This window comes from Prosopis cineraria, unplaced genomic scaffold (genome assembly GCF_029017545.1).
Source record: "Prosopis cineraria cultivar Desert tree isolate PC_DT_omini unplaced genomic scaffold, ASM2901754v1 PC13, whole genome shotgun sequence".
Lineage (NCBI taxonomy): Eukaryota > Viridiplantae > Streptophyta > Magnoliopsida > Fabales > Fabaceae > Prosopis > Prosopis cineraria.
Genome location: NW_026555344.1, coordinates 7,920,286 through 7,981,233, shown reverse-complemented (window position 1 = coordinate 7,981,233; position 60,948 = coordinate 7,920,286). Strand labels below are relative to the sequence as shown.

Sequence of the window (60,948 nt, the reverse complement as noted above, 5' to 3'; positions counted from 1 at the left end):
AAGTATAAAAAATAAAATAAGCTCCTTAGGCTCTAACCAGATTTGAACTTAAGACCATTTTGAGGGATTATTTGCATGGTTTCCACTACACCAACTCCTCTTCTTGTCATATTTATCTAAGAATTAATATAATTACTGTTAAAACATAAACTTATATATTTAACTTTACTTAAAATTACTGGGTTATTACATAAAGAGATTTTTATTATTCTTCGCACGCACAACAAAACCGTAGCATGCAATTAAATGAGTATCACACCTTAAAATTTAAGGTGTGACAGTGTAAGATATATGCACAAACTACATTCCTTCAGCCTTAACTCAAGAGATGCCTAATTTTATCTATAAATGTATCTATCATGTAAAACAAGATTATTTAATGCAAACTTTTTATGATAAAAATGGTCATAAATTTTTGTAGAAATTTCAGCAACATCTCTTTTGTAGAATTTTTATATAATATAACAATAGGGAGCTTAGCTCATATCAATAATAATATAAATAGTTAAACGAGGATCCTAACTATAGTTTATGTGAAGCATCTAGAATTGAATTTACAAAATAATATATGAATTCAAGTGTTACAACGAAAGGAGATTAACTAATATAATGCTTCAATGTCAACTTGGCAATAAACCCCCTCAATGATCATGTGGAGGTACAAGTATGGTTATACTATTTGAGACAAAAAATATTTCTAATGAATAACATTCCAATAATAAGATTAAAATAATCAAGATGAATAAATGCGAGTAATTATATACAAATTAAAGAGAAAACAAACAATGTAATATAATCATTGAACTTGGAGATTAAGAGATTTGGTATAGCCTTAAAGATACTAAACTATTAAATTTACAATAATAAAATAGTCTTAGAACTTGATCTTGTGAAATTGAATAGATTAAGTAAATAAATAAAAATAGTAACATTTATTAATTAAAATCAATTAAGTGTATATTCACAAATCAAATAAAAGCTAATATTCTAAAGACTTTGCAGAACAAATAACCAATACAGACACATGATCCATAAGAATAAATAATCAAATGTTGCTTATGCCATGAAAGTAAATGTAGACACGTAATCTACAAGGATAAATAATCAAATGCGATATAGAATATAAAAATAAATGTGGACACATATTTCACGAGGATAATATTAACTAAGTGCAGCTTGAAGCTATAAAATCAAATGCAAGTATAAGACCCACAAATAATAAATGTGACTGCAATGCTTATGAAAGTCAAACTAGCTAGTCATAAGTCATAACTATAGCATACTAAGGACTAATGAAATTGCCATTACTAACTAGTGTTTTGCATACAATCCTCTGAAAATTAATTTTCAAACATGTGAGAAAATAATCATTATCAAGATAAAGGTTTATATTTTTTATATCAAACTCTCATGAACCTTTTAAAAACTTTAATCCTTCTCACTATAAAATCATTCACTAATTCCAAACTTGCCCTTATCAAATAAAAGATTTTTATAATGAGTAAAACATTTTCATCAACTTTCAAGATAAATTTTATAATGAAATGTGTGTGTGTGTGTGAAAATATCATAATTTCAATATTCTTCATCATATAAATTACAACTTCACATGTAAAAATAATATAATTAACAAAATAGTTAACATTTGAAATGGTACGTGAAACATATTTTAAAAGAATAATAATATTTCAATGAAAAGGAATTGTGCATAAGTTAATTTGGAATGTTATCCACTTAATTATAATGTTTTCAAGTACAAATTCATTCTTTGAGACTTCAATCAATTCTTCCCTCCTTTAAACACCCTTTTCAATACAAAGAAAGATTAATGACCTTTTTCCAATTAAATAAATTATGATCCATTATTGGCACCTTATAGTCAATCAAGTTCCAAATCATTATGATCTGATCAACCATATTTCAGTTTATTCAATACTCACAATAAATTCACAAATAACTAGTATCTAAACCCAATATACTTCTCATAAAAGTTATTAAAATTTCAAAAAAATTCATAAATAACAAAACTCTTCTTAAAACACATTTTGTCAAATACCTAATATGTGACATTTCCAAACCATTTACTAAAATTTATCGAACAAATTTCCAAACATCAACAATTAAACTTATTGTGTTGTGTTTTGTTTTTTTTTTTATCAATTTCCTTATACAATCATCAATTCAACTCTGAAACAGAACATGACTTGAGCCCATATTCTTTTTTATAATAATCAAATGCTTAAGGCATAATTACTCACTTAAGAAAGCTCCCTAACCTTAAGTTTAAGCTTGATTGAACATTGTCCTTCTACCATCATACACCATTAGCACCTTAAATGAAAATATGTAAAATCTTACTTCACTAAACACAATTAACTAATATAGCTCATGGTAATCAATGACTTAACTTAAAAAGGTGATTACTAGGTTTTAGTTCAAATTCAAGAGATCCCAAGTTTTCTAAATAAAAATAAGTTTAAATCAATCAAAATCCTTTATATTAGAGTAAAAATAAGTTTTAAAAGCATGTGATACCTTAGAAGAGTGAAAGAATTCAAAAATGATTGAAAAAGCAAAACATGTGCTGTGATACAGGGCAATGTATCGCGGCTCGTGCATGCTGCATCCCGACATGTTGCTTTCTTTACCACGCGCCATGGTGTGTTGCATGAAAATTCAATAGATTCTGTTGTCATTTGATAGCAAAATCGAGAAACTTCTGACACACCCCGATTCTCTGTTCGACATCCAAATGACGTGATCTACGTGTCTACAGAAAGCTCTTTAAATGAACTAGCAAATGGCATAGGTTTTACTTCCAAAACAAGCCACATCAGAAAGTTGGACACCCAAATGTATTTTAACCACTTTTTCATAGCCTTCACTTTAAATGGGCGTCCAAAATTCTCAACATGTGCCAAAAGCCTTTCCTAATACCTGGACCATATCCATTAGACTTAAGACTACCAACACAACACATCAACCATGCTTAAACCATAGTATATTAGAAATTTCACTCTTCAACTCCTTTTTACCAAAAATAGAGGGGAAAGCAAATTGGCACTACATTACACCCAATCCAATCAAAACATGTTTAATTCATCATTTTTACACTTGCACTAGTATTTTGGCCTTATAAATGTATATATCTCAACATACACAAATGCTCAAGGCTCAAAATACAAATAAGACATTTCCAATAATAAAATGGTGCAAGTGTAATGGCATGCAACCTAAAATTAGTAAACATATACTATTATACAAATAAATCTAAACTAGAGGCATATAGTAGGAATATGTTAATTCTTAGCCTCCTGAGTCTTCTCCCTCTCAGCACTTAAACTAAAGCCTGAAAAGTATTAAATGAAAGGGGTGATTCTAGCCACTCAATAGTCAAAGTAAAATATACCATATACAGTTATATATTAATTATAAAACCAGCACATGCATATAAAAACAATTACACAAAACACGTTTACATACATATAACTCATCATTTGCTCATTCTATAACATCTTTGTCTCACATATACTAGGCACATTGTCATAATATTCTCAGATATGTGACCATGACCCTTTATTCACGCAACTTGCCACAAATCAACGCGTGTAACACGTCATATATTTATTTAGACAATGACCAACCAACCTTATACCCTTCTTATTTTTTTAAACTGAAACCGTAGGCTATAATACTAAATAAGGCTCTGTACGTGTGACTAGACTACCCAAGCTCATCAATCATGAGGTGTAACCTGGCTAAAGATCACATGACTTACTCTTGAACCATGGTTCCCCCATTCTCGAATCTCTAAAGTATCTTATATCTTAGGCTATTCTTCTCATTGAATCGATGGAGATAGCTAGGTTTCAGTCTCTTGACAAACTATGGAACAGTCCCTCGATAAACTATGAAACAAGGCTATACCCCTGTGTACTGGAGGGCAACCTAAATACCATATAGATCTTTCTTTACTCCTAATCCCTAGGCCAACTCTCGCTACTAATCATGCCATAATCAATACTCACTCATTTTTATATTTTCATTTTCTTTTACTTATTATTACAACACTCACATTGGGCTCACGACCGTGCTCTACCTAAGTATATGTTCTTATTATTTTCTCAATATTATTCTTACTTATCTCAAAATCCACTTCTCATTAATACATAATTATCTTTACACAACATCACATTCATTTTCCAAAAGCATAAGCATGTTCATAGTTCAAAAACCCTCTTGACTTCACATTTTGCATTTCAAGCCAAAAATAGCATTATACACATTCAAATTTTCATACACTCATTAAAACTAATACATGGTTTTATACTGAAAATCAATCCCATGATGTAATATTCATAATTCACATTTAACAATCAATTAACATATAACTATCCAAAGTAGGGTTCTCCCGGTTACCTTAAACCTTTGAAAGGTCAAAAGTTTATCCCTCAATATATTAGCTTCCAAGCTTGTATTTCCAAGCCAAATAGGTGACCAAGAGCCAAAACTATAATCAACCAAGTTGAATTTTATCAACATTACTAACTCAAGCATTAAACCCTCAATCTCCACTTCTAAATTTCCCAACATTCACTCTACAAGAATTTAAGCCTATCCCTTAGATTTATTAATTCCCTTTAGTCCCTGATAACATTAATGAACTACTAAATTTTCATTAATGGCATCACAATCTTTAACCACCCATAACAAATGAAATTTTTAGATATTAATGGTGCCTAACAACTCAAGACGTTAAAAATTCATTATACTAGGTTTAGATACTTTAATCTACTCCCATTAACTCTATTTAAGTTAATAAATTTGGACCTATAACCTATATGGATTAGAAATCTACTTCCACTATCAAATCCTAACTATAAATTCGTAAATGTGAAAGAAATAGGGAGATTAATGAGTGTGGTACTTACCTTGGTTGTTTGTAACCTCCAAAATACTCCTAATGTCATCCACAAGCAAGCCCTAGCAGATCTTGGTACGTCTCTTCCATTCTCTCTGTTTTTCACATCAGTTTGTGTATTATTTTTACAGAATTCTCACCATGCGCGGTTTGCCGCGACACTTGTCCCCATGTGCCACGACATATAGTACAGAGAATGAAGCTCTCGCCTGATGGCTTTATGCATCACAACATATGGCACAAAGGCTATTTAGCATATTTTTCTCCACTTTTTAGTCCTTAAGTGACCCAATTTCACTTTGGACCTAAATTATACTTAAAATTCCAACTAAAAACACTTATTACTCTTCTCTGACCACACGTCACATCCACTTACATAATTATCCTTATTAGTCTTAGTAAATTAGGGAATTAAAAGTCGGGATGTTATAAAATATAATTCAAATTTTAGTAACCCATTACATGTGTGCACGTGTGCATACACACTCACATATATCAAATAAGGGAATGAGGTGTGAGATTACTTACTAACGAGACAATAAGGGTTGGAGGAGATTTTTGATCAAAGCTTCCCATAATCACACATAAGCACTATGGTGATTCTTGAATCAAGAAGAATAAGAGAGATAAAAATGTAGGGGAAAATAAAGAACTAGTGGATTGGACATTGTGCAATAATGAACCAATTCCCACAACAGAAAATAGAAGGACCCACGACACGACACCAATAAAGGGAGAGGTAAAAACAGCCGACGACATAGATAGATGGTGGATAGACAAGCTGATCAACAACTTGCAATAACGAGCTATTAGTGATGCAAAGTAGGAGAAAAAGAAGAAGGAATTGACACACCTATCAACATAGACAAAGGTGGAAGAATTCGACACCTTGGAATCACTGACGTTGGATAGAACATGAAGAAGGAAGAAGATAGAGATGGCAGAGGATTCTAGGTTGAAGCTTTCAACTAGTTTAAAGAAAAGATCCAATTAAATAAAAAAACATGATGCTATAATAATTTTAAAACAGAGGGCAGTTTGATAATTTCATTGAAGACTAAAATAAAACAAAATTCCCCTCTTACCAGGATTCAAACCACAAACCTAATAAATAAGTTATTAGCACAACCTCTATCAGACCAACTCTTCCTCTTATTAAATCTATCCTAAAATTAATAAAATAAACACTTAAAATGGCATACTCTCTGTGTGTGTGTGATTGTGTGAAAATGGCATACTCTGTGTATGTGTGTGTGTTACAGTGAGTAAGCCCTCAAGGATGTTAGAAGATTTGTGTTTGGTCCAAGCAACATATAGTTTAGGAGAAGGAAGGTGGAATAGAGGATGAGTTGTAAAGGAGGACGTGACAATGGCAAAGGTAGCAATGGGATTTCGGGGATCCCAATGGTGTCGAGGAAGATGGTTCTGAGCTTGAAGGAGATTGTCCATAATTTCCCTAAGGATGAGATCTATGAAATGCTTAAAGAGTGTAACATGGACTTTAACTAAGTTATTAGTCACCTCTCCCAAGGTTCTCTCTTCAATGGTTTATACTCTTTCCTCGTGTTTGAGATTGTTTTAATTAACATTTTATTGGTGTTTTGCAAGTAAGATCTACTTTGACTGAATGAACTCTAATTCATCAACTACTTCAGTTGTATCTTTATTGTACAAGGTACTATTCTCTCTCAGATTTCAAGTTATTGTGGATTTTATTTAACTATACATCTAACTTTATTGAATTGGTAGAAACTACAAGCTTGGTTCTGATCCCCACTTGATAAATTCTATTAATTGTTACATTGGAGTAATTTAAACCCAGGTTTTGAATGTTATATTAAGCTACTTTTTTTTTAAGAAAAAAGCATCATTGCCAATCTTATATTAAATGTGTAACTCCATTCATCTCCAATTTTACATTCATTGCTTGTTTTAAAACTTTTTCAAGATAGTAGCCCATGCATTGTTAAGACTGGTAGGCTTAAGAGGAGCTTCCTATTATAGCATCTAATTGTTCAATAAATGAAATAATAGGCAAGACTTATCTATTTGCCTAGTTTTTATTAACTGTAACTAATGCATGCACTAAACATTCTCTTGCCCAACCCACTTCTTCCTCTATTTTTTTTTTTCATTTTGCTAATTAATCAATATGGTTATAGCTGCTATAATTTAGGGTTACAATTGCCAAATTTAGCAAGTGATTTAAGAGAAATTGAAGAAGTGGCAAAAGAATGGGAGCACATACTTTCGCAAAATAATATGGATAGAGAGTTACATGGGTTGAATAGACTCTTAGAGCAGAAAGAGTTTATCATGATGCATATAAGATCATCATCCTTAAGTTCTAACACCGACACATACTATACACCAGTCATAATACATTTTAATTAATATGACCATGTGCAATTTCTACTAAATCATGTTTCTCACATATATCTTTTTTTGTTGTAATTTAATTTTTCTTCAATTTGATTCTCTTATGAGGTTGTAAACCATTGTAAGGTTTAAAACTTGAGTCCCACATTGGAAGTATGTGACTAGAGTTTTCTTTCTCTTCTATTTTTTCTAATTTCACTAAATGATGCCTATAATAGATTAACTGTTACCCTTCTTGGGTGCTCAATGCTTTGCATTCCCTTCTCCTTTATTAAGTTGATCCCTATTTATATAGTGCTCTGTTATTAGAATTTAAAATGAAATTAGATTTCATATATGTGTTATATAGCTACATCATAAATGTGATCCATTGGAATTATATTTTTACACCATGCAAATGGTTTTCTTGGTGATATGAATGATTTAAAGTTTTCTTTCATTTTATTACTTGTGTAGCCATGTCAACGTTGGATACTAATGAATATTCTCAGTGGTCATTATTGCATTGTTATAGGTAAATCTTAATTACACCAACTTAAAGCATAAAAAACATTTGAATACCAACAAATCCATTTATCATTAAATAGTAGCATGTTCTTGCATGCCTTGAAAACATAAACTACGTTATATTACATGATATTACATCTCTTGTTAGCTTTGTATGTCTAGTTCAATACTTCAACATAACTTTCATAAATTACACCAATTTTCCACGCACGCGTATTTGATAATGGCTTGCAATTATTCCAATTTAAGCTCCTTCAAGCAAATTGCCAATTTAGACTTAACTTTGTCATGAATGCTCCATTTCATATGTTCATCATTTCCTTCTTGTTGATCAAATAACATGTTTAAGAAGAGAGACAAAAGCACTTTCTTGATCGTAGCTTTATTATCAACCTAAAATCAACACAAAATTTGTTAGATTCTAGAGCATAATAAAACAAAATGGAATTATACATACTTCATTTAGACAAATAGAATAGTATTAAAGCAATTATATAAATTAGACATCTATCATTTCTTACAATTTGTGTGTCAACATCTATCACCAAGAAGCCGACTAAGCTTATACTTCCCATGAAGCAAAGTTGAGTGATTGTCTTTGCATTGTGTAGCTATTCTTTTCTAATTCAAAAGGGAAAAAATCCACTACAAAAGGGGGGAAAACAAAAGCAATAAAATTTGGATAGGATATTTACAAAAAAAGGAGATCAGGGTTTGACCTACTTGCCATTGTAACCACAAAAGCACATCATCCTTCACACCCTCTTTCATCATATTCAAAACCAATACATCACCTTACTCTCCTTTATCATTATTGCCCTTGGAATCATGACCATTATCGTCGTCGTTAGAATCACGGAGTTGCGACGGGCACAATACTAGAAATAGCATAGAAGTGGAAGAGGAGAGATGGGGATTTGGTGAGGGGTAATTTAGTTATTTCATTTTTAAATATATTGGCACTGAAGGACTCAATTTCTTCCCTAGGGGTGTTCACAGGACGAGACGGGATCGGGACACCCCCGTCCCATGTCCTGTCCCGAAAAAAAGATCGAGACTAAATTTTGGTCTCGTGTCCCGTCCCGTCTCGAAAGTCGTCCAGTCCCGTTAAGAGTCGGGACGGGATGGGGACAAGATCGGAATGTCCCGCCGTCCCGATAAATGAAATAATATCAAAAAAAGATCTGGATAATAACGTTCATTAAAATTTTAAATCATATAATTTATTAAGTTTAAAATCAAAACAACACAAGCACATAAATAACAATAATTTAAAATCAATTATTGAATTATATTAATCATAACTACACATTATAATAACAAGTACAAGTGATCTTTATGCTATAAGATTAGCAACAACAGGCAAGTCAAATACAATATCAAATCATTGTTCTTCTACTTTAGTGAAGATATACTAAGCTAATTACTCTTCTAAAAATAAGCAAGAAATATGTAGTAAATAAAAGTTATTAAATAGATAGATATAAGAATAAATTATATTAATATAATTAATATATTATAAAGAAATATATCGCTATGTTTACTCCATGCTATTAAAATTATCAATATAAAAAAATTATAGTTTTAAATAAGAATTGAAAGTATTAAAATTATAATTGATATAATTAATATAAGTATAAATTATATTAATATAATTAATATATTTAACATAAAAAATAATATATATAATATTCGGGACGGGACGGGACGTCCTGATGGTAATCCCATGTCCCGTCCCATCCCATCCCGAACCCTTTTCCTATCCCGTCCCGTAAAGTCCCGTCCCGATTATTTTCGGGCCAGGATAAGATCCGTCTCAATATGATTGAAACAATACCGGATCAATCAGGATAGATTTAGACCAAACACCCCTGTTCTTCCCCCAAATTCTAGTGTCTTACGGGCAATAAATATCCTTGTCGAGTTTATTTAGCAATTTCCCCATAGCCAAATGTGCACTTAAAAGCACAAACCCCAAAACGGACAAAATCAATTTACTCTTTTGGTCGAACGCTATAGGCCAAGGGATTTCATTTCAGGGGCAAAATTGTAAATGCAGGTACAGTTGATTGGAGGTGCAGCTCCCGCTCGCTCGTGTTTTCAAATCAAAAAACAGGAACAGCCGAACAGGCCATTCCCTCTTTCTGCCCTCGTTATCCTAGGGTTCTGCTCAGCGGGAATCTCTTTCGATTCTTTTCCAAACATCTTAATGTTTAGCTATCATCAATGGCGAAGGAAGCTCAGGGTTCTGCTTTAGTTGATCCTCTCGCCAACTATTGGGGACTCTCCCTCTTTCCTCAGACATCCAGCGTGCAGCCCAATCCTTCAAGGCCCTATAACCCAGACGTAGACCTTGACACCATCCACAATCATCTCAGATCCATGGTATTCTGAATTTGCTTAATTTTGTCCTTAAGTTTCCGTCTTTTCTTATTTTGCGGCATATTGCGTTTCCTTCTTCCTTCCTATAGAGCCTTCGTTCGCGGGGGTCGTTTTCTTCTGGAATTCTTATCTGTGACTACTCCTTCTGCTTCTCCTTCTTTCTATGATACTCTTTCTTCTATTTCTTAATAGTGGGGTATTTCTGTTTTGAAGAACATTGTAACGTTGTGACTATTGTTTAAATGTTACTCTCATTGTGATTGAGTTGTTTTTCAGCATTAGTTTTAGGGTAACCATGACAATCTTTCAATCTTAGACTTAGACCTGCATTTAGGTGTTTAACGAAATTTTAATAAAACGGAAGTTCGATTACATTGAGTTTCTTAAACTTGGTTTTCTTAGCTGATGAATTATGTTGCTCTGCTAGCGTGGAGTACATCGGAAAATGAAATACACGGCACTCTAGAGTTTATAGACTATCTAATCGAGGGAACACTGGGAAATTGGCTAGGAAATCGATATGAAAATTCATTTTTACTTCTTTTTTAAGATATCATCTTTAATATGCGTTGTAGAAGCTGGAATATGCATGTCATTTTGCTTGATTTCTCCTTCTTTTACTTTCCGCTGTTCAACTGTGTTGTTATTTAAAGTGAATGCTCAATGGGATTTCCTTATCTAGAACCATAACAATCAAGAGAGAATATATATATATATATATATATATTTCTAATTTATATTTCTCTGTAAATTTAAAGATAATTTACTCAATTCGCAGAAATGATCTGAGCCAGGTTTTTGAAAAGGCGGTTTTTCCCCCCTCCCCCGCATTCTCCCATTTGCTATGCATTGCGAAATCTTTCAAACCTTACAGAATTAAAGACTTAGCGATTGGTTTCAACGTTGATGTACAAACAAATGGAAAAAAAAATCATTTGAAATTTATGGTTTTTTTTATTTAATATTGTCTTGAAAAAGAAAAATTAGAGTGATTGGAAATAACTTTTTATCGACATAAGGGAAACTTCAAGTTTTATATTGCTTTGGCAGGCCTTGGGAAGTCCCAGTAAACTTCTGAAGCAGGCTAAGTCCATAATAGATGGTAATCCAGGACTAATCAACGCTGAAGTATTCGGTGATTCAGCATCTTATGAGATAAATGATGTTGTTTCGGAAGAAGCTCCGGAGAATCCACGAGAACGGAGGCCGGCATTAGGCCACAAGCGTGCCCGTTTCTCTTTGAAGCCAAATAGAAAGTATAGCACTCCCTAATCCCCCCTCCGTCTTCTATTTCCTTCCTTGCATATGTTTTTATCATAATTTTTCAAAAAGAAAAGGTTTCTACTAAGCTAACTGTAGATTGAATGTGTGTTCTAATGCATCTGTCTGACAGTCATCCTAGTGAGATTTTGAAACCAAGTATTGACATTGATAATCTGAAAGATCCAGAGGAATTCTTCAAGGCCCATGAACGGTTAGAAAGTAAGTTGCCCTTTGTTTCTCTTTGTATATGCCTAGTGGACGCTATTCTGAATCTTCTTCTCATTGGACTTATAATTAATGCGTAGATGCAAAAAGAGAAATACAGAAGCAAATGGGCAATGTATTGTTTGAATCAAACGAGAACCATGCATCCACTAATGCACGGCAACGTCGTCCTGGACTCATGGGGAATAACCAGAGGTACTATCAGGACTCTAGGCGAAATATACATAAAAGTATAGAGTGGGTGCCTATCTTATTCTGTTGTTTATCTGTTTAAAATTTTCTTACTACTATTTGGGTCAGGAGGTCAGTCAGATACAGACATCGGTACTTAATACAAACTTCTGACCATAAGGAGAGTATCCTATCATCTCAAAAGACACATGAATCTGGCGGCCTTGATGCTGTTCGTGAGAGCCCGGAAAAAGCTGAGGCTTATCTTGCATCACCGAGGAGTGAACTAGCTGGTGAGTAAAATTCCATTACTAGAATGAAATGGGCAGTTACTACTATCATCGCTGTGTGGATAGTATTTTGTCTTTCATCATCATTCTACTAATGACATTAATAAAATTATTAATATTAATTATTGATGGCCCTCAATTAATAATATAAGATTTGGACTGAAATAATCCTTAACATAGCAATTTTATCCTTGGCGTCCTCACATTTAAATTTCTGTTTTGTCCACCTTTCAAGTGCAAAAGGATGTTCTATGAATGGCGTGCTGGAGATTATAAAAAAACTATTGATATTAACGAATCTCTACAATTCAAACATTTGATTTAAGTTGAATTCATCCTTCAGGCATCCAACAATAGTGCTTTCATCCCTCTATTATTTTTCATTCTTTATGTTTCATACTTAATTTTGATCCTTCCCTGTTTGTATGCTGAAATTTTGCTGCAGATTCATCTGCCATAAAAGAGAACAACCACAATAACATATTGGATGAATTGCTACATAACAGCGAAGATCTAGAGGAAGATCAAGCAATCACTCTTTTGCAGGAGAGCTTACAGATCAAACCCATTGTTTTAGAGAAGTTATCCATTCCAAACTTGCCTGAAAACCGAGTGACTGAATTGAAAACTTTTGTAGGGAACTTGTCAAAGCCAAGGAAGCCTTTAATGGACATAGATAATTTGTTTAGAGAGATGAATAATGTAACCCCTGAAAAGCCTAGACAGAATGTAGGAAACCCTTGGCAGCAATTAGCATCACCAACCCCACCAAGAAGTCCATTTGCTCTATTGGCATCATTGCAGAAGCGTCTTTCACAGTCAAAGCCATCTGTTGATTCATTTTCTGCTCTTGATGGTACACATTCATCCACAAAAAACCCTTCTCAAATTGATATGACCGAACAGAGACTAAATCTCATTGATGATGGGAAGCCATCTGATAAATTAAATGAACCTTTAATCAAAGATAATCAGAGTTTAGCCATGAAAACTGTCAGCAATTTTGCCATGACTTCTGAAATATCTAGGGAAGACAATTTGGGGAAACATGCTTTTGGCACTAATATTGACTCAGAGCATTCCCGCCTTGATCTAGAGGTGGATGCTAAAGGTGGAATTATGGAAAAGGCTATCAATGACATAGTGAGCATGCTAAATTCGGCGGCAAATGACCCTCGTAAAGAAGACACTGTCAGAACTTGTGCCAATACTTCTGAAAGTTCCAAGGAAGTTAATCCAACTGAACCTGCTTTTGCTACTGATGTTGACTCAAACAAGTCTCATGTTAATGTGGAGGCATATGTAGGTAACCAATTTGTGGGTGATACAACTAGCAGGGCAAATTATGAGGCAAATGAGCCCCTTAAATTGATGGAGGACACTGTCAGAACTTGTGCTGGTACTTATCAAAACTCCAAGGAAGATACTTCAACAGAACCTGCTTTTGGTATTAATATTGAATCAAATCAATCTCATGCTGACATGGAGTTAGATGTTGGAGGTAGTGATGTGGGTGGCCAGTTTGTGGTTGATACAATAAGCAGGAACAATGAGGTAAACGAATCCTATAAATTAAAGGATGACACTGTCAAAACTTTTTCCAGTACTACTGGAAACTCCAAGGGAGATAATTCCAGCGAACCTGCTCTTGGCTCAAATGTTGACTCAAATATATCTCATGTTGACATGGAGGTTGATGTTGGAGGCAGTGATGTGGGTAACCAGATTGATCATGATACAATAAGCAGGGCAAATGAACCTGGTGAATCTGCAGACAAAGTAGGTTTTTATTCAGGGCTCTATAGATTTTATCTTATGTGATTGAAAAAATGTTTTAAACCTGAATGGTCAATTGTGTTATGATAAGGTACAGGTGCCGGATGTGGTGTATTCTGAACAAACATCTGTTCCTGAGTTCAACGTAGTGAATCCACAAGGTATTGATATACTTAACTGTCCCTATATATTATTTTTTAAAAATTAATGCCAAACCCAAACATCATTAACTGCGTTACTTGGCTCAGCTATCTTCTGTGCGAGCTAGTTTTGTAAGATTGTGCTTTTAAACATAATGGGGAAAATACTTAGGCTTAGGTGATGCGTTCAGCTATAAGGCTATGCAAAAATTTCCATGGATCAGTAGGAGAGAGCTGATCCTTCACATGCACCATTGCTTCTAAACTGAAGAGATAGTATGATTTTATTTTGTCCTATATATTTTCATTTTCCTTCCATGAAGCATCCTTTTTTGCTGCATATGGCATATCTTTTCTTACCAATTGACCGAAGTTGCTATGGTGTACTCGACAGAACAATAAGCTTGTTTCATGAACATGCAAGTTGCAAGACTTAAACAAGACTATAACATAACCTGCAAATAAGTTTCCTTTCAATCCAAAGATCAGAAAAGCATCTGCTTATAAATTTATTATGAATTAATTTTTTTTATTTTCGCTGTTCTAACTCAGTTATCATCTTGTCATCAGATCAATCGGGCAATGCTTTCTTTGACGCCAATTCTGGGGATGGAAACATCAATACTTCAGATGATGGTCCAGGACAAAATTCACAGGTAACTAGCTTCCCAAAGAATCTTTCCTGTTTCTTCAGTCTAATCTATTTCCATCTTGGTTGAATCATTGCATTTTATGTCATATTTACATGTTTGATTTAGGAACACAATTCAACTGTTTGTAGTACAATTTAAGTATACATTTTCTTTTTGATTGTCTTAGTTTTCTTATTTCTTATGGTCATCATTTTATTAATTCAATAGATGCTGTTTAGGTTCAGGGGCAGTAACTAGGTAGTGATCATCTTAGATTGTTCAAGAGCTTTGTCCTTGTTTGGGATTAGGTATTTCCATCATAACGACAGTTAGATTTTTTGAGAAAGTGGAAAAAAATATACAGAGATCTAGGTGCCCCTTTTTTATATAAAAAGAGATCTAGGTGTTGCGCATAAGCTATGAAAGGGGGGGGGGGGGAAAGGAACACCGCAGTTACATCATTAGATATGGATTAATCATAATTTTTTAGATCCTTTGGAAGAAGACAATTGTACTTGATTACCGTAATGGTATACTTTCTTATGATAGGAGTCAATATTTTATAAGTTGACTTTAGCGGTCCTTCCAAGTCTAATCTATTTGACTAGCAAACTAGACATTACCGTTTGCATTATGTCAAACGGTATCCTGCAGAATTGAACTGCATAATGAATTCTGGCAAAGTTTCTTATTATTTTCGCATCGTAAAAACTTTGCTTAAGCATTGGGCAACTGCACCATTATTCCACAATCCATGCTTCTGTCTGATTTGATGCATGAATATTTTGCATCAGTGATTCAGAGTATAAGTTGATGTATGAATTGTACTATCGGCATGAACCTTGAGCTACAAGTTTTTGGCATTGTTTTTAACTCCAATGTATTCCATTTCTATTTTCTAGTACTTGCTTTAATGCTTTTAACAAAAGTTAATGATGAGGGTAAATGAAAACACACTACAAGTCTAGCTGCTTATAGTTGAATTGTTTTTTATTTTTTAAGGTACAGGAAAATATAGGCGATTCCCAAGTTCCACTAAATGAGCAAAGAAAAGTTAAATCACGAAAACGCAAAGACAAAGGACTTTCTCGAAGGCAGAGCCTTGCAGGTTTGAACTCTATTAATTTACTCCATTTATCAAAGTTTGCTTTTGTTGGTATAAACAGTGAAGTAATCTGTGTATCATCCCAGTGGCTGGTACATCGTGGAAATCTGGGGTAAGGCGAAGCACTAGGATCAGGTCAAGGCCTCTGGAATACTGGAAAGGAGAGAGGCCTGTGTATGGTCGTATACATGAGAGTGAGTACAATCATAATGCTTTCTTATGGACATGCATTTGGTGAATCTGAGATTTTTGGATGTTATCAAACTAGGAAAAATGCCGGTATATTTATTTATTTTTATTATTATAAAGAATTTTTTATAAAATATATTTGGCTTTTTAATTGAAACCAATTCAATACTATATTTTTGACTTATTGTGAGGAATCCAGTTGTTTTCCCCTCGCGCTATTGATGAAGTGCTATTAGCAGTTGCTAGGATATCGAAGATTTAATCATATGCAATTAGATGGTTTTTTTTTAACTTTATCTTCAGAAAAGTGAATAAATGTACTTATTCAATTACTCATTATGCCCGCCTTTAGGGTGTAGGGATATTTTGATTACTGATGTATATTGATCTGTTTCATCTGTGCATTGTTTTGGTCGGGGTCTTGTATTTCCCAAAAAAAACAAAAGAGTAAAAATTTTATTTGCTAATTAATCATTAAAAAAAGAACGAATTCTTGTGTCTGATACAAGATTTTGACCTTGCAGGTTTGGTAACTGTGATTGGGGTGAAGTGTTTGTCTCCTGGAACTGCTGATGGAAAGCCTAAAATGAAGGTGAAATCTTATGTTGCTGAAAAGTACAAAGGGCTCCTGGACCTAGCTTCTCAATATTGACAGTTTTGTAATGAGAGTAATTTCTAGTACGTCCTTGCTTAGTATGTATCATGCACTATATAATCAAAGGTGCTGTAAAAGAAGCCACGTGGCAATTGAATTTCATGTTTAGCCATTAAGTCGTTCAATTTTTTGTTTCAAAATGTTTATTTTCTTCAAAACATGCCTAATTTTATTCCTATAAAAATATGCTTCATAATGACCAATGGTGAGTCATAAAAGAAGATATGCTCCAAGGAAGAGACAAATTTACCTTGACATGGAATGGAAGTCAAACATTTTCAAAATCTACTGCAATAAGATGCGTCTATGAATTATAACTTGATGCAATTAAGAAGAGACAATGTTGAGAAAAAAATTTATTACTATATCTTTACCCTATATTTAGAATTAAATAGGGTTTTAAAATTTTCATATAATTAGGCTCAGAGGGAGTACACTAATTAGCCCCAGAAACAAAACTGAAGAACACACGATTTTGAAAAATAGAACGTGAATATGATTAGGGTACCTGAGAATCCAAGGAAGGCACTGTGAAGCGACGGCACAGTGGACACATAGAACTTACAAGAAACCAATGAACAATACATTTTCTATGATAAATATGATTACATGGCGTCACTAAAACATCATCATTGTCTTCAAAAGATTCCAGACAAACACTGCACTGTTCTTCTTTTGTTTTCTCATCCAATTTCAGTTCCTTCAATGATCGCATAGAATTTGGCCTCATCAACGGCTCTTCCATGAGCTCATCGAAGTTGAACCCATCGCCATCGTCAATCGCGTGGTAAGGACTGGACTGATCGGCATCAAAACTGAACTCATCGCCACCGTCGACCATGTGGTTAGGACTGGAATGATCGGCGAAAACGACGTCGTCGAAGAAACTTTCAAAAGGTGCCGCAAATTCGTACAAGACTTGTGTGATGATTTCTTTCCACATCATGGAAAGATCTCAATGGCCAAAGAACTGAAATTAAAAGATGTGTATTTGCTTTTGAATTTTTATATATGAGTATCTGTACTTTTAGTGTACGTTTCCAGTATTTTAATTGATTTTCTTATCCTAATCTGATGATAACTTAAATATAATTCAAATTAAATTGGATTTTCTTAGATAAGTTTTGTTTATAGATGAGTTGCATGCAATTCTAATTATATTGAATTTCAATTTACAGAGATTTGAGGATATCAATCAGTTGAAAATTAAATTATATTTTTAATTTGATATTTATCGATCAAAGTTTTAGTTAACTTTTGAGGATAATGATGCTATGAATAGCCGAATCTTAAGGTACAAAACTTGTTAATTCTAACTTCTGAATCATACGACAGCGTGTGAAACAGAAAACAGTTTAATTCAACCCCATTAACTAAAACAGTATGATAGTTTAATTAGTCGAAATTTAAAGCACTGAATTCTATTTGTAGTTCTATTAAATTAAATAAGATATTCTAAAGACAGAATAAAAAGATCTTTTTCCCTCAGTATCTCATGAAATAATTTCTACTTTTAGCAAAATCTACTCCTTATGAAAAATGTAGAGTTAAAAATACATTTAAAAATATAAGTTTGTTTGATTCTATTTTCTATTTTTGTGCTCCTTAAACAATTTTATCAAATAGTTTTTCAAAGTAAGTTTTAGAAATAAAAATAGAAAAATATGTTTAGATTCATTACTCTAATTTATATCATGAGAAAAGCTTATATATTTAGTATCATATATTCAAGGTATTTGTTTTCAATTAAATCACGATATGTATATCTTTTAGAAATTACTTATTTCACAACAAGCTATTATTATTGATACTATTAATACATTTAAATTTATTTATTTTGATTTGATTGGATAAAAGTATATTAATTGTATAAACTTACATAAATAAATCTTGACCTTGTGTCAAATCACTTGGTATTCGGCAGTCATATATAATTGGATTCCAACTAATTATGCGGATGGAGCTGAAAATAATCACAAGGATGTCAAAGTCCTTTCAATGAGGATTTCATGCAACTGGATTCAGAGTTCGAACTTGAAAGAAGAGGTTCTATAGTTGGAACTGCATTGACAAGTTGTCATTAAATGAGACATTCTCCAAGTGGCATCAAGCCACTAAGTATTTGGTAGTCATATAATTGGGAGTTCGAATTCTCTAAAGTTAAAAATATGTGAATTTCATTAATAGGAGTTGAATCTAATAAAAGAAATTAATTCCTCACAATATAATAAATTAACATTAGAATCCCCATTGGGAGAAGTGGCCACATTTAATATCTAATCATACTTCAAACAAAATTGTCTCTAATAAGAAGATACTGTGAGCAATAAAAAAAATATAAATTTTATGAAATTTACCTTTTTAAGAGTGGGAATATTTTGTATTTTATGAAAAATAATGAAATAAGAAAAATACCAAAAAAAATAAAAATTCACACAAATTCATAATTAAATTTCAACTTTGGAGAATTTAAATTCTCATTGGACTCCCACTAATTATGCACGTCGAGCTGAAAATAATCACAAGAATGTCAAAACTCTTTTAATGAGGATTTCGAACAAGCGCATATTCAAAGCTCAAATCCAAAAAGAGAGGTATTAAAATCTTTTGAAGTTAAGATTGATGCATTCACATGAAATTCCTTTTTTTTTTGCAGTATTTTTGCTCATTGTATTGTTTTTTATAAAACATAAAATCTTCTCTTTCTTTCTTAAAGTGAAAAACTTTATATAAATTCATCAATATCAACTTCAGAGAACACTATAAGAAAATTGTGATTAGTGACAGATAATTTGTGACAAATAAAAATCTGTCACTAAAATAAATCCAAAAAGCTTCTATAGAGTTACTTCGACAAGGCATCTCCTCATAATTAAAAGGCAATATCCTTGGCAATGCTTCTAAGCACATATTTTTATCCCTATAATTAAGGCTGACTTTTAATTCTGATGTCAATGGCTCGTGGCTTGGCCTTAATATAACCACAAGCTTCTCATCAACTTGCCAGGCTTTCAATTCTTTAATTTGTAAGTTTATGAAACACGCACACACAAAAGTAAGCTTTATAGTTTGCATATATAATATTTTCAAGCATCTATAGAACCAAAGAACATATAATGAATAGAAAAAACAGAGACTGTAAATTGATTAATGTAAGTTATGTAACTACGAATCTGAGAGAGGCACTGGGAAACGACGACACAACGGACACATGTAACTTACATGGAACCAACGAACAATACATTTTCTATGATAACTATGATGACATGGCACAGCCAAAACATCTTCATTATTATTTTCTCCAAAAGATTCTACACAAATGCTGCATTCTTCTTCTTTTGCTTTCTCATCCAATTTCAGTTCCCTCAATGATCGCATAACCAATGACTTTTGTGCAACCAATTCTTCTCTCACCTCATCCAAAAAATCAATCTCATCGTCATCCTATTTCCCACTGCAGCGGCCATTGATCATGAATGGATTTAGATCTTCTTCATACTCAAAATGAATCTGAAATTGGTGACGATGATTAAAAAATCCCCGGCGATCACCATTGAACCTGGTGTGGAAGCGATTTTCACATAATGTAGCAATTTTATTGAAAATAGTGAGGAAGAAATCTTCAAGTAGTGCTGCAAATTGAATGTAGCAATGTGATTGGATTTCATCCAACATCATGAAATTAATTAAGGATCCTCAAAGGCCAAAGCGTTGAAATTAAACTAATTAAATATACTATATATATATATATATATATATATATATATTGTTTCGACGGCAATCGGCTTTGTTTTTGGTAGTTTATGATTGTTTTTATCATATCATAATCTGATAATTAAATCCAAATTAAAGTGAATTGCTTTTGTAGTTACACCTTAAGATATATGCTGAATTATAGATACATATTGGAGAATATTCTAATTAGATATAATTATTTTAAATTTTGAATCAGAGATCGAGATTTGATGGAGGGTGTTGGTCAGTTGAGATTTAAATTAGCATATATTGTTACATTGGATGTTTAATTGTCAAAGTTTTAGTTTGTTAAAGCGCATAAGGGATAGTGAACTATAATTAAGTATTTTAATTGAATAGACGGTAAATCATGTAAATCATGTGAGACATCTTGTTTATGTAAATGTTTTCCATACTATCAATGGATAACCAAATCTTAAAGGTAGAAAAATCTTACAACTTCTTGATTCATATATACGACAACGTGTAAAATTTATAAATATAAATATATATATATATATATATATAGAGAGAGAGAGAGAGAGAGAGTAATTGATTAATTCACCACAGGAGAAGTTAAAAAGTGTGATAATATTAAGGTACTAAAAATCAGATTGGCCATTAAACCAATCAAGCTAATGGGTTACGGGTTAGTAGTTCAATCTAAGTTGAAACGAGGGTCAATTCAGAAGGCAAACCAATCATGATTAAAATAATGCAATTTAAATAAAAAGATATTAGTTATGAAAATATTTAACCAAATCTAAGATTAATCTCTAATACAAGATATAAATACAACATTAATTATGGAATTATAACTACTCAAAAGTCTAACAATAATAAAATACAACTTTTTAAATATTCATTCTTACAATTACAATTTACAGCTCTTTAAATGCTAATCGAAAACTAATTGTCACCAACACTAAAATTATCAATAATGACAGTTATAATTCATAAATGCTAAGCAACAATCAGACAAATGAATAACAGCAAATAATAAAAGATTAAAACAATTAAGGCACAATTAATCTAAAAGAATATTGAATCTTTTAAATTTAGAGGCTCTCTATTCGAAATTCAAACTACAGGTAATGAAATCTAATTTAATTATCTTGCCCTCCATTGCCTTGCTTTTTTAATTTTCAAGTTGAATGTTTTACTTTTTATTTAGTTTTTACGATTTTAAAAAAATAAAAATTAAAAAAATTAAAAAGTGATCCGACTGACTCAGTAACCCAACTACTGAGTTAGCCAGGTTATCTCGGGTTGACCCCAGGTCAATCGGGTCAATGGCTAGTTGGCTTAGGTGAAAACTCAAACTAAAAAAGAGAACGGATCACTGGTTCACAGACTGAACTGATCGGTCCAATCTAGATTTTCATATAATGGATAATATATATGAGTCCAATCAATGCAAGCTATAATTCATTGGCCAATTAAAAAAAGGAAGCTGTTGTTGTTATTGTTATCATTATTATCAATATTATTTTATTATTAATAGGTATTATTCTATTAAAAGTAATTTTATTTGAGATATATTTGGACATTAAATATCAGCACGTCTTAAAACTTGATTTATTACATTTTGACGGATTAGTCCCTTCCCCTTGACTCAACACCTGTTGGCATTATGATGGTGATGATGCAAATCTAATCTCTGAATTTGCAATCGGATTTGAGAAATATAATCAGGTCTAAAAAAAAAAAGAAAAGAAACGGAGATTTGGAAGATATGAAATGGAGGGCCACAAATGCATAACGCAATAATATACATTGAAGCTTTGACTTGTGTTCTCTAACATTCGATCTTTTTTTTTTTTTTCAATGATGTACACAAATTCATGGAATTAAATTGAGACGGACAACTATAAAAAAAAAAAAAATTAGCTTTTGGCAATTGGCATTTGGCAGTGACAAAAGCTGCCGCCAAAAATCAATTTCTTAGGTAAACATCTTCCCCACTAACTAATTCATTTCGCAAGTGCTTTATATTTTTTTTTTTCCTTTATTTTATTTTTTTGTGTATTTTCTTCATTATTATAACTATGGATACGTTATAAAAAATTTCAGCAATTAAAACTAAATCAAATATCCAATAATAATAATAATAATATATGAATAAAACTATATTGATACAAGGAAGGATTTTCTAGTAAGTGTGTTGGTTTTAGCAAAAAGGGCTATAATGTTTAAGCATAAAATTTCTAATTCAAGCCATGTGACTAAAAAAAACGTTTATGAGAGAACTACCTTCAATAATGCTCAAAATGATCAAATTTAACTTAGTCTCATAGCAAGGGGGGATAATGCCTAAATTTTCCAAATTATTGCATCCTTTTAATAGATGCAAGCTTTGACCAGGTCAATCTAATTCTGATACAATCATGAATATCACCCTCACTAATCTTAGAAATGTTCGGGATTGTTTGCCCACAGGCTATAACCATTCTCTTTAACCGCCCAAGTTTTAAAAATATTGATATTAATTATATTGTTGGTCACGTTAATTATGCCAACATGAAAGGTTTATCACCTTCATGCACACGTCAGGTCCTTCGATATATAAAACTATCATTGAAAAAAAAAATAGAAAAAAATTATGATGATGTGATCAATAGAAATTTTTTCTCTTCTAAAAAGTAATAGTAATAATATATTGTAAGAAATAACACACCTTAATTAATAATTATTCAGTTCATTTTAGTTTGTGAAATTGAAAATCATGCTTCAAGAAGTGTGTGAAAGGTGTAATGATTCTTACATTTAGGGTATATAATACTCCCCTTATTTTAAATTATAAGACACTTTTAGATAAAATTTTTTATAACAATAAATCTCATTAAATATACTTAATAACTTTATCTTTTCAAAAAAAATATAAACTTTTAAAAATACCCATCATTTAATATATTAAAAGAAGAAAGAACAGAAATTAATTATAAAGATAGAAAGGATAATATTAAAATTAAAGCATTTAATAAAACTTTGATCTACTCAAAGTGTCTTATATTTTGAAACAAAAAAACTCATTTAAGAGTGCCTTATAATTTGAAATGAAGGGAGTATTAAGTTTTATTATATTTATTATAAATAAAAGATTAATTTAGTTTATTTTTATTTTTATTTTTTAATACACTGCATTCTTATTCTTTCTAGAACCCCAATGGGCTCTTGGCTTTTTATTTTTAAAAATGGGCCCTTGGTTTATACATATTAATTTGCTAAGCAACATGCATGTAGTCGTTGACAATTTTTTTCTACATATTAATATTTATAGTTTTTATTATAATCTTTTTGCCCCAATTGTCGCCTCAGTTTCGTCCCTCGGCATCTTGAATCGACACCTTGATAAGTCTGAAAACGATATGTACGGTCCTTTTATTTTATTAAAATTAAAATCCCTTTTTCTTTGGAAAACAAGAGACAATCTTACCACATTTTCTCTACATTGATAAGGATAAAAATTAGGCATTGAATTTCAGACTATTTACTTAACCCTTAATTTTGGATGGCAAGAAAAATAGGGGAAGAGAAAACTCCCAAAAACAGTAAAAAAAATTATATTTAAAATTATTTTTCCCCGTTTTCTCTCCTTATTCGCCCCCCAAACTTTTCCTTCTATCCAAATGAATATTCCATTATTTTTTTCCCCACTTTTCCAAATAATTTATCTCCACATTAAATGTCTTATCATTTGCTCTAGGGCCGGTCTTCTTGGTTCATTTCTATTACTCATTGAACAGTTAACTTTCCATGAAATATAATTTCCCACGAAATATAACTTGATTGATTTTATTTTTTTAGAAAGTTACAAATTTGTATTAAAAATATATCATTTCTCAATTTATTAATTTGAATAATTTCAATAAATAAAAAATATTAAATAAAATTTTTACTTTTAGAAAAATAAATGGTCTTGATAAAAAGTAGCAAATTGAGACTAATCATCTATGTCAATATGTCATTAATATTATATATATATATATATATATATATATAAGTCACGCTAATAGGTTTTCTCATGGATTTTGTGTGAAGTAAATATAGAACCCACAATTTAGTTATAACTCTTTTAAAGTAATGGTGGATTTACAATATTTAATTTATTCTCTTTAAATATAATAGTACTTTACAAATTAGTTCCCAAAAATTTTGCGATTGACAAATTTTGGTCCCAAAGTCATGGACAAATTTTGTGGCAAATATAGATAATTCAAAAGATTAGATCTAAATTTTTTCAACAATTATTATCTTCAATTAATCCATGAGAAGTTTTTTACTTTTTTCCAATAACCCATTTTTTTCTCTTATTTAAGTTTTTTTTATAAGTAGGAACAAAAGCAAACTGATGACTTCTCCTATTTAAGTTAACATTGTCTAAAATATATAATATATTCAGACCCTTTTGTAAATAATGTTACCTTTTGAACGAAAATATCAAATGTTGGCTTATTAATTAAATAAAGATTCAAATGTGTTAGGCCAACTCAAAGTACCAAAAGTCACACACAAACACAGTTCAAATGGCCTTCAAGATAATCTAAGAAGAAGTTTGATTGAATGCGGGCTTCCAATTCAAACAAGTATTCGCAGTTGACACTTGAATTTATGAATAAATTATTGGAATCATAAAATTACGTGCATGTATATTGTAATCCGCTAAAAATAAAATAAGAATAATTGCCGAAATGATTCTAGAAGAAGAATTACAAATCCAAACCTTGACAAGTTAACGTATAGAGATTTGAGACCTCGATCATTAATCAAATCCTTTTTGGTCACGCATTTTCATTAATCAAATCCTGAAGAAAATTCATTTTCCTACTATGTATAAATTAAATTTAATAAAGTCAATTCATAGATTTTAATTACTGTTTTTCATTCAAATGAAAATACTAGAAGAAGGGTAAAGGTGTATATAGCTAATCCCTTGGTTGGCTAAACAAATTAAAAATTAATTCCTCGATCTAAGTTAAAATGAAGTTGGATTTTCTCCTCTGTAAAAGGAGAACAGATGAGAGATCAATATAAATATAAATTTTTAAATTAAATTTAAAAATTTAAATTTAATAATTTTAAAAAATATATATTTAATTTAAATGGTTTAGATTTAATTTAAAAATTTATATTTAATAATTTTAAAAAAATATATATTTAATTTAAATGGTTTAGATTTACAAAGAATAGACAGTAAAAAAAAAAACAAAATAAAGGAGAGAAACCAATCCAAGTCAAGTAATACGTCAGGTGTACGTGTCTACATATAACGGACTTATCAGCTTCAAATTAAATTGGGATCATAACTCGACTGTTGACTTTTTGAATGTTGTGAATCAATGGCGCGTGGCTGTTTGACCTAACTGAAAGCTTCTTGATTACTACTATTACCATTAGGCTTTCAACTGTAGTGTGAAAAGTGTTTTAAAATATCACTTCATCTGTTTTAAATTGTAACATATTTTTAAACAAAATTTTATGTATTAATAAATTTTATTAAATACATTTAATAAAAATATAAAATTTTAAAAATATATTTTATTAAATAAAATTATAATTTACAATTAATTATTAAATAGAGAGAGAGGAAGTAATATTTAATGAAACATTAATCTTATCTAAATATCTTATATTTAAGAAAAGTAGTTGGCTATATATATTAATTATAAAGATAAAAAAATTGAACCAAAATATCCTTCATTAATTATGTTAACCTACTTTTCATTAATTATTTCTTATAACTGATAAAATTATGAGGGATAATTTAAAAAATTATAATGAATATTTATTAAAAGATGTGATTTTATTTATATAAAAAAATAAATAAAAAATTTTACATATAAAAATGAAAAGAGTATGAAATTAAGCTAATAAATAGGCCAAGGAGAGAGGTCTTGTGTGATCAACAACAGAGCCAACATTGCCATCCAGTTGAAATTTGACAATTCGCTCCCCACTTGCAAGTGAAGTAGACAAGGTATTGGGCATTTTTTTTTTTGTGAAAATATTTGTTATAGTTAGCTGTTCCTCCCTTGTAGTTTAACTCTTTTGGTTATTAAAAAAAAAAGCATGATTTAATTAGCTTTAAATTTGAAACACATGATATCTGAAAGGTTGGCCCATTAATTCTTATTATTAAATTTTATTACCGTGATTAAGCTTGTTTCTGCCGATGTTCAGAAAAGATTTCCCTTCATGGTGATTAATTTTCATAAAAACGATGGCTTTATGGTGTTATATTTTTCCTGTTATGTTATCTGTTCTGGTGTTCTATTCCTTGCTATTTTACAATAGGTGTTCGTTTAATTTTGAACAGTTGTCTTGTTCTTGGCCATGATTTGGAACGGATTTTCCATTGCCATTACTAGCAGATAGTGCCCATAAAGTGGGTTTGTTTAATTTTGAAGAAGCCATATGATACAGAGCTTTCAAAATTAGTTCAATAATAGGTATCAAATCAATTGAGAATTTTACTTCTCACTTCAGTGGCAAATCTAAAATTTTATCAGCAAACACTTCTAAAAAGTCATTCATCACTTAGATTTTACTAACACTTCTATCACTGCTGCCTTGTACTGAGGAGAAAACCATATAAGTATGGCAGCCCTCAAGAACTAATTTTTCTTCTTGCACTACTGAAAAAAATCACAAGACTTGATCATTGTAACATCCTAAACTTTTTATCCGAAAAACTAATTGTTAATTAAGGATAAATTAATAATTAATGGATTAAGTGTGGCTTCAGATGATGAATTAATGTTTTGATTAGTTGAGTTGTTGAATGATTAGGATTAGGTGATGAAACAGTGATCCAGAGTGGAATGTGAGAGTAGCAATGAAATTCTGCTCACTATGCTACACATTATAGTATGTGTTGCATGTGCTACAATACATGACACAGAATTAGATAAAGAGGATATGGCTCAGCTCGTGGATTGGAAGGAAAAGGGCGTGAAGAGCACGCTAGAGAGGGTGAGAAGAAGCAGCTGTGGCAAGGCATTGAATTTTGATGTGTTAGGAATTAGTTTTAACTAATGATTTATTGGATAAGTTTTATAGCGCTCTATAGTCTTATTTCACCTTAATTTATTTTATTTTAATTTATAAAAAAATTAAATTAAAAAGTTTCGAAGGATTGTTTTTGCATCCTTTGATAACAAAAAGAGTCGTAGAAGTTAAATTAAGGTTGTATAATCAATTTGAGAATTAATGGTGAAACTTTTGATTCGTTTACGTGTTTATTTGAAAAAGAATCAATGTTCGAATACAGGGCCAGTGGGTCACATTTATCATCTGGTTTGTGATTAGGAAGGCAGGGGTGATGAGTTGGCCACAACACAAAAGAAGGAAGTAGGGGGCTAAGATCAAGTGAGCTTTTACAATTAAAAATAATAAGGAAAAGAACGAAGAGGGATGACGTGGAAACACAAAAGTAACACCGACTTTAGACTGAACTACAGAAGCAGTGGAGATATGCACCAAGTGTATCACATGGGAAATCAGGAAGGATAAGGCTTTTGGGTCAAGCAGCTTGCGAAGACAACTACGTAATTCATTCGGTGCTATTTATGAAAGGGAGAAGAAAAATTTTATTTTATTTATAAATTATGTCATAATATTTTTATAGAAAAATCCCCTTTTATCCCATCAATGTCGGCAAAAATGTATACATTGTTAAAGTATACAGATTTATTGAGAATAAATTTTAAAACTTTACTTTATTTTAATAAAATATATTAAAAATAATTTATAAATAGAATTAAAGAAGTTCTAGATATTCTATTGACTCTAATTGTAACACAAAGTTAACTATTTTTTTTTTATTTTTAAGGAACTATTGTTGATTATTAATATCTTTAAACTTATAAGAAATATTGGTCCTTCCAATTTTGTTCTTTATTAAAATTAATGACCATAATAAAATGTGTTTTGAAAATAAAAATTTGTCAAGAACTTGATACAATTAAAAAGGTAACATTGAAAGAAAATAATGTAACCACCAAGGACTGAAAATAATAATAATTAACTACTACATTTATTTTATATTTAAGATTAAATAGAATTTTGAAACTTTCTTTTAATTTATAATTTATAATTAAGATAGAAAGGAGTAGCTAAATTAATGATGCCACCCTTCTTTTTTGATAACACTTTCACCATGGACCCCCCCCCCCAAAATACCAATATTAGCTGGTCAGACTTATAAATAATCAATTTTGAAAAATAAGTTAAGTCAATTAGCTGGAGTATTTGCATCATATTTAAGATCAAGTAGATTTTTAAAACTTTACCCACTTTTTAAAAAATATAATTTTTTTTAACATCATATGTTCAAAAAGATAAATAATTTTTAATTTTTTAATGTGTAATTAATAAATTTTTTTAAATGTCCTAAATAAATGAACAACTCAATCACATTCTATTTTTTTTTTCTCTTGAATCAGTCAATTTAAAGAGACAACTCATGCACTCAAGTGCCAAAGTAAGGTTCGAAACCTGAAGCTCACGTTCGCAAGAAGGTGATGTTGTTGTTAAGACAACTTGCTATTAACAACTGAAATATATTATTAAATAAAGATAAATATAAAAAAATTATATAGTTTAAAAATAATTAAATAACTTGTAGGTAGTATAATTTGATTAAAAATATTTTATAATTTTAAATACGGGGAATGCTTATTATTAGAACTAAAGGAACTAATTGACATTTGCAACATACTCTTTTGATTATAGGATAAATTGGCATATGCTTCATTGTTTTTTATAAGCAAAATGACAGAATTTAAGAAAATTTTATTTTTTTTCTTACATTAGCTCTGATAAAATTAAAATTTATTTTTACAAGACAAATTTTGCTTCATTGTTTTTTATAAGCAAAATGACAGAATTTAAGAAAATTTTATTTTTTTTCTTACATTAGCTCTGATAAAATTAAAATTTATTTTTACAAGACAAATTTATTTAATTAATTATATACTCCCTTCATTAAAAAATGTAAGGCATTTTTAATCGAAGCTTACATTCAATAGAGTAGTTCCCTATTTTCTAACTAATTCTATCTTTTCATATTTACTCTTATTAAATACCCTATAATAAATATAAAATTATTATTAATAAGGGCACTTTTAAAAAAAGACAATGATTACACCTCAAAAAATTAAAAATATCTTATATTTTTAAACATCCAACTTTCTAAAAAATACCTTACATTTTTGAACGGAGGGAGTATATAATTTAGTCAAAATTTTTAATTTTAGATGTACTCCTTCCTTTAAAAATTATAGAGTATTTTTAACTAAATTTTACTTTAATAAAATAGTTAATTACCCTCAAATTAATACAATTTTTTATATTCATCTATATTTAATAAGATATTTTATTTTTAAGTAAATATAAAATAATTTATTTAGTATAGGGACTTTTGACAACGCATAAATTACCTTTCAAAAAATGCCACCCTTTTCATTAGAGAGAATAATTATTATGATTGATTAATTAATTTTTAAATCATGTATTGATTAACGTTTGCTTAGGTTTTGACTAGGGGTGTTCATGGGACGGGATGAGACCGGAACACCCCGTCCCGTGTCTCGTCCCGAAAAAAAGATCGGAACTGAATTTTGGTCCTGTGTCCCGTCCCGTCCCGAAAGTCATCCCATCCCGTTAAGAGTCGGGACGGGATCAGGATAAGATTGGGACGTTCCGTTGTCCTGATAAATGGAATAATGTCGAAAAAAGATTTAGATAATAACGTTCTTTAAAATTTTAAATCATATAATTTGTTAAGTTTAAAATCAAAATAACACAAACACATAAATAATAATAATTTAAAATTAGTTATTGAATTATATTAATCACAACTACATATTATAATAACAAATATAAGTGATCTTTATGCTATAAGATTAGCAACAAGAGGCAAGTCAAATACAATATCAAATCATTGCTCTTCTACTTTAATGAAGACGTACTAAGCTAATTACTCTTCTAAAAATAAGCAAGAAATATGTTATAAATAAAAGTTATTAAATAGATAGATATAAGAATAAATTATATTAATATAATTAATATATTATAAAAAAAAATATCGCCATGTTTACTTCATGCCATTAAAATTATCAATATAAAAAATTTTAGTTTTAAATAAGAATTGTAAGTATTAAAATTATAATTGATATAATTAATATAAGTATATATTATATTAATATAATTAATATATTTAAAATAAAAAATAATATATATAATATTCAGGACGGGACGGGACGTCTCGATGGTAATCCCGTGTCCCGTCCCGTCCCGAACCCCTTTCCTATCCCGTCCCGTAAAGTCCTATCCCGATTATTTTCTGGCCAGAACAAGACCCGTCCCGATATGATCGGGACAATATCGGGCCAGTCGGAACGGGTTCAGACTGAACACCCTAAATTTTGAATATAGTGTGCATTTGTATCATGCTCCCTTGGATCCTACATATAATGTATTTTTTATAATCTTATTTTGTTCTTGAATATAAAAGATGTTATGATATTTTTAAATAATTAGATAATTTTATTTTTATTTTTTAAAAAAGAGATATTAATTGTATACTTTACACACCTATCACTATGATATTAATTAATATTATTAAGAATAAAATTAAAAAATTATTGTGACTTAATATAATTTCAACTAAATGTCAGTTAAAAAATCTATGGAGGAAGTACTTGCTGCTTTGAAGGGATTTTTAATAACATCAATTAATAAGAGGGGAATATATATGCGTGCTTTTCATTGCGTACGGGAGACTCAAATTAGAGTTAGAAATTTGGACAGGTCGGGAGGCTTAACTTGAATAGGCTCGAACTTGAATATACTCGATTATCTAAAAAGCTTGAATAATTAAGCTCAACTTGAATTCCTTCAGGTTTCGAGTAGTCTGAATACCAAAATTTTAATTTTAAAATTATTTTTAATTAATTTTTTAACTTTAAAATTAATTATTTTATTTTATAAAAATATATTTTTTTATACTTAAAGGATGTATATGATCCAAATATATAATATTTTAGCATAAATGACCTAAAACTTAAAGAATTAATTAATATTTATTATATTTTATATATTTTTTAAAAATAAATTTTTTTATTCGGATATTCAAGTCAAGCCTGAGTCCGATCGGGCTTGACCCGAATTTCTTTGGGCCTATTCAGACAATAGGCCTGAACATAAAAAAAATTATAATTTTTTAAAGTTTGATCCTAAATTTTTTTTAGACAAGTTCAAGCTAACTCATTAAGTTTGATCTAAATTATTAACTATAATCTAAATTTTTGATGAGTGAACCCATGAAACATTAATAATTTAATTTAATGAGTATGTTCATCGTCCTCACAAATATTACCAATATCCGTTCGTTGCCCCGATATGGTGCATCCCACCTGTCCTGTGGGACGACACGCTTGTGTTGCACTATTGGTCTCCACATACCAATCCCATTAAACACGTTCGTGTTCCTTCCCCAAACCCAAATGAAACGAACGTGTCTCTCTTCTAAAACACCAAAAAAGTTAATTAATTAATAAGATGAGGAAATTTTCACAACAAAAAACGCCGTTGCGACTCTTCCGTCATATCGTACCATTCATTCCACAGGACTTACCCCTCACGGGTCACGCCTCTCGCCTCGTCTCCTACTCCAAGAGACTTTGAATTCTCTCATTTTTCTCCTTTTTCATTTTGACCAATATTTCAATTTTCATTCCTATTTTCCCCCTCCACATGGTCACACTCTTTCTCACCAACATTGCGGCACAGTGGCACTAAAATCCTACAAATACTCAGGTTTTCAACAATTTTTTTTAAAATAAATTATAAATATTGGTTCAGATAATTGTACTTGCAAGACTTTTGGTTATAAGTTAATTAGAGTTGTATTTAAAATTTAAATATCTTATATGGAATTAAAACTCCTGAATTTATAATTATTTAAGTCAATATTTATAATTTATTTAAAAAAATTCAAGGATTAATTGTTACTAATTCCTTCTTTTAGTAACATTTTTCTTTTAAAATAGATTACTCCCTCAGGTTTTGAACATAGAACATAGTTAATCAACTTCACAATTCTTAAGAAATCATAGTTAATACCTTTAAACTTAATGAGCACAATAAGGTATGTATTATAGGAATTATAACTTGATGCAACCAAGGATGTGCAATATTTCACAACTACAAATTTGTCTTATATTTAGAATTAAATAAGACTTTAAAATTTTGACCTATAATTGAGACGGTAAGTGTATAATATTAATAAAAATACTACTCTTTTGTCTAATTTTGCAAGACATTTTTTAAGTTATTTTGTAACAACTTGAAAATTAACTTCCAAATTAATTAAGTTAATAGAGAATAAGTAAGAAAATTTAAGTGAATTAAAGTAAAATTGAAGTTAGGCCACCTAAGCCTTAAATGGAGGTCAAATCAAAGATTCACCTTCTTAGTAACTAGGGGTTATTTGATCAATTGGGATTAATTACGGAGGTCGTTACACCACGGCGGATCATACTCAACCACAACAGATCCTTCTGGTTTTGACCCGATGATGTTTAAAACCATATTTTCAATGGTTTTAAGCAAAAATGAGCATCTCATGTTTTTGTAAACATTTTACTCTGATTTTTAGCTTGGCCATGGTTTAATCTAAAGTGATTTAGGATTTAAAATTTGGGATCTCATATTTGCTGCTATTATACTTAAAAGCTCAAGTTTGGTTATTGGCGTAACTCCATGTTTACCAAGGTGGTTTTGATTAAATAATCGGATTAATAAAGGTGATTTTACATGTTTAGTATTGCAAAATATAAAATATTTTGAAAAAATTCTATTAATGATTATGCTTATTATTCTAATATTATCACTCATTTTTTCACTCCTTAAATAAATTTTCTTCCATCTCTTATTAATGACTGATATTTTTTAAATTTTATAAAAAAATTTAAAATTATAAACTGTATTTAATAAATTTCATTGATATGCCTAATTTTACTTAAAAAACCTCTCTTCCTATGATATAAGAGATTTTTTTAAAAAATCTCATTTGATATATTGAATATTTTTTATAATTATTTTTACAAATATAGAGCTACTTCTTTTATTATTTTTTAAAAAATGATATATTAAAATTTTAATTATTATTACAGAGAAACTTATACAAAACGTTTAATGAATGCATAATTGAAGAAAACATAATTTTTTTTAAAAAAATAAAGTTTCAATGAAGTTTTTCAAGAATTATGAATCATTTGTTATTAATATTTTATATTATGATGTAGAAGGAAATACCTGTAAATGAGAAGGAAAGAGCAGTGAAATAAATGAGACAGGAGAAAAAATTAAAGCAGGATGGAATGAGTTTGAGAGTTGAAACCACGTGCACCGTCGTGCGGGGCAAGAGAAAGAAAACAATATATAATTAATTAAATATTATCAGCAACAAAAAAACCACGGTGCTGCATAGAACCTCATATCGGCGATACACGGTATGCCTGATTCCAGTGGTTACCCACGGGGTTGTCGCTATCATGAAACCATCTTCTCCATGAGTCGTAACCCTTCTATCCCCAAAAAAAGGAAAAAAAAAAAAAGGAAATTGTAACCCTTCTAGAAGCGCTGCGATAACTTTTCTCTATCTTCTGCCACCTCTTTCCGCGTCCTATAAATCCTCCTTTTCTTACCCTTCTCCATACACTAATCGCATTCACTTAAAATCTCTCTTGTTCGTGATTTCCCCAATTCCTCTTTCAATTCATCTCTCAAATCCTTCAATGGACCTAATTTCGGGTCTTCCTGACGACATCGCACTCGACTGTTTGAGTCGGGTTTCGTATCAGCAGTTCCCGGCGGTCGCCTCTGTTTGCAAGGCCTGGAAGAACGAGATTCAGACGCCGGAGTTTCGCCGTCGGAGGAAGAGCGCAGGGCATGTCCAGAATATCGTCGTTATGGTTCAGGCACGACTTGACTCGGAGAAATCCGTCTCTGGGGCGATAAAGGGGTCGATGAATATGAACCCGGTTTACCGCCTTACAGTTTGTGAGCCGGAGACCGGTCTCTGGAGCGAGATGCCTCCGATTCCAGGTTTGTCAGGCGGGTTACCTATGTTCTGCCAGATTGCGGGTGTCGGGTTGGATCTGGTTGTGATGGGCGGGTGGGACCCCAGTTCCTGGAAGGCGTCCAATTCGGTGTTTGTCTATAACTTCATTTCGGCGACATGGCGCCGTGGGGCCGACATGCCTGGTGGTCCCAGGACGTTCTTCGGCTGCGCGTCGGATGAGCGCCGCTTCGTTTACGTCGCCGGCGGGCACAACGAGGACAAGAACGCTCTGAGGTCGGCGTTCGCGTATGACGTGGCAAGCGACGAGTGGGTCCCAGTGCCTGACATGGCAAGAGAGCGGGACGAGTGCAAGGCCATCTTCCACAACGGCAAGTTCAGAGTCATCGGAGGGTACTGCACGGAGATGCAAGGCAGGTTCGAGAGGAGCGCTGAGGCGTTCGACGTCGCCACGCGGAGGTGGGACCCTGTGGAGGAGGAGTTCCTATATGCTGCCACGTGTCCGAGGACATGCGTGGACAGCGGAGACGACGAGGAGAAAGTGTACATGTGCGGTACCGGCGGGGAGGTGATGGCCCTCCAGGGAGGCACGTGGCGGTCGGTTGCCAAGTTGGGAGACGAGACCCGCCACGTCGCGTACGTGAGGACGTGGAACGGTAAGATGTTGCTGATAGGATCAAGAGCATACAGTGAACCGCACGTGGGAATTATATTGGATCTGGAAACCGGTCACCAGAGAAAATTGGAAATCCCGCGGAACTACACAGGCCACGTTCAGTCCGGTTGTCTTCTAGAAATTTAAGAGATAGAGGTGTTGTCTAAATTTTTATAGTCAGATTATGTGAATACGCAAGATTTTGTTTTGTTTTTGTTTTCTCTTCGGCATTAATTCGTTGCAAGTGATGCGTCCAATACGACACCTTCCTGTTATATGAAGTACAGAGCAGGCATTGTAAAATTTTAAATTATTATTATTTTTTTAAAAAATTTAACTTTAAACTTATACATTTTGTTTAAATACAGTGTTTGACATTTGAAAAGTACTTTTAGCATGCCATCTGAATGTAAAATTTGTTGTATTTATTATGCTATCTGTTATTTGAAACCCAACTGAGGGTATTTGTCAAATACTACCCCTGAGTAGAAGCTTTTATCTTTTGAGATGTGGTTTGGAGTTTTTAACTGAGTTCATATTATTCAAAAAAAAAAAAAACTTTTTAGTCTAGCGAATTTTTTCTCTCTTGAGACATAAAAAAATTTCTACGGTAATGATCTAAAAACGCACCAGTTCGTGGATTTAAATATTGACTCAGAGTGATGAATTTAGATATGTTTTCATATTCTGTCTCTTTTAGATTTTTTTAAGAAAATATTAAGTATAAATAGATTTTTGACAAAATAATTTATACCAAATTAAAAACAAAATCAAAATAAGGACTATGATCCATGATGAAGCTGAGGATATTTTTTGAAAGTACAGTACAATCTTGTATGTGGTGAAGCAATATAAGGCAAAAGATTGAATTAAAGTATCTAAAAAAAAAAAAAACAAAAACGGGGCTGCTGAGGTTGATTAATTGAATCACGAAGCACATTTAGGCCATGTTTGGTAGGTTAGAATTGTGAAGATGGAAATGGAATTGGAATAGGAATCTGAATAAAGTGATGTTTGGTAGATATGAATTGTAATTCTTGGGAATCCTAATTCTATGAAAAAAAGCTGAATTGGATTCCTTATGTAAATCTATGGAATTGGGAGCAATTCTATAGAATTGTAATATTTAAGACACTTTTGCCCTCATACAAATTTCAAAATGACAAATTTGCCCTCAAAAAAAAATAAAACCCTCACGGCCTCGCCTCACTCACACATTCACGCTCGGTCGCGACAGAGGGAGAGAAAGCTGAGAGCTGTTGCAGAACGAGAGAAGGCAAGAGCTGTGGCGAGATTGAAGACGAGACAGACGACGGACGACGCGGTCTGGACTGGTATTTTGGATTTCGCGACCAAGGTATGGCAATCGACTTCCCTCCTCCATTCTTTTTCTTCCGTGATTTTATATCCTTTTGCCGCCTCCCCTGTTTAAGCTAGGTTTTTTTCTGGGTAAGAAAATTAAACTAATTAGTACTAAAAAAAAGGAGAATAGAGAATGACGAGCTTGAAAGGAGGCGGAGAAGATTGGAAAGGCGGAGAATTTTATTGAAAGGAAGAGACATAGCCTCTGGAATTCTGGAAAAGATTGTGTTTTTGCCGTATTCATGACTTCTTACTGTAGGCTGTTGTTTCAGAAAATATTTATTATGGGACTGTCCTAATAAAAGATTGTGTTTAATTTTATCCACCGGAGACTAGCTTCACCATGATGCCTTATCACCATCTTTGAAGCTATTCGCATGTTCCTCTGATTCTGGATTTCCAGTTACAGATGATGCACAGTAATTCAAATTCACCGTTTTGTTTATTTTCACGATGCCTATATTGTCGGCATCTTCAACTCCACCACCCAAATTTTTTTATATTCGGTGGTTCCCACTGCTTTCAGTGTGACTGTCACAAAACCATGCATCCAGAAAGTGTAGTGTACGAGAGTTTACTTCTGTGGCAAAAGTTATCTGAAAATTTTTGATCTTTGAATCTCCTTCATCTTCTTTCTTTGACTAGGTTTTGCAAATGGGCAATCCGTTTCTGGTAATATTTATTATGGGACTGTCTTAAAATTTTGTAACGCAATCTCAAGTACAATACATCTAATCAAATTGTTCTTGATCCCTTATCCACTTTGTTGCCACCTACTGTTGGTTTATCTTTACTTGGCTAGCTCATATTTCAGTGTTTCTCCCGTTTATTTTCCTTACTTGCACATGGTCAGGATCTAATATTGAAAGGCCTATAACTAGTGGATTTTGTATCTATAACTTGTTTACAATTAGTATGACACAATGTGTGTTTAGTTTAAGATGATTTACTAGAGTTTCATGATTTTCTAGTCTATTAAATATGGGTTTTATGTTAGAATTTTATACTGTTTTTGTTGCCAATAGAATTTTATACTGTTTCTAGTCTATTAAAGTGATATTTGTTGGATGTTTTAGAATTTTTTATCCTAATATTTAAAATTTATAACCTACAGTTATGGATCCAGAAATGAGAGATGTGATGGTTCATTTGATGATTTGGTGGATGCATGTTCTTCACTCTATGTATCAATGTTTCTTTGCCATTTGTACCACTATAGCCTTGCGTAGGAATCGTATTAGTCAAAGGCCATATACGGTAGACTTCTATGCTAATAGAGTCCACTTACGGAACTTGGTGTATAACAGTGACATTACTTGTTATAACCAGCTTAGAATGAATAGAGCTACATTCGACAAGTTATGTCTTATGCTTGATGTTATAGGAGGTTTGAAACCAACCAAAAACATGCTAGTTGATGAGCAAGTGGCAATGTTCTTGCATATCCTTGCACATCATTTAAAAAATAGAGTTATACGATTTTATTTTGGGAGGTCTGGTGAAACTATTAGTAGGTATTTTAATTTGGTCTTAACCTCTATGATGAAATTGAATCGAGAGCTTCTAAAGAAACCTGAGCCAATTGCTGAGGATTCAATGGACGAAAAATGGAGGTGGTTTAAGGTAATCTCATATCTTAATTCACAACTTTTATTAATGATATAATTTACTTGTTCTTTTAATTAATTATTTGCCATTTTCAGCATTGTTTAGGTGCTCTTGATGGAACCCATATTAAAGTGAAGGTGCCTATGGCTGACAAAGCGAGATATAGAAATCGAAAGGGGGAAATAACTACTAATGTGTTGGGAGTTTGCTCTCCGGATGGACAATTCATATATGTCTTAACGGGTTGGGAAGGCTCAGCTGCTGATGGTAGAGTTTTGCGAGATGCTATTAGTCGTAGGAATGGTTTGAAAGTGCCTCAAGGTAATGTTAATTTATTTTTTAGTAATGATCAATGTAGTAATGAGCTTAAAGTTAATTTCTTTTATTCTTGTAGGCCAATATTACTTGGTTGATGCGGGGTATACAAATTGTGAAGGATTTCTTGCCCCATTTCGAGGTCAGCGATACCACTTAAGTGAGTGGAGGGATGGACGGCAACCTTTAACTCCACGTGAATGCTTCAACATGAGGCATTCATCTGCGCGTAATGTTATTGAACGATGTTTCGGAATGTTAAAACTACGATGGGCTATTCTTAGGAGTCCTTCATTTTACCCCGCTCAAGTCCATAATCGGGTTATCATAGCGTGTTGTCTCCTTCATAATTTGATCCGTCGACAAGGAGATGATCCACTGGATATTGACATAGAGGCATTGGAGACAAATACCAATGATATGGAGATACCTTACATTCAAACAATTGAGACATCAAATGCATGGGCTAACTTTCGTGATACCTTGGCAAATGAAATGTTTGTTGAACTTATGAGTCATAGGGGTAGTATGTGAGCATTAGAAGAGACACCTAAATCTAGATGTGACTTGAATTCTAGTTGAAAATTTGTGGATGTATGTTTTGTGTAATGACAACATTATGAATGGTTTTATTAAGTGATGTTTGCCTTCTTTGCAATATTGTGATGTATGATATTTTATCTTCATAGCAATTGATTGTGTTATGATATGTTAAAACTAATGATAATTTTTGCTGTTTAAGTAAGATCATGGCAGGTGGCGATTCTACAAAGTCAACCCATCATGTTTGGACACCTGAGGAAGACTCTCTTCTTGTGCAATCCTTGCTTCAGCTTCGTGATGATGGGACCTTGGTTGCAGATAATGGGTTTAAGGCTGGAGGTTTAAAGAAGTTGCAAAGAATGATAGAGGAGAAGTCACCTGGATGCGGGATACTAGCTGTACCTCACATTCAATCTCGTTTGAAGACCTTGAAGACTTGTTGGCAGGTCATATATGATATGTTATATGGCTCAAACACATCTGGATTTGGTTGGGACCCCGACAAACAATGTGTCACAGCAGACAAGGAAGTGTGGGATGAGTATGTTAAGGTAAAACTTTACTAGAAAAATATTTTTTATATCAGCTTTTATACTTATAATAAATATTGATGCAGATTTGAGTGTGTAAGCTTACTAGCTGTTGATATTTTTATGTGATTTTGTGTTTGTAGAGCCATAAAAAAGCTGCTCATTTCAAGAACAAACCCTTCCCTCTCTTTGATGCACTATGCTCTATATTTGGAAAAGATAGAGCTGTAGGAAAAGGGTCACTTTCAAGCAATGATGTGCATGAGGTTGAAGCTGATACAGAGTTTGATACAATAGCTACTAATGTTGATGAAGATACTGTGGATATTGGACTAGAGATGGATCCATCAATTACATTCTCAGACCATCCATCAGAAAACACAAATGTTGGCACTTCTAAGTCTAAGAAAAGGAAAAGAACTAGTCAAGATCGTGATGAGTTTTTGACTGAGGCACTTAAAGAGATGTTAGCAGCTACTTCCCAAGACATCAAGGATTCCTCTGCCCAATTAAGAGCTCGTTTAGACAAGTTGGCTCGAGAAGCAATGTTAGATGCACGAAGAGAGGCTCTAGATGATGAGTTGTTGAAGGTTGAAGATCTTACTGACAATGAGCGCACTGATGCATATCTTAAAATGATAGGTGATGATAAAATTCTTGTTGGATTTCCTAACCTACCAGATAAGGCTAAGGCAGCTGTGGTTCGTAAAATACTTTATGCATAAATGCGTTATGTGTAAGTCATATATGCTGCTTCTTTTTGGGTATTATAGTGTAGCTAAGTCTATATTGTAAACCATGATGGATATATTTTTTTGGCTCTGTCATGGTTGGTAGCCTTTTTGATTACATAGTTGTGGCTGCTTTATATAGGAAGTCTGATTGTAAAGTGCTCAAGTCTACTTCTTTAGTTCATTTTTTGGTTTTGCCATGGTAGGTAAATTGTGCATTGGAAGATATGGCAAAAAAATTGAGTCAGACATTTTGTACAAATGCTACTTATGTGATAAATAGTTAACTTCATCCTTAGTGATGGGAAGAGGTGGAAAGGCATGAATCTTTCTAGTTACATTTTCTCTAGCCAAATTCATGAATCTGTTCAATTTGCTAGCTTTTTTTTTTCTGATCTACTCAAATTCACAGTCATTTCTTATGGAGTTATAGAATGAATTCAACTCTCAAGGTCTATATTTTTCAAGCATGGTTGAAACAATATTGGTCTAGATTTGAGATCCTGCTAAACTGAATATGGAAATAGAAAATGCTATCATATGCTAGCAAAAAAAAGAAAAAGGGAGTATAAAAGGTTGAATGATATTTTTGCTCATTATATATAAAACGTTATAATATATATATAAGATAGTATTATATATAATATTTGTATATAATTTATATATTTATAATATTTTTTTGGTATAAGAAGTAGAATTGATTTGTTTGACATTTTTCTTCTAAATCTACGTGTTAGTATATTTATTTTAAAGTAGAAGGGATGGGAACCATTGCCAATTTTATTTCCAAGAAAATGTTTCCTCTGATGATGAAACTTTTTGTTTGGCCCAAGCTAATGAATAATAGTTACAAATATAATCTATGATTTATATAATATTTCATTAATATATAAAATACATAAGAAAATTGATACACAATTAAGTTTTTATTATGTTTTATTTTAATTTTTATATAGGGGTATTTTTGTCTTTTAAGTATAATTCCATTTCCATGTCTTGCATACCAAACAAAAGTAATGCAAGGATTCCATCTAATTTTTCTGACATACCAAACATACTTTTATAATTCAATTCTATTCCAATTCTGATTCCAATTCCAATTCCATCAAAAACTATTCAATCATACCAAACGGGGCCTTAGAATGTTAAAGAGGTGGAAAGGTGTCAAGTGGTGATTGATGAATTTGGTGTGCAGATGATGCTTATTGGTGGGGCGGGGCGTGCCGGCTTAGTGTATTTTGACATCACCCGCATGGAAGATAATAAATGTGATGAGCTTTATTTATTTATTTATTTATTTTTTTTGGCCATCAAATAAATGTGAAGAGCTGGTGCATAATCAGTCTCAAAGAACCAATTTAATTCAAGATAAGTGTCAAAAAATTCTTAAATGTCAGTAAAATCCTATGGGTCCTCATATGTTAAAAAAAGATTATGACTAAAATAGGAACAGTCACTGAGCGAGATTTCCTTCAACGCTGTCCGTAGTGATAAATCTCACTTCTGATATCCTTTTCAGTAGTAGCCTCCACCAACAAGCTCCCACAAGGTTTCGACGACGTTAGGGGGAACTTGAAGTTCAGATTCGTGGAGGTTTGAATCGTACGGGCATGGACAGGTGTCGTTTTGGTAGGCGGCGAGAGTAAAAGCGCCGTGGGTGACCAGAAGGATCCGGCATGGGACGCCGGGTGGAGTTCTTTGCCTGAAGTAGTGAAGTGTCGAGCACCGGATCAGTACTCGCAACTCTCAAGGAGAAGAGAGAAGACGACGACGAGGGGTAGAATTGGAATATTAGTCATAGTTTGAGATATTTTTGCTGTTGCTGTGGATGAATGGAGGAACAATGAGAGATCCAATTTACAAAAGAAATTCTGTTTTGCTGGAAGCCAAGAGCCATTGATCGAGAGTCCCTCGCTCGATGAAGGATAGCTTCGGCTAGGTCCAGGCGAGGATGATGACTGCGAAGATGAAGAAGCTAACGACGGCAGCTACGGAGATCTTGGAGGGTGTGGTCTATGGCGGAGGTAGGAAGGGAAGAGATGGTGAATCGGAGTGGGGAAATTCATGGGTTTTTTTTTTTACTAAAATAACACGCACAGTAAAAAAAAATTCTTAAATTCTTACGGTGTGAAAAATATTTTTTAAAATGTTACGTAAAAAATCATTCATAACAAAACGAGTTTGAAATTTTAAAGAAACCGTTCTTGTTTGAAATGATTTTAAAATTAAAAATTATTTTTTTATTTTATTAAAAATGAAATCATTCTTAAACGTTTTTGACTTGTTATTGATTTGATGTTTTATTTTCAATCTTTACATTCTTGTTTTATCAAAATTTTCAAAACTTCCAAGCTTAGCTTTTGCTTTTCACATAAGAATAAAAAATTCATGAACAGTGGCTATATAAATGATTGAAAACATGAAGAAGTATTAAATAAGTTGAAGCCAGATAGAGTAAAGTCACATAATGTGAGGTAATTTTTTCTCTTCTCATTTCAATCATGAGTTAGTGATATTAAATATAATATTATTTACTCTTATTTATCTAGTGTTCTAACATTTTATTTCTACACTTTTCATTTTTGCTTTATTTTCTGCCCATTAGGACTCAAGGAAGAAGCCCCGACTAACTCCATGCCAGCAGTCGCGGTAAGATCGGGGTGGGGGAAGTGTTCTTCAAAATGACTGGGTGGAAAGGGCACGTAGGCAATGAATCAAGTTGAAGGTGAAAGTCGCCAAAAACTACTGGAATGCTCTTGAAACCAATTCACTTGAGTGAGACAGAGGAGAGTGGAATTTCATGTGTTAAGGGTGTATCTGCAAATCTACGAAGGAACGCTAAAAGCGAAGGCAGCTCTCTGGGTCACTACCAACACTAGAGTGTGAAAGTATGGGGAGCAAACGGGATTAGATACCCTAGTAGTCCATGCCGTAAACAATGAGTTTCATTTCTTGTACTTTATCATTTCTTTTTTTCTTTTTCAATCTTTAAAGTTTTTTATTTTTATTTCATTTATCTACTTCAATTGTTGGCATCAGTGTTATGATCAAAGTTTATATTTTCTTCCTTTTTATCTTCTTAAAGTCTGACTCTCCATCTGATCAAGTACATTTTCTTAATAATTTTTCAACTTTTAATAGAGACCCTTAGCTTACTGTACTAAGAGTTGAGTTGCCTTATCCACAAATTACTTGAGATAGGCCCAGCAAGTGACATGGTGGCTACTTGCCTATCCAACCATCAATTGAAAATGAAAATGTAAGGGAATAAGAGTCTCAAAATTTTAGTTAATTTCATTACATGCTAGCTTTATCATTATCATCACCCTCTTTTACCTCTTCTAATCTCACTTAATTTGAGTCTCATTACATGCCACCTTCATCATCATTCCTTTTCAACTCACCCACTCCTACTCAATTTAAATCATTTATGTCTTTACTTGATGATCCTGCATTATTTTCTACAATACTTTTACTTTTGAACATGTTAGACTGTCAATTGAAGCATATGCTACCCCTCCACAATTGATTTCTTTAGTTGAATCACCTTGATTTAATTTAAATACGCTAACTGCACAGATAACTGAAACACTTCAATTTTAAGGAGAGGGGAACATATAATAAGAACAAAAGGAGAACAAAATGTGGCACCAAAAGTCATTATTTGTGAGGTAAATTAATTTTCACTTTTCATTCATATAACTTAACCATTCATTATTAATTTTCATAAAACCTAATAATTATTTATTTATTATTAATAATTTTTAATTTATTACACCTCATAATAATTCCTTAATCATATTAGCAATAATTATTATTCATCACTTTCATTCAAATGATCACTAAATTATTATTGTAATTGTAAGGTACAACGGAAATTCATAAATTGTTCTTGCAAAAAATGAGTTTTGAAGGGACTAAATTGATACATTGAAGAAATCGTTCTTGGCGTGATGAATTTTAAGAAATTATTCTCCCCTTGCATGATTTTAAATGTAGCATTTTGTGTAACATTTTAGTATTTTCTTTTATATTGCATAGTATGTTGGTAAAAAAACCGGCTCCACACTATCTGGCTTTAACTTTGCTACCACGTTTTCATATTTTTAGCCTTTTATATAGCCACTGTACATGAATTTTTTATTCTCGCATGAAAAGCAAAAACTAGGCCTAAGGGGTTTTGAAAATTTTGACAAAACGATTACGATTTAAAATAATATAAGGACTGAAAATAAAACATCAAATCAGCAATAATAAATTAAAATCATTCAGGCGGTGAATAATTTTACTTTTAATAAAATAAAAAATAATTTTTTATTCTAAAATTGTTTTAGGCAATAATGATTTCTTTAAAATCTCAAACTCGTTCCTCTTACAAATAATTTTTGGTACAATATTTAAGAAAATACTTTTCACGCTGCAGCGTTTTGGGAATTTTTTTTAGTGTTCAGTATTTTAGTAAAAAAGCAAATTGATGTTTTTGTAAAGGGTATTCATGTCATTTTTTTAAATATGTGATCATTTAAGGAATCATGAGACTTTTACTGATATTTAAGAATTTCTCGGGACAGGACTTAAATTAAATTGGTCTCTTTGGACCTATTTGTCATTTCCCCGAACAAGCATTGTGGAGCTTGCGCATAAATGCATCATAAGTTGTTCCGTGCTTTTTGTTTTTGTCCATTTTGTCTTAGCACGAAAACAAGAAAATGAATATACAGTTGGCGAGGCTAGGCTGTTTAATTTTGCATGTATACATATAAAGCACTGAATTCTATTACTTGCATTTTCTGGATTTTGTAGTAATTTGCATCCACTCTCCACACCGGCTCGAGCTGTTTTAGCTGGCAAATTAAACAAACCATTCCTCATTTCCTCATTTTGTGTGCGTGTGTGTGAAAGCTTATGGACACGACATTGAACCTAATATTATAATTAAAGGGTGGTCAACTTCCAAAATATTCCATAAAAAAAAAAAGGTTCTGGACACAAGATATAACAATAGGAGATGGGATGAATTGGAGAGTTTTTTTTTTCACAAATGTTCTTCTATTAAAGATAATGATGTTTGAGACATTGTCAGAGTATTAAATATGAGTACATATTTTAATATGAATTCAAACCTTAATTCATTATGTTATGAAAGATTATTCTCCTTCATTAGACTCAATCTTTAAAAGTTGTTTTAAAAAGGAAGAATTATATGTACTTATACATTTAGCTCACTAGTAAACAAGGAAGAGCTAAAACTAGGGAAGGAGATTTAGGGAAGGAGATTTTTTTTCCCCTCGCAAATATTTTTTGTTGGAAGTATTCCTTATTGAAGCACTATTAAGCACTAATATTCTATAAATATATTTTGAATATATATATATATATATATATTATTTTTCATCCCACTTGACAGCCTATGAGAATGTTTAGAATTATACGTTACAAAAACAGCAATTAAAGTAATCATTAATTATATTAATCATGCCATGTTTTAAACATAATGTATCTTAACTTTATGTTCTGGGGCTTTTGGCAATCGTCTAACAAAAGAGTTGGGCCATCATATTGCTCCAGGTCATTTTACAGCTCAGCAGCGGTTAGGTTAATGACTAGGCCTAATTTTTAGAAAGTCAAAAGGAGGCCTAACGGAACAAGGTTTAACTATTGTTGAGTCTTGGCTTAATGAGCTTTGGATTGAATCATTGAATGCAAGCCACCAATGGTAAATGTTTTTTTTTTCTTTTGCCATACCAAATACCTTAATTATATTAATGTTGGTCTTAAAAAATGTCTACGAAAATTTTTTTTATGCGATCACTTTTCTTTCCAAAAGATGCAGCCACTAGTTCTAGACCACCAAATGTCCAGCCAGAAAAGGAAAAAATCAATATTAGAAAAATTAAAGTCAAGTACTAAAAAATAAAATAAAATATGAGTATTGAAAAAAATTAATTCCAGCCATGGATTTTTTTTTCATTTTAAAATTTATTATTCTTAATTGTAATTAATATTTTTAAAGCGTCTTAAAATGTCATTCCCTTGTCTCTGTTAACGCTTCAATTTTAGATTCAATTACAAAAATGAAAATTTCACTATTAATTTAAAATATCATGTTGCATTTCAAATTGAATCTGTATATTTTTAAAATTTTTCTAACATTTGAGGTGAGGTTCCCCCACTCTTTTGAGAGATGAAATAAAAGATTAGCTCAAATTATTTCAAAGATAGATTTAGGAGTGTTCACGAGACAGAACGGGACGGGACGTGATCGGGACACCCCTATCTCATGTTCTGTCCTGAAAAAAATTGAGACTGAATTTTAGTCCTGCATTCTGTCCGGTCTTGTCCGAAAAATTGTCCCGTCCCATTAGAAATCAGGATGGGATCAGGACGAGATCAAGACGTCTCGCCATTCCATAAATCAAACAGTGTCAAAAAAAAATCTGGATAATAAGATCTATTAAAATTTTAAATCATATAATTTATTAAGTTTAAAATTAAAATAACATAAGTACATAAATCATAATAATTTAAAGTCAATTATTAAATTACATTAATCACAACTACACATTATGATAGCGATTACAAGTAATCTCTAGGCTATAAGAATAATAGGCAAGTCAAGTACAATATCAAATCATTGTTCTTCTACTTTAGTTGAGATGTGCTAAATTAATTACTCTTTCAAAAATAAAACAAGAAATACGGTATAAATAAAAGTTATTAAATAGATAGATATAAGAATAAATTGTATTAATATAATTAATATACTATAAAGAAAGATATCGCCATGTTTACTCTATGTCATTAAAATTATCAATATAAAAAACTTCAGTTTTATATAAGAATTGCAAGTATTGAAATTATAATTGATATAATTAATATAAGTATAAATTATATTAATATAATTAATATATTTAATGTGTATTTTTAAAATAAAAATAATAGATATAATATTTGGGATGGGACGGGACGTCCTGATGGTAATCCCGTGTCCCGTAGCGTCCCGAACCCCTTTCTCATATCGTTCCACAAAGTCCCATCTCGATTATTTTCAGACCGAGACAAGACCCGTCCAAATATGATCAGGATAATATCGAGCCAATCAGAATGGGTACAAGCTGAACACCCCTAGATAGATTGACCAAAAAAGATATTATAAAGTAAAGTACAGCATCAATTATTCATTCACCAATAATGGCGCTGTTCTAATCCATCTCAATTTATGGACTCATTATAATGTTCATACTAATGTGAGTTGGTATTGGAGGAAGCTTATGATGAATATGAATGAGATAGTGTGTTTGGAATGTTGTCTTTCTTTGCTTTTTTTGGTTCATTTTCCTGAAGCTTGTCTTTGTTTTGCGGACAGATCACCTGATAAAGTACTGACGAAGAGGCTACATAGATCAACGAGGATTCATGACTATGATTCGAAATGTTCACCTTCAACCGACACTTTCTTCAATTCTTTGCCCTTACCCGACAGCACCATGTATAACCCCAACACTGTCAATATCAATCCTATTATGCTGCAAATTAAATTAAAGAAATATATATATATATATATATATATATATATAATACTTGAAGCAAAAGTGAGAGAGAAGAAATTAAGTGCATATATGTACATTCCGAAATGTAGCTTTTCATCTCAGACGAGAGAGCCAATGATGGTGTCTAGAACAAAGAAAGAGAGGGCCGAAAATGGAAGCATAAAGTGGGCCTTTTAAGGTTAATGCGCCCCATGTGGCTAAGATCCAAACTAGTTCGGAGGCCACAATTCCCTCAGTCATCAAGTTTAATTTCACATTGGTTATAATTTATAAATTAGGGAAACTATGACATGAGGTATTTTATAAAAAATGACCAAATTGATCCTAAAGTTTAAAATAATAAATGTTCACCCCATGTAAGCAAGTGATTCAAGTTTTGATAACAACTAATTCATGATTAATAACAACACATTTAAAATTTAACAAGATTAAAAAATCAACAGCATATATTTATTGAAACAAGTGTTTATCTTGTATAAATAATAAGTCATTCAGGTTTTAACAGTAACTAATTCCTAATTGACAATAGCACATTTAAAATTTAATAAAATTGAAAAACTAACAGTATAAGTTTAATGAAATAAATATTCACCCCACATAAATAACAAGCTATTCGGGTTTTAACAACACTTAATTTATGATTGACAACAATACACTCAGACATTATCAACTAATTCTTATTTAGTTGTTTCTTTCATTAATAGGGGCAATTAATTCATTTCCCATAAAAAATTTTTTAGCTAAGGATAAAGGGGGTTCAATGAAAAATCAAAATCTTAAGATTATTCTTTAATATAAAATACCTCTAGTTATCTAGGTATACATTTTTTCTATGAGAGTCGGATATGATATGTATCTGATACATAGACACACATATATAAAATACATAAGAGGCATTAAAAATATAATTTCAATTCAAAAAATATATATCCAAACTAGTACACTTATTTAGTCTTTTATAATAACACCAAATAAAACATAATCATTGTACTTTTGTTTTATTTATATCTAATTACCTATTACCTAATCCCTCACAATCCTTATTACTAGTTTTCTACTTAGGATTTATATGTCAAAAGATTGCAATCCTAATTTTATAGTTAAGAAAATATAATATTTATTTTTTTAAAAAATCTAATCTTTGACTTAAAAAGCAAATCGCAAAAAAGATATTAGCTAGGAATAAAAAAGATTAGTATTACAATATTTAAAAAAATTTAATTTCTTTAAAATAGCATTGAAGTATTGACTTTAAAGTATTGGCTCATAACTTAAAAGTATCATATATATATATATATATATATATAAAATTAAATTTTTTTAAAGTTAAAAAAAATATTTCAATACTCTATAAATATGTATTAAAAAAGTACTGGTGTATTTTTTATATGTCTATTTGATCATCCGAGTCAAATTTAAGCATTAATTGTAAGGTCTAATATTATTATTGAAGATAGCTATCTCAAAAGCATTGCTATGCATCACACGGATTTGAACACGGAACTTTGTGCGCGTGAAGCAATTATAATTCTTTTCACTAGGATCATCAACGCCCCAGTTAGTTTTAGGATTAACTATACACTTTAATTAAGAATTAATCAAACAAGAGAGTTTATGAAACGATACCGTATAGGCAACAATGAGAAGCCTGATATCCCAACGGAGCTTCCAATCATTTCCATTCTCGTTGCATGAAGAGAGCATATATATTAATGATTATATTGAAGATTTGAAGCCATCACTGACATCAATGCTGCGCTTGTGTAATTCAATGGAAACTTCTCATTCATCAACTAGTCAGGAGAATGATGGCTTCTGGTGGAGACCAGCTAGCGATGGTACCTAAGTTCTTGATCGATCAAATCTGCTTCCTCTTTCCTTGAAAGTGATACATCTGATGGTTTATCTTAGATATGGTCTCGCTTGTGGAAGTGGCCTTTACAAGAGAAAATCAAATACTTCTTCTGGCAGGTCCTGCATGAGCATCTCCCAAGCAATCTCATTGGAGTAAAGAGAGGAATTAAATGTTAAATATTAAAAAAATCATTTAAATGAGAGATGTGTCGCCTCTCTCTTGTAAATTAATTTCTTTATTAATTAGTATTACTTGTAATATATTTAATTATTAAATTTTTTTATTAAATATTAAATATTAAAAAATTTTATTTAAATGAGAGAGGTGGTGTTTCCTGATGATGAAAATGTCACCTCTCCCTTATAAGTTAATTTTCTATTAAATAGTATTATTTTTAAATTACATAATTATTAAATACTATTTATAAAATTTTTAATATTAAAAATTATTTAAGTGGGAGAGGTGGCATTTTCATATCTTATGATTTACATTTTTTATTACTTAATATTATTTTTAATATATTCAATTAATAAATATTATTTATTATATAATAAATATTAAAAAAATTAGCTGATGTTTTTAGGTGATGAAAACGCCATCTCTCTTATAAATAAAAATTTTAATTTAAAAATATTACTTTTAAAATATATAATTATTAAATATTAAATATTAGTTAAATGAGAGAGGTGGCGTTTTTAAGTGATGAAAATGCAACCTCTCTTGCAAATTAATTTTTTATTAATTAGTATTATTTTTAAATTATATATTTATTGAATAATATTTATTAAATATTAAAAAATTATTTAAGTGAGAGAGGAGTATTTTCATGTGATGAAATCTGCCTTATAAATTAATTTTTTATTAAATAATATTATTTTTAATATATTTAATTATTAGATATTATTTATTAAATTCTAAATATTAGAAAAATTTATTTCAATGAGAGATGTGGCATTTCTAGGAGATGGAAATGCCATCTCTCTTATAAATAAATTTTTTTACTAAATACCATTGTTTTTAAATTACATAATTTTTAAATAATATTAAATATTAAAAAAATTATTGAAGTGAAACTCTCTTTTAAAATAAATTTTTTACTAATAAATATTATTTTTATATTATATAATTATTAAATTATATTTATTAAATATTGAAAATATTATTTAAGTGAGAGAGGCGTCTCCATATGATGGAAATGCCACCTCTCTCTTCAAAATTAAATTTCTTATTAATTAATTTAGTTTTTTTAAAAATTTAAAGAGATGGCATTTTTTTATGGAAGAAACACCACCATTGTTATTTATTAATTATTTTTTAAAATTGAAGATATTTTTTTCATTTTGTATTGTGAGTGTTTTTGTAATTTTTTAAACCCTAGTCTTCTCATTTTAGTCATTGTCTCCTTCCTACTACTTGTCTTCTCCCTTACGACTTGTGAGTTGCATTATTTGTTTTTTGATTGCTAAGTTGCCCTTGTTGTCTTCTTTAACTAAAGTTGCTTGTACGAATACACTAATAATAGGTTTCATTTTTTCATTTTTCTTACCTCTTCTCTACCTATATATATATATATATATATATGGATCTTTATGATTTTACTTTTGTTTTTCTTTAGTCGATAATTTTTTTTTCTATTTCTCAATGGTTTATTCTTTTAACTTGCTAACATGCATATATGTTGGTGAAACAATTTTCTAGACATAAAGCTTTGTTGAGATTTGGAGAACAAACCATGGGATCTAGAATTTTCATGCTTTCAGTGATCAACAATTTGGTTTTGTCATTTTAATTTGAACTTTTGAAAAGGTAATTAATGATGATAATCTCCTTTAATTACTGAGGATAAGTATTTTGTGATTCATACAAGCTTATATGATTTTTGTCTTACCAGATATAATTAAAATGGATGATTTTCTAATTGCGTTGAAAACTTGTGTATCCTATTGTACTGTATAGAGCTAATAATTTGGGTGGGTCGAGTCTTGTAACATCCCAATTTTGAGATAATAAATAAACTATAGGATTTGAGTCTTAAAATAGGAATTTATATTATTTTGAGGTTAAAATTAAGGAATGAATTTGTATTTGAGGTTATTTAGGTTAATATTATGTTTAGACATTTAATTATAGATTAAGTTGGCCTAGAGTCATATAAGATATATTTATTAGGTTAGCTTAGGATATAATTTAAAGATAAAAATAATAAAATATAATAGGAAATGATATAAATGAAATATGAAAAAAAAAAACAAACAAAGAAACAAAACAAGAAGAAAGAAAGAAAAGAAAATAAAGAGAGGATAGGAATAAAAAACAAAAGATTTAATGTAAAAAAAAAATGAAGTGGAACGTTAGCTGAAGAACCAAAAAGAAAGAAAGGAAAAAAAAAAAAAAAAAACCGGATGGAGAAAAGGCGATGGTGAGAACCACATGTTTATTCAATATCCACACCTCATTTGTATTTCAAACATATTTTCTGAGTCTCTCGCGCGTCGTCTTCTTCTTCCCTCTCTCCAGTCTGCGCGGGTCGTCATTTCCAGGTAAGTTTGAGCCTTTTCAACTCATTTAGATATATAAAATGACTCCCATGCTTCAAATCTTTTCTCTAAATATTTCTTACTCATCAGAAGCTGTCTAACCGTGGCATTATTTTAAGGAAATGAGTAAATTTTTTGATTAGGTTTTTCTATAAAATAGTTATTCTGAAGTTATGATGATTTAAAATGATTGTTGGAGTTGTTAGAGGTGTAATAAATGCTATAGAATATTTTTTTAAGGTTGAAATTCAAATTTGAGAATTTTTGAGTTAAACTCTAGACTTATATAATTTAGTTTATATTAAATTTGAAATTTGGATATGAATTTCTGATTATTAAATATTTATTTGAGTATAAATAGATATTTCTAAGGCTGTAAAATGGTGATTTGAGGCTTGAGGATAATTTTAAATTTATTTTTGGGTGAATTTTTGGAATATGGATTGATGAATTTGTGAGATTAGAAGTGATTTGAGACTTAAATATAGTTTATTAAGATATGAGAATTCTATGAACGAATTTTGGAAAGCTAAATGAGGCACTGACCTTGAATTAATGCTAATATGGGTCTTAGGTCTAAAATTTTCTAAATATTTAAATTAGAGTTATTTATTAATTTTAATGTAAAATTAATATACAGCATTATGGAATGATTATGTAGATTGTATTGATTAAAAAAATGGCGAAAAAGGAGTTGTGAAGGGAAGCTTGTTATCCAAAATATAAGGTAACCATTATTAATGTGTTGTAATGGGGGTATGTGTGTAATTGGTTATGTGTTGTTTGTTGTTTTAAAAATTATGAATTGTTTGGAAATAAATATTTATATATACATATTTGTATTATTGCCAAGTGAGTTAAAAATTTATATTTATTTATTATTATGAGATATTATTGTTCGATTATATTTTTCTTCGGTTGTTTAAATTATGCATGACTTTTTAGGGTATTTTAAAATATAGTGTTGTTTTGAATTCTATTTGATCAATTATTATAACATGGTAAGCCTTCATTGGATTCAATGAATGGCATGTATCTTGGTCTAACTCACCTTTGGTTGGGTGACTTGGCATTTGGGCATGACGAAAGGAGAATATAAGGTATAGTTATGTAATTAAATAATTGTTTGTTTAGTTTGTTTGAAAATATTTGTTTAGTTAAATATTTTGGTATGCTCATTTAGCAATTGAATGATTAGTTGTATCTGCATGCATTATTACATATTAATTTTTGATTACTGAGATTTTTAAGTCTTATTCCCCATGGTTAGTATTTTTATAAGAGCGAGTTTGGCTGGGAAAGCACTAGAGGCGTAAATTTTGGTGTATGGAAACTACGTTCTTATTGCCACTTAATTTGGTGTATGTAATGTATATTATGCTAATTTAGGACATATATTATTTTGTAGGGCATATAATTTCTAATCTTCAATTTGACATATCTACATGGTCAAGAGGATTTTGTCCGTCCCTCTTAATTCTTGATTTAATTTAAAGGTTATGTTATGCAGAATTTTTATGTTCCTTGGTGCCTTAGATGCAAAATATTATGCTTAATTATGAGGATCATGTCTATCTCTCATAGTCCTAATTACTTTTTGGGGTATTATTGATATAACTAAATTCACTTGTAGGTGTTGATTAGTTAGTAAATGTATGTTTATGCTATAGATAAGTGCACATCCTTTAGCTATTTTTAATGGTCAACAAGTGTTGAACTATGGTGAATTTTGCATGGACCCACTTTGGATATTACTAAGTATACTATTGCTTAATGATATTACAAAAATTACAAAAAATTATATGGTAATGATTATGATGTATACTTAAGTCACATAGTTATACCCAGAACTTATTTTTATTAATTGTTGGGATCTTGTCACCTTGGAATAGGCTTCTATGCTAAATTTTGATTTCAAAATTATTTTTTTGATGTGAATAGTTTTACATTGTCTTCCATTAAGAAAATTTTTATTTTAATGGCATCTTAATTATCATGGTGGAGTTTATTCATTATGTTAAATTTTTTTTTACTATGGTAGATTATTTATAAAATATTTTATTTACATGATAAGATCTTTTCTACCATAATAAAGTTAAAAAAAAGGTTTTGTTATTTATTACCATGGTAGAACTTTTTCTTTGATGGTAAGAGTTCAATGATGTAAAAATAGTTTACTAAACTTATAATTTGTAAAAAATTGATTCAAAAATTTAGAGTGTTACAAGCTTATTCGAATTGAGATTGAAATATCCTATCTTCTTGAAAATGCCTATATATCTAAGCTGGGCCTTAACTTCTTAATACTAAATTTGGACTGACTTATTGAACTTGATCAAAATTACCAACTCTATATATATTGATTTAACTTTTTTAACTAGTTAAACCTACCACCACTTGGCAGCAAATACTTAAAAACTCAATATATTTTTTCTCAAATAAAAAAATGTATAATTTTAAACTCATGCTACTATATCTTTTACCTAATATAATTTTTTTAAAATAATAATATTATTTTTTAATTATTAAAATTTTAAATTATATTATCTTACACTTCCTGACGAAGGGCTGGGGCTCCACCACTGCCTTCCAGCATATTCGAAAATGTGTAGGCCTTGAGATCGCTGATGAGGACTAAAATTCAATATATGTTGGTTCTTTATGAATGTGATATATTTAATTTAATGGTTTTTCATGCTATTGGTCTTTCAATTTAATGGCGTTTAATTGAAAATGAAACTTTTTCTTAATTTGGTTTCTGATAGAATTATTATTTTAATTGAGTTCACTTCAAACACTGATATTTTTAAATTTAATTTCTCATAATAAAATGGTTATAATTAATTTCATTATATTAATTTATCCTAAATAATTAAATTTAGTAACGATGAAGACACATTTTTTCAAAGTCATCGCCTAAGTGTAGATTCACATAATATCTTAAATTATTTTTTATAATTAATCAATATTTAATACTATTAAGTTATACTTGAGTATTATCAAACTCAATTAAGAAATAAGTCTATTAACATGATTTTTTTCGCCTATAAGATTTGAACTATTAATTTTGCTTCAGTATAATTAATTAAATCTCTTTCACTCAACAATCAACGTTTGTAACATAAGATGTTTACCAATAATTGGAATATTATATTGTAGGTCGTGCTTTATAGAGATTCTGATAAGTTACACTATTCATGGGTTAAGAATATAAGATTTCTAATAAATTGTGAGATTGTGAAACCATGGTTTGTTAGAAGTCTAACATGTAATAAAATGAGTAGTCTTCCATTATCTGTGAGGAATCAAATAATATATTGGCAATTCTAAAAGAGATCAAATTAAAAAGAGCAGTACAATCTGTAACTTGTGATAATCAAATGATATAAACTACCAATATTAGAAAGTTGTTATTTATTTATGGATCCAAGAAAGCAGAACTTTTCATAAATACATATAATGAAATTCAAGTAAATAGAACTACAAGCAGCAAAATAAAGTAATCATACAATAAAAAATGTACTAGAAAAGCGAGAATCATTAACATTATTTGTTGGCTTATTAATGATATAGCAGATCATTATTGTGATATTTGTTCCCATAAGATTTCTTTGATAACCAATAGATACGTGATTCCTTTCCCTTCTCATTATTCATGCACACTCATGTATGAGCTGTTCATTTGATCAGTCTTTGATGATCATTCATATGGAAAGTCTTGCGTTTCTTCATTTAATTTGTTTCAGTAACCTTTCTTGACACTTGATTTCATTGTTTTCTGATCATCGGATTTGAAGTGAAGAAACTAAACAGAGTGGCAGTAAAACCAACAGGCTTAGTCGTGGTCTGATCACTTTCGCCCTCATGATTAACAGTTTTATTAGTACCTTGATGATCATTATTTGGGGTAGTTATCTGCAAGGAGTCTCCTAATTCAACTGAGTCTTCTGCTTCAGCAACATTCTGATCTGCTGTTTTTGTCTTGAATTCTTCGCCTTTGCCCCACAAGACTGCGTATAGCCCCGTTATTATCAAGATGGATCCCATCAGGCTATAGCGCAACAAGATATATATCAGTTTCCTACTAAAATCAAACCACATGAATTATCAAAATTAACCGAGAGAGACAGAGAGGGATTAATAATGTAAGTGTGTAGATAATACATACCTTCCCAAATGCAACTTCTCATCTAAGATGAAATAGCTAGCGATGACGACGACTACAAGAAAGAGAGGGTTGAAAATGGAAGTGTAGAGTGGTCCTTTCTGGCGTACGACACACGTGATTAAAACCCAAGCTAGTCCAGACGCCACAATTCCCTTGTGTGTGTGTGTGTATGAATTAAAATTCAGATGATGATGATGAATTGATGATGATGATGATGATGATGATGATGATGTGATGAAGGCCTCAACATAAACAAAGTGTCCTCCCTTCATCATAAAACACTTCTAACCACTTCATTATCAAAATCAAAAAGAGTTAGCCAAACCATTGAAATGATTTAAGAATGAAACAAGACTTTATTCAAAGTTTATTTTTATTAAAAAGAGCATGAATGTTGAAGAAAAAATCATGATGTCGTCCTCAATAAAAGTTAGGTGAAATTTTAATTTTTTAAAACAATTTTACATTTTTCTAATTATATCATGCTTAAATATCCTCTCTCTCCCTCTGCCTCAATAAAAGGGTACCATATAGAAAGCAGTGAGAAGGAAGGTGTCCCAACGGAGCTTCCAACGAGTCCAATCTCTCTCCATGAAGAGAGCAAAAATGACAGACTGTATTGCTGCCATCACTGACATCAAAGCTGCACTTGTATAAGCCCACGGAAACTTCTCACTCATCTTTGCCTGCATTATATTTACATATCATGATGATGACTTTCAGCGTTTTTGTTGTGGCAAAGAGCCTTGAGGATTCAAAATGACCTGAATGATCAACCAGAGGGAGTAGGAGAGACAAGTGCCAAAGGCCAAAGCAATGCCCCAAACTTGAGTGGTGGACCCCTTCTGTGGGGCCACGTGTTTGATAATATTGAAGTGAGTTGAACGTAAGTGTATCTCGTTGCTCTTGTAGAACGTCAGCATCATGGCCCCACCAATTCCCATCACTGTCCCTCCCACCTTCGCCTTTCCTGATAATCTTCCTATATTCATCTTCTCCAATCTGACAGTGACAACAAATTAACTAAGTGTGTGTTTGGATTAAAAAATTTACAATTGAAGTTAGAATTCAATTTAAGTTAGCAAACTGAGGTTAGAGAAAAAGTCAGTTAATATAACGTGATTTATGTTTGGATACTTTTTTTTTAAAAGTCAGTTAGATAAATAAAAATTTGTTTGGATGATTTAATTCAAAAGTCAGTTGAGATTTTTAATAACAAAAATAAACACAAATTTTTGTATGTATTTTTTGATTAATTAATAAGTAAAAAATAATAAACTTAAAATTACAATTAATAAGTAAAAAACCTTAAATTTTTAACTATGAAAAGATAAAATAAATTCATAAATTATATTTAATAAGTAAAAAATATTAAATATTCAGCTGAGATTTAGTTTTATTTTGAATAATATTTATTTATTTAATAGTAAAAACTTAGAATCCCATTTAAAAAAAATTTTAAGTATCAGAGAATTTTACAAACAATGGATGCAATAGCTGACGATTTTATCAATGAATTTTAAACCCAAATTAACTGATTAATTAAAATTCTTTAATATTTAAACTTATTTTAAATGAAATCTTAAGTTTTCACTATTAAATAAATAAATATTATTTGCTATGAATTTAGAAGTTTAAAGTATGTTTTACACATCTTATAAGTTCAGGATCTAGAACGCTTTTTGTATAATGCCTCAAGGTTTAAAATGCTCATTAATTCATTTATAAATTATAAAATATTCAATTCTAAAAGATAAAATAAATTGACAAATTAAAAATCTTAAACTTTTAGAAGTTTGAATAAAATGATAATTTACAAAATATTAAATTAGACTATTAGTTTTCTTAATTCAAATTTATACATAAACTTTAAAAAAATTATAATATTGCCAATGAATTAATCTCATCTAATTTAATTGAAAAATGAATTATAATATTTTAATATAAAGCATAAAACTCACGTCTAGTTTCATATACTTATGAAAAGGAAAGAAAAAAAAAATACCCTTACGTTAAAAAATGAGGTTCCTGTATGACATTGTAAAAAAATTAGGTTAGTACAATTATGTAACTTAAAAAAAAACTGTAATTCTATATGTTGGAATCTGTATAATATTATTTATATGACTTTTTCTTTCTTCTCTCCTATTATAATCCCACCGCTGCGTTCCAAAAGCCATCTTGTATAGCTTCACGTTAAACGAACGTTTGCCTTCCAACGCTAGTTATAATTTTTTTTTATCCAAATAATATTTATTGAGCTTTTAACATCCTAACTTAAGTTTGGACTACTCTAACCTAAGTTAGAAGGCTATCCAAACATACCCTAACTCATCACTTGGACCCCTTAAGTATGGGGAAAATCACGTAGAGGTCCCACATAGCAATTTTAATTTCTAAAAAATTTTATGAAAAGTACAAATGACCCTAAAGTCTCATGTGGACCAACTTCCAGTCGCTGTACCACGCCTTCGACTTCACAGCCGCCGACATGGTCCACTGCTTCCACCAAGAAGATGACGACGTTACGGCCGCTTCTGACAGCTGCTTCATTGGCAACAGCAGTATACCTTCATCAAGACCGCCGCCCATGGCAAGTGGATGGAGTAATGTTTATTGGTTTATATATTTTAATTTTTTTTTAAAGATAATCTTACAAACTGAAAATATCATAAGATAATTATCTATAATTATAAAAAAATTTAAATAAAATAGTTAAAGTAAAATCATATATTAAAATATTGACCAATATTATATGCAATTTTAATAATGAAAATAAACTTATTAAATATTTTTTTAAAAAACTTATTTTATACTCCCTGCTCTCCATAGTATAGGGTATTCATAATTATTTCACAGTTCACAAAAAAAAAGTCGAAAACAATGGTTTAAAAATATGTAAATATTTTTAATTATATCCTTATTAAATGTGCTCCTTCTATTTCAAATTATAAAATATTTTTAGATAAAATCGACCATATTAATAAATTTTATTAAAGACACTTGATAATCTCATTTTTTTAAAATAAAAATATAAACTTTCAAAAATATCATTCATTTTATATATTAAGAAGAGAAGGGATAAAAATTAATTATATAGAGAGAATATTAGAATTCGTGTGTTTAATGAAACCTTAATTTTTTTAAAGTGTCTTATATTTTGAGACTAAAAACTCTTTCAAAAATGTTCTATAATTTGAGACGGAGGTAGTGTTAATGTAATAAGTTTGACCAAAATTAAACGTCATATTGGAATTCAAAGCAAGCCAATATATAATTCGATGCAATTAAAATTATGAATTTAAACTTGCTAGCAATAAATAAGGGAAGAGAATGGCAGGATATATTTCTTTCGTTTAAAAATGTAAGATATTTTTAATTAAATCTTACCCTCAATAAAATAGATATCTACTTTCAAATTAACCCTATCTTTTTATATTTATTCTTATTAAACACCCTACAATAAATATAAAGTTATTATCAATAGGGGTACTTTTAAAAAGAAAAAGGCAATGATTATACTATAAAAGACTAAAAATACCTTACATTTTTTAGTATTTAACTTTTAAAAAAATGTCTAATATTTTTAAACGGAGGGAGTAGGTAAAAGAACATAAACACTACATACTGCTTTATAGAGTCTTTTGGATCAAGCATGTCTTTTAGAAATTACTTTATATTTATATTTAGCATTAGGATAATACCAAGAGAAAATTGGGGGAAAAGAACCATGTAATCACTAAATTAACTGAGTAAAAGGACTAAAATAGAAAAATAAGAAAGAAAAAGTGCAGAATCATTAAAGATAAACGGCAGGTTGAGGAAGAAAATTTGCTGATTCTGAATCTGGTCCTTTTAATTTCCCAAATTTTCGGTAACGTAAGTTAACTAAGATGATCGTGATGTGGGGCTAGGATTAAATGAGAGTCTGGGACCTACCCAAAACAAACAGCTAAGACGAAGGTTGCACCAGGAATGAGGTTGAACATGGCCGCCGTGGCGTACGTGGCTCCCGCTAAAGACACTGCTTCCACAAATAAATTTTGTTGCAATGATCCCCTGAGAGATAAATAGAGTGGTAATCAAAATCAATATGAGTCTTTCAGATTTTTTGCTTTCCATTTTTTACCCTTTAACTTACCCAAATATCCCACACATAAATGCTTGTAACAACACTTTCCCTGTGATCTTGGGTTTGCTCTTCCTGCCATCATCAAAAAGATAATTAAAGCGAAACTCTTGAGAGTATAAAATTTAAAGTATACATAAATCGCTTAAATTTAATCCCAAAACTTTGATCTTCAATATGTCTAGAACCAAATCGTAAATTTTCGTCCCTTAAATATCAGAGAAATCTATATATATATATATATATCTCATACCAGTAAAAAAGAAATAATCAGAATACGCACTCGTATATCAGTTAAGGTTAAAGCTAAAATATGTATCAGTACAGTTCAGTACAAAGCTTCAGTTGTATGTAGAATATGTATTAGTACGACAAAGAGAAACAGGAGTAATAAGGGTAAGAGAAGGGACCTTTCGACGAAGAAAGCAAGAGGAAGCATGAAAATAGAAGCGAAGAGGAAACGATAAGCTATGAGAATACTCAAGCCGGCGTCTTCATCATGTGAAACC

General features: G+C 30.9%; 6 protein-coding genes across 9 annotated transcripts in view; 4 read left to right on the top strand and 2 right to left on the bottom strand.

Annotated features, from left to right (window-relative positions):
- The first annotated feature begins 9,951 nt into the window (after window positions 1–9,951).
- On the top strand, window positions 9,952–16,747 carry LOC129291177 (centromere protein C-like). Of its 4 annotated transcripts, none has more exons than XM_054928412.1 (11): window positions 9,952–10,192; window positions 11,240–11,445; window positions 11,583–11,671; window positions 11,758–11,872; window positions 11,981–12,141; window positions 12,584–13,917; window positions 14,006–14,075; window positions 14,625–14,710; window positions 15,689–15,794; window positions 15,878–15,985; window positions 16,505–16,747. In XM_054928412.1, the coding sequence occupies exons 1-11, from the start codon at window positions 10,034–10,036 to the stop codon at window positions 16,630–16,632; spliced, it is 2,562 nt and encodes an 853-aa protein (XP_054784387.1). In that variant the 5' UTR covers window positions 9,952–10,033; the 3' UTR covers window positions 16,633–16,747. The 4 variants fall into 4 exon arrangements, with proteins under 4 accessions (XP_054784387.1, XP_054784388.1, XP_054784389.1 ...); XM_054928413.1 differs by having other exon boundaries at window positions 11,978–12,141; window positions 14,012–14,075; XM_054928414.1 differs by having other exon boundaries at window positions 11,978–12,141; window positions 15,695–15,794.
- A 387-nt stretch (window positions 16,748–17,134) lies between these two features.
- LOC129289852 (RING-H2 finger protein ATL51-like) lies at window positions 17,135–17,578 on the bottom strand. The gene has a single exon (XM_054926616.1). It carries the CDS (start codon window positions 17,576–17,578, stop codon window positions 17,135–17,137), a length of 444 nt encoding a protein of 147 aa, XP_054782591.1.
- A 16,501-nt stretch (window positions 17,579–34,079) lies between these two features.
- On the top strand, window positions 34,080–35,459 carry LOC129291807 (F-box/kelch-repeat protein At1g80440). The gene has a single exon (XM_054929334.1). It carries the CDS (start codon window positions 34,173–34,175, stop codon window positions 35,256–35,258), a length of 1,086 nt encoding a protein of 361 aa, XP_054785309.1. The 5' UTR covers window positions 34,080–34,172; the 3' UTR covers window positions 35,259–35,459.
- A 2,256-nt stretch (window positions 35,460–37,715) lies between these two features.
- On the top strand, window positions 37,716–39,125 carry LOC129291808 (protein ALP1-like). The gene is made up of 3 exons (XM_054929335.1): window positions 37,716–38,096; window positions 38,177–38,402; window positions 38,476–39,125. Exons 1-3 carry the CDS (start codon window positions 37,809–37,811, stop codon window positions 38,928–38,930), a joined length of 969 nt encoding a protein of 322 aa, XP_054785310.1. The 5' UTR covers window positions 37,716–37,808; the 3' UTR covers window positions 38,931–39,125.
- A 20-nt stretch (window positions 39,126–39,145) lies between these two features.
- Window positions 39,146–40,194, top strand: LOC129289851 (uncharacterized protein At2g29880-like). Its single transcript, XM_054926615.1, has 2 exons — window positions 39,146–39,490; window positions 39,613–40,194. Exons 1-2 carry the CDS (start codon window positions 39,146–39,148, stop codon window positions 40,192–40,194), a joined length of 927 nt encoding a protein of 308 aa, XP_054782590.1.
- Window positions 40,195–55,910: 15,716 nt separating this feature from the next.
- The window catches only part of LOC129289850 (WAT1-related protein At1g25270-like), a 5,136-nt gene continuing 98 nt past the window's right edge, over window positions 55,911–60,948 (bottom strand). Inside the window, exons 1-7 of the mRNA XM_054926614.1 lie at window positions 60,850–60,948; window positions 60,452–60,514; window positions 60,250–60,369; window positions 57,075–57,312; window positions 56,838–56,996; window positions 56,311–56,462; window positions 55,911–56,193 (exon numbers count right to left, since the gene is read on the bottom strand). The exon at window positions 60,850–60,948 is cut by the window's right edge and continues 98 nt beyond it. Coding sequence (XP_054782589.1) covers window positions 55,911–56,193; window positions 56,311–56,462; window positions 56,838–56,996; window positions 57,075–57,312; window positions 60,250–60,369; window positions 60,452–60,514; window positions 60,850–60,948 — 1,114 coding nt within the window. The remainder of the gene's footprint in view (window positions 56,194–56,310; window positions 56,463–56,837; window positions 56,997–57,074; window positions 57,313–60,249; window positions 60,370–60,451; window positions 60,515–60,849) is intronic.

Coding starts and splice junctions, on each gene's coding strand:
- LOC129291177 (XM_054928411.1), top strand. CDS start 10,034: ATGGCGAAGGAAGCTCAGGGTTCTGCTTTAGTTGATCCTCTCGCCAAC. Junction 11,672..11,757: donor GGCCCATGAACGGTTAGAAA/GTAAGTTGCCCT, acceptor ATTAATGCGTAG/ATGCAAAAAGAGAAATACAG. Junction 13,918..14,005: donor CTGGTGAATCTGCAGACAAA/GTAGGTTTTTAT, acceptor TGTTATGATAAG/GTACAGGTGCCGGATGTGGT.
- LOC129289852 (XM_054926616.1), bottom strand. CDS start 17,578: ATGTGGAAAGAAATCATCACACAAGTCTTGTACGAATTTGCGGCACCT.
- LOC129291807 (XM_054929334.1), top strand. CDS start 34,173: ATGGACCTAATTTCGGGTCTTCCTGACGACATCGCACTCGACTGTTTG.
- LOC129291808 (XM_054929335.1), top strand. CDS start 37,809: ATGAATAGAGCTACATTCGACAAGTTATGTCTTATGCTTGATGTTATA. Junction 38,097..38,176: donor AAAAATGGAGGTGGTTTAAG/GTAATCTCATAT, acceptor TGCCATTTTCAG/CATTGTTTAGGTGCTCTTGA. Junction 38,403..38,475: donor TGGTTTGAAAGTGCCTCAAG/GTAATGTTAATT, acceptor TTATTCTTGTAG/GCCAATATTACTTGGTTGAT.
- LOC129289851 (XM_054926615.1), top strand. CDS start 39,146: ATGGCAGGTGGCGATTCTACAAAGTCAACCCATCATGTTTGGACACCT. Junction 39,491..39,612: donor TGTGGGATGAGTATGTTAAG/GTAAAACTTTAC, acceptor TTGTGTTTGTAG/AGCCATAAAAAAGCTGCTCA.